This window comes from Rhinolophus ferrumequinum, chromosome 17 (genome assembly GCF_004115265.2).
Source record: "Rhinolophus ferrumequinum isolate MPI-CBG mRhiFer1 chromosome 17, mRhiFer1_v1.p, whole genome shotgun sequence".
Lineage (NCBI taxonomy): Eukaryota > Metazoa > Chordata > Mammalia > Chiroptera > Rhinolophidae > Rhinolophus > Rhinolophus ferrumequinum.
The window spans coordinates 13,400,731-13,472,819 of record NC_046300.1 but is presented as its reverse complement, the minus strand read 5'-3'; the positions used below and the strand labels follow the sequence as shown (position 1 = coordinate 13,472,819).

Genomic DNA, 72,089 nt, shown 5'->3' with positions numbered 1-72,089 from the left:
AGGCTAGGGGCTGGAGCAGAGTGAGCAAAGGAGAGAGTCGAAGCAGATTCCTTCTTATTCACTATGCTGATAAACCACTTCACGCATGTACCAAATTCTCCTGTTTTAAAATTGCAACATCAGGATTAAGGTTTAGGTGAAGATTTAGTTTAGGGTAAAGGGTTGGGGATTAGAGGGAGTTTTAGTGTTTTGTTTTGTTTGGTCTAGGATTAGAGTTGGGTGTGGTTAGCGTTTCAGCTTCTGTGCTTGGCAGTTGGTGTGAGGACGTTCATGGTTATAGTTCAAGATTAGTGCTCAGATGGGCTGTGGAGCTTGCAGAATTCAATCTTGGGAGTCCTGTTTAGTTCCTGGTGTGTGCGTTTGTGTGAATTCTACTAAAAAGCCAGATACACACCCTCTTTCAAGTTAACAGTGGCAGTCAATTGAGCATTGTTTTGGAGATAAGAGTTGTAACCTTAGCAATTGTGTAACCTTAGCAATTATACTGTATAATTATCAAATTATGCAGTCACAAGAAGACATTCTTGGACACACAGAGACTTGGAAAGTGTTCCACTCATAAACTCTTCCTGAAAAACGTCATATGAACAATTGTCTTCCCAATAAACTTTAATTAAAAAAAAAGATCATTAAATTCAAAAAAAAAAAGAAAGAAAAACATAATATGGCTGAAAGGATTCAGTCAAATGAAAAATAAACTAGAATGAAGAAAGTGTCTGCAATGAGGCATTTTATGTATGGAGCAACGATGAACAATGAAACTGGTTTAAATAGTTAACCAGTTACATACTCTTGGTAATACGAACACGGACAAAATTTGGTTTGAAAAATGAATAAGGAAGGAGTAAACACCCATATTTTTCCAACACTTCAAGGCATGTGGGAAGAGAAAGGGGAGAAGTTGCAGTGTTCAGAAGTTTGATGATCTGAGAGGTAAACAGTAGGCAGTTGTTTAAATAAAAATGGCTCCAAAAGTGATAAATGCACAAGGTAAGGACATTTAAACCTTAGGAAAGGTGTGCGATTAAGAGTAATGAAAAGTAAGCCTCTGTCCTAGAGTTTCCCTTCGTTGCTCTTCTCATATGGATTTACTATTTCTTGCCCTTTTCTTTCTCTAGTTTTTTTCCCCTTATTTTGTTGAAATATAGCCTATTATTAAAGGTGTGCTTATTTTACTCTCCTGTTGTATTGGTAATTGAGCTGGGTCTAGAATTCTAGATTTTTGAAGGCTTGATTTTTGCCTTCTAGCCCCCTGGCTGCTGATGGCATTCTGATACCTTTTGTTTTGCCAGTGACTACTTTACTGCTGTTACCATTTACTTTTTTTCGTACTAGAAGCTTTTAAGATTGCCTCTTCATGCGTGGTTCTGCAACTTAACCATGGAGTGTCTATTTGTGGGGGTTTTTCTATTCAGCACTTGGAGGGCCTTTTCATCCAAAGACTGCGTATTCAGTCACCTACATGAAGTAACCCAGACCTTCATTTCAAATATGAATAGTCAATCGCTAACTGGCAGACATTGCTGCAAAATGAACAGCAAAACAGGACCAAGATGAGCAAACAGAGACAAACAGGTATAATTCAGGGAACTGAAAGTTTCAAAGTGCTGACTCGTCTCTCTTCAAATCCACGACTACTGAAACCTCAAGTGGCCCAGAGTGTTACTCAGTAATTGTCTTTCTTTTCCCTATTCCACTCCCTCCCTCCCTCCCCTACACAATGGTGTTATATCTTTACCTCTCTTTTCAGACCTCCAATGTGGTGTAACCCATCCTTACCCTCAGCTGATTACCTTGATTTCCCTGAGAATTAGAAGAGTCAGAAGTTTCAGAAGCTCCCGCCACCAGATGGACCTGATGACCTTCTCCATTGCCCATGTAATCTATGTTCTTTCCTATTACTATAGAGTAATCGTCCCCACTCTTAGCTTAGCCTTGCTCCTTCCTTTATAACCTAGATCCCATCCATCTCTCCATCCTTAAGGACATAGCTTCACCACTGTCTCCCTTTCTCCTGCATCTCCACCCCCCGACCCCACTGTAATTCCCATCAGCATGTAGCCATGCTGTTATTTTTCACATCTTAAAACACAACAATCCTTTCCTTTTCCCTCCAGATACTGCCTTTCTCTCTTCCTCCCTTTGCAATGAACTTGAAAAACTTGTCTATGTTTGTTGCCTCTGACTCTTCATCTGCTACTCTCTTAATCAAAGTTTTGCCCCCGCCATTCTACCCCAACAAATCTTGTCAAAGCCAGCAATGACATCCTTATGACTAAATCCAGTGGTCAATTCTCAGGTCTCGTCGTATGTGGGACTCAGGTGATCGATCACTCTGTCTTCTTTGAACACTGTCTTCATTTGGCTTCCAGCGTTCTACACTCTCCTGGTTTTCCTCTGACCTCACTTGCAGCTTCTTGTCACTCTCCACTCGTATGTCTCCTTCAGCTGTCCCACCTCCTAATACTGGAATCTTCAGGGCTCAGTCCTTGAATCTCTTCTCTTACCTACATGCTTCATGAACTCTTTTTAAAAGACCATCTATATACAATATCTACAGTCCTGATTTCTCTCCTCTGATCTCAAGACTCATATATTTTATTGCCTATTAAATATCTCCTCTTGGATGTCAAATAGACATCTCATGTGTAGCAAGTTCAACACTGAGCTCCCGATCTCCAACCTCTCCCTGCCCCCCACCAAATGGCTTCTCTCAGAGCCCCCTCCTCTTTCAGTAAATGGTAATTTAGGTCTCCTAGTACTCTAAGAACACAAGAAACCTCTCTTCGTCACAAGGTACATCTCACGCATTACATGTGTATAATATATCCATTATATATCCACAATATGACATCTTATACTCACCCCCCGCCCCCACCCTGGCCCATGCTACATTCATTTCACACCTGGACCTTCTGGAATAACATCGTAACTAGCATAACCACCTCGTCTCAGTTTGCCGGATACTTTGCTGGTTTCCCCACTTAAAGTCCAGTCTCAGTAAACTTCGCAGCCCCTGGGCAAACCAGGATAGTTGTTCATCTTCCTTCTAACTGGGCTCAGCTTCTTTCCTGGCCTCCCTCTAGTCTATTCTCAGTGGAGCTAGGATGGTTCTTTTGAAGGGCAAATTTTATCACGTCACTTCTCTGCTCAAAACCCCTCAGTGGCTTCCTGGGCCACACAGAGAGAAAGCTATTGCCTTCAGTGGCCTCCAGGACTGCAGGAGCCCCAGGTTTTTAGGCAAAGATGAGGAAGATACAGGCGTGATGCTTCCTCTTCTCACGGCATGGCTCATTTTGAGCAGCCTCATACTGAGGTAACTGGAATGCTTAGTTGGCAATGTCCAGAACTGAAGGGAGACTTGAGAACATTTTCTGTTTGTAAAACAAGAACAGATGGTTACAGAAAAAGTTGCAAGAAAGAATTCTAGGAAATTAGAAATATTTGTTAAATTGAGAAAAAAAATCAACCGTAGGACTGAAGGATAAAATTACAGATTATAGCCCTGGGGATACCAATGATAATAAATAGTCATATACATATAATTTGCTTACATATATTATTTAAAATACAAAGCATAAACAAATACTGAAGTATATGTATTTGCAACACGATGCCTCAAACTCCCAAGATCTTCCTCGCACATTTTCCCAAACGAAGGACACTCTTCTACGTAAACAGCATACAACCTCCAAATCAGGAAATCAGAAGTCGGCAGTTATAACACTGACATCCGGATCCAAAGACCCTATTCAGATTTCAACTATCCCAACAATGTCTCTATCCTGTTTGGTCCAGGATAACACTTTGCACTTAATAGTCACATTTCTTTAGCCTCCTTCAATCTGGAACAGTTCCTTAGTTTCTTCCTGTTCACGATGTGAAAAGTTTTAAAGAGTGCAAGCCTTCCATTTGGTAGGATGTAGCTCAGCCCGGTTTCCTCAGGACGGGGCTCAGACACGCATTCTCGTGAGAAAGATACAGGTGTGATGCTTCCCCTTCTCACAGCATTGCCACAGGGGGCCTGTGATGTTGACCAGTCCTGCTGTTGGTCACCCTTAACCTTGATCACGTGGGCAGTCTGGGGTCTGCTAGGTTTCTCCACATTCAGTCACAGTTTTCGTCTTTGTAATCGATAAGTGTTTTGTGGGAAGATATTTTCAAACTACACCCATGTCCTGCATCTCATTCAACCTCCATTGATTTGACTTAAGATCCACCCGATGATGCTTGCCTGAATTAACCCCTATTACGATGGTTGCCAAATGGCCATTTTCTTTTACTGTCATTCCTATGTGGACGAAAAACACCTATGAAAGCTGATAAGCTCCGGGGAGGACAGCATGGCGCACCTCACAAACTCAGACATGGAAAGTAACCATATCGGAGGGTCTGAACATAAAATTCCTAAGTAAAAGCAGGTCATCACAGGTAGTCACATCCTGGGCCTGTAGCTTCCTTGACAAAGGTCAGTCTTTACCTTAAGTGAACCAGTCTGCTGTCTTTCTTACATCCAAGATGACATACCTTTGAAATGTCAGAGTAATCTCCTTTTCCAGACCCCTCGGGGCACACCGCTGTGCCAGAGCACAAGACCACAGAACCCTCATTGTTACCTAGTTCCCTCAACACCATCCCTGTGCTGCAAATGTTGATTGTTAACTATCCTGCACCCATCAATGTAAAAGAAGTATGTGTCTCTCCATTTTACTTTTTAATCCAAGCCCAGAGATTCCCTGTTTTGCTTTCTGCCACCCCCTTGGTCACCAATGGATTTCATGTAACCCTCCTTACGTTTCCTCCTTTGATTCTAAATGTATCAAATAAACTGCAAACCCGCCACTCTTTGGAACATTTTCTTAATCCATTGAGATTTTGCTTCCTGGCAGTTGTCACCAGTTTGGCTCAAATAAACTCATTAAAGTTCTCTAAAGGTTTGGAGGTTTCTTACATTGACTTCTACTACCAGTACACTTATTACTACTTGGCATTCCATAAGGAAGAGATTTCCCTTTTCCTTCACTTATTTACATTAGTGTAGGCTCATAGATTCCTATTTTATTCAATGGATTTGATGCATTATTCTCATTACTTATTTTTATATCAAATCATTCCAGCTTTGGCCAGCAGGAGAGCCTCATCAAAATTGGCTCCTGTGTCCTTTAGATATGTCCCCATAATTCTTTTCTTTTTAACAATTCTTTACTTTCTAGCACAAGAAAGTGTTCCAGGCTTATATTGTACATTTCCTGCCTCAGCCTTGTAATCAACTATTTCTCCAAGGAGTCCTGGAATGAAACTAAAATCAGGGTATTTGATTGCTTATGGCTCCTGAGATGTCATCAGTTGTGGGCCTTCTCTGGGTCCAGAGGTGGAACATACACGCATGTACACATACATGTATGTTCTATGTAGAACTATAACTATTTCTATACTTATCTATATGTATATATGTATATATGTATGTATATATATATACATGCATATATATATATATGTATTTTATATATATATATATTTATTTAAAGGCCCATGAGTTTGCACTGGTACCTCCAATTTTCCTCATATGTAAATCCCTTCTCTGTCAGCAAGATAACTGTCTGTCATTATCTTCAATATGGTTATTTATATACTCAATCTCTCTGTCTGTAACTAATTTCTCTACCATGCTGGCCACCTCCTTGGCTCCCAAGCCCATCTGCTGTTACTGTTGTGATCACTACCACCTTCAAGAGAAGGGGAGGAAAGGAATGGGGAGGGAAGGAGATGGAAGGGAAAGGAAGAAAAGACTAACTGATCCAGGAAGAAGGGAAGGAAAGAATATGATTTTTAAAGTTCTCTCCCTCTCTCTCTCTCTCTCTCTGTCTCTCTGTTTCTCTGCCTCTCTGTCTCTGTCTCTCTCTCTCTCTTTTTAAGGAGGGCGCAGCTCACAGTGGCCCATGCAGGGATCAAACCGGCAACCTTAGTGTTATTAGCACCACGCTCTAACCAACTGAGCGAACCGGCCACCCCTTAAGTTCTCTTTTTAAAAATTATTTGTTAATCCTTCTGGAATTTTTTCTTTACAGTATGAGGCAGAAATCTGTCTCAATCTTTCCCCAAGTATAGCAATCAATTATATTTGTTGAAGAGTTTGTCCTTTCCTCTGCTTTCATCACAGTTCCTTTGGCTGTGGTTTGTATAAAGACACAACTCAAGAATGCAAGAATAGTACATGCCTCAGGCTGGCACTAGAACAGGAAAGTGAGGCACTGAGGACACTCTCTACCTCTTAAGAGCCAAGTAACTTCTCATCTTTCACAGGCCACAAGACTTACTCATTTCTGCTTCTCTTTGCCTCCTTCTTTTAACCGGCTTCCTTTGCTGCACATGGGCCCCACGGCCACCAGCTTCCGTTGTTTGACTTGACCACTGGCCTGCACACCATTATTGGCTATGGAATCTCTACATTGTCCATGTTTTGAGAGCGATACTCTGCTTGTTTCAGTCTAAACTATAAATTGGTTCGTCTTGGATCTGGGGTCTATCTCTGGTCCAAGCACCTTTCGTCAGGGCAGGGAGCAAAGTTTCAGCAGTTTCTGGGGAGAGCCCTACAAGCTGTAGATACGATGAAACAGTCTCTTTAAGAAGGGTGAGTCATACGAAGGACCCTAAACATGTCTGTTACATTCTCTAGTCATACATTAAGTTCTCACGGGGGAGATCTGTTTCTAGATTTTAAGAAGTGAGAACATTTAGCAGTAAGGATCAGGTTAGGTTCGTGGACCATTATTAGGAAACACTGGTCTAAGTCCAGCACTTCAATTATCAGATGAGTAACTGAGGCCCAGCGAGGAAGATGAGGGATTTGTCCCATTTACGTGATCTGCCTGTGGCAGAGCTGGGATTAGAATCAGGCTGCCACTAGGGAGAAGGGCCTAGGACTGCGCATTTTAGGAAGTCCTGCTTTCAGTATCATGCAAGTACCCTAGTACCTCCCTTGCTTCACTCTTAGCCCATCTAGGTTAGAACACTAGGGTCCCGCTCACCAGGACGGAGAGGTCATATCAGGCTTGAAGGAGAGGGGCTTATGGGGAGTTTTCCTGTGTGGCTACCTTCAGGGAGAAATTAGTTCCTAAGGAAGGCTGGTTAAGCTAGTTTCCCCAGGATGGGATGGTTGCTCGCTAGAGATGCCTGAATTATCTTGTGTACCCCGAGCATCGAGGGGCCCCCAAGACTGGGCACAGAGTTCCTTGCCTGGGTTATCTTTAGCTGGTTGCTGAGGGTTGCAGCATTTCTGAGACCTGGTGATGGACACTTCTCTTTTCCCCTCTCATAAAAATAGGCCTTCAGTCCAACTAGTCTTATAGGATCTGTTCTTGCAGAAATGGGACATGTAAAGTTTGGGTTTCTTCAGTCTCCTGTCTGGTGTCTGCTTCCTTCATGCAGAAATGCTTACTAAGACCTTGACCACAGGGGGATTTTAAGAAAGTTACTACTGGCTGTGTTGTTGGCTGAGGCAAAATAAAATAAAATAAAATAAAATAATAAAACAAAATAAAACAAATCGCCAAGATGGTCCCTAACACAAAGAAGAAATAAAGGAGAGACTAACAAAACAGAAACGCCCCAAACCACTCGGTGACATTTCTTCTGTTACCATGTGGTCCAAGGCACGACCTTTTCTCACTTGGACTCCTGCTTCACTCTCAACATGATTTGATGTCTTCTCAACAAGGCAGCCAGAGGGATTTGTTAAAACATAAATCAGCAAGACAGTGAAATAAAAGGCATTCAAGTTGGAGAGGAAAAAGTAAAACTATCTCTATTTGTGTATGACATGTTCTTGTATACAGAAAATTCTGAGAAATCTACTAAAAACTATTAGAATTAATTAATGAGTTCACCAAGTTTACAGGATATGAGAGAAATATATAAAAATCAATTGCAAGATGTACAAAAAGCATTTGACAAAATCCAGCATCCATTTATTATTAAAAAAAAAAACTCAGTAAAGTGGGAATAAAGGGAACATACCTCAACATAATAAAGACCATATATGACAAAGCCACAGCTAACATTACTCAACGGGGGAAAGCTAAAAGCATTCTCCTTAAGATCAGGAACAAGACAGGATGTCCACTTTCACCACTTTCATTTAACATAGTACTGGAAATTCTAGCCACAGAAATCAGACAAGAAAAAATAAAAAATAAAAAGCATCCAAATAGGAAAGAAAGAAGTATGACTGTTATTATTTTCAGATGACATGATACTATATGTAGAGAACCCCAAAATCCCACCAAAAAGCTGTTAGAACTGATAAGTGAATTTAGTAAAATAGCAGGATACAAAATTAATATTGAGAAATCATTTGCATTTTTATACACAATAATGAACTATCCAAAAGAAAAATTAAGAAAACAATCCCATTTACAATTGCATAAAAAAAAAGCCTAGGAATAAATTTAACCAAGGTAGTAAAAGACCTGTACTTGGAAAATTAAAAGACATTTAAGAGAGAAATTGAAGAAGATACAAATAAATGGAAGCATATATGGTGCTGATGGATAGGGAGAATTAATATCGTTAAAATGTTCTTACTATCTAAAGCAATCTATTGATTCAATGCAATCCCCATCAAAACACCAATGGCATTTTTCACAAAATTAGAACAAATGATCCTAAAATTTACTTGTATATGGAGCCATAAAAGACCCCAAATAGTCACAAAAATCTTGAGAAAGAACAAATTTGGAGGTATCATGCTTCCTGATATCAAACTATACTATCATAGTAAACAAAACAGCATGGTATTGGCATATAAACAGACACATAGATCAATGGAAAAGAGTAGAGAGCCTGGAAATAAACCCACGCCTATATAGTCATTTAATCTATGACAAAGGAAGCAAGAATATACAATGGGATAAACATTCTATTCAATAAATAGTGCTGGGAAAACTGGACAGATACATGCAAAAAAATGAAACTAGACCACCTTCTTACTCCATATACAAGAATAAATCCAAAATGGATTAAAGACTTAAATGAGGGGACAGCCCGGTGGCTCAGGCGGTTAGAGCTCCATGCTCCTAACTCCAAAGGCTGCCGGTTCGATTCCCACATGGGCCAGTGGGCTCTCAACCACAAGGTTGCCAGTTCCATTCCTCGACTCCCGCAAGGAATGGTGGGCTGCGCCCCCTACAACTAGCAACAGCAACTGAACCTGGAGCTGAGCTGCGCCCTCCACAACTAAGATTGAAAGGACAACAACTTGACTTGGAGGGAAGTCCCGAAAGTACACACTGTTCCCCAATAAAGTGCTGTTCTCCTTCCCCAATAAAATCTTAAAAAAAAAAAAAGACTTAAATGAAAGACCCAAAATGATAAAACTCCTAGAAGAAAACATAGGCAATAAATGTCTCAGACATTACCCTTAATGATATTTTTTCTGATATATCTCCTCAGGCAAGGGAAACAAAAGAAAAATAAACAAACAGGGCCACACGAAACTAAAAAGTTTTTTCACAACAAAGGGAACCATAAACAAAACAGAAAGACATCCTATTGAATGGGAGGAGATATTTGCCAATGATACATCTCATAAGAGGTTAATATCCAAAATTTGTAGAAAACTTGTACAACTCAACACCAAAACCCCCCCAAACAATCCAATTAACAAATGGGCAGAGGACCTGAATAGATGTTTTTCCAAAGAGGACTTACAGGTGGCCAATAGACATATGAAAAGATGCTCAATACCAATAATTATCAGAAAAATGCAAATAAAAACCATGGTGAGATATCACCTCACATCTGCCAGAATGGCCATCATTAATAAATCAATAAACAACAAGTGTTGGAGAGGATGTGGAGAAAAGGGTACCCTCGTGCACTGTTGGTGGGACCGCAAATTGGTGCAGCCACTGTGGGAAACAGTATGGAGGTTCCTCAAAAAATTAAAAATAGAACTACTTTATGGCCCAGCAATTCCACTTCTGGGTATTTATCTGAAGAAATTCAGAACACTAATTCGGAAAGACATATGCACCCCTATGTTCACTGCAGCACTATTTGTAATAGCTAAGATACGGAAGCAACTGAACTGCCCATCAATAGACGACTGGATAAAGAAGAGGTGGTACATATATACAATGGAGTAGTACTCAGCCATAAAAAAGAATGAAATCTTACCATTTGTAACAACATGGATGGACCTAGAGGGTTTTATGCTAAGGGAAATAGGTCAGACAGAGAGAGACAAATACCAGATGATTTCACTTATATGTGGAATCTAAAGAACAAAATAAACAAACAAAACAAACAGACTTGTAGATATAGAGAACAAACTGATGGTTGCTAGTGGGGAGAGGGTTAGGGGACTGGGTGAGATAGGTGAAGGGATTAAGCAGTACAAATTTGTAGTTACAAAATAGTCAGGGGTATGTAAAGTACAGTATGGGGAATATAGTCCATAATATTGTAAAAACTATGCATAGTGTCAGATGGGTACTAGACTTTTTGGGGGGATCACTTCACATGTTATATAAATGCCTCACCATTATGCTGTACACTTAAAATTAATATAAAATAATATTGAATGTCAATTATAAAAAAAATAGTCATGGGAAGATAAAGTACAGCATAAAGAATATAGTCAAAAATATTGTAACAACTATGTACAGTGTCAGATGGGTAATAGACTTATTGTCCGTTTGTGAGATATATAAATGTCTAATCACTATGTTGTTTTGTACACCTGAAATTAATACAATAAATAAATAAACAGCCACTGCAATTCTATACACTTGCAATACAAAAATGAAATTAAGAAACCAATTCCATTTATAATAGCATCAACCAAAATAAAACACTTGGGAATACATTTAACAAAAGAAGTATAAAACTTCTATTCTGAAAACTACAAAACATTGTTGAAAGCAAGTGAAGAAGATCTGCATAAATGGAAAAACATCCTCAAATATATGGTGATGGAAGGAGAACTGACTCCGGGTGGTGAACACACAATGGGATTTATAGATGATGTATTACAGAATTGTACACCTGAAATCTATGTAATTTTACTAACAATTGTCACCCCAATAAATTAAAAAAAGAAAGAAAAAAGAAAAACATCCATGTTCATAGTTCCGAAGACTGAATATTGTTAAGATACAAATACTCCCCAAATTGATCTATAGATTTAATGTGGTCCCTATCAGAATCTCAATTGACCTCTTTGTAGAAATTGGGAAGTGAATCCTGAAGTTCATATGGAAACTCAAAGGACCCACAGTAGCCAAAACAATCTTGAAAAAGAAGAAAACGTTGGAGAACTCACACTTTCCAGTTTTAAATCTTACTACAAAGGACAATGTGGTACTGGCCTAAGGATAGACATATAGAGCAATGAGATAGAACGGAGAATTCAGGAATAAACCCCTGGATCTATGGTTAACTGATTTTTGACAAGGGTGTGAAGAACATTCAATGAGGAAAGAATACTCTTTTCACCAAATGATGTTGACACAACTAGACAGCCACATGTCAAAAAATGAAGCTGGAGCCCCTACCTTACACCACGTACAAAAATGAAATCAAAATGAATCAAAGACCTAAAGGTAAAAGCCAAAACTATCAAGTCTTCTAAGAAAACATAGGTGTAAATCCCCACGACCTTGGATTTGGCAATGGATTCTTTGCTATGACACCAAAAGCATAAGCAACAAAAGAAAAAGATAGATAAATTGGACTTCATCAAAATTAAAAACGTTCGTGCTTCAAAGAATATTACCAAGAAAACAACAACAAATCCCCCCCCCAACACAGAATGGGAGAAAATATTTACGAATCTAGTAGTGTCTGTAAAAGAACACTTACAATTCAATAATAAAAAGACAAATAACCTAATTAAAAAGTAGGCAAAAGAACTGAATAACTGCTTCTTCACAGAAATTACATAAATGGCCACTAAGCACATGAAAAGATGCTATACATCATTAGTCATTAGGGAAATGAAAATCAAAACCACAGTGCGATAACACTTCACACCCGCTAGAATATAAAAATAAGATAATAAGTGTTAAGAAGAATGTGAAGAAAGAACCCTCATACATCACTGGGGGGTGAGAAAATGGTGCAGCCACTTTGGAAAACAGTCCGGCAGTTTCATAAAAAGTTAAACATGTGAGTCACCTTTTGACCCAGCAATTCCACTCCCAGGGTATAGAACCAAGACAAATGAAAACAGATGTCCAAATAAAAATTTGTATGTGAATGTTTCTAGCAGCATTATTCAATAGCTGAAAATGTACGAACATCCCAAAACTCTGTTTACTGATGAATGGATAAACAAAATGTAGTATATTTCTACAATGAAATATTATTCAGCCATAAAAAGGAATGAAGTACTGAGACATGCTACAACATAGATAAACCTCAAAAATATTATGCTCGGTGATAGAAGCTAGACACAAAATACCATATATTATACGATCCCATTTATATGAACTGTCCAGAACAGGCAAATATATAGAGACAGAAAGTGGGTTAGTGGTTACATGGACCTGCAGTGGGGAGGGTGATGGAAAGACTGGGGAGTGATATCTAAAGGGTAAGGGTTTTCTTTTTGAGGTGAGGAAAACGGTGGTGATCGTTACACAACTCTGTGAATATACTATAAAGCAATGAATGGTACGCTTTAAATGTATGAATTATACGTTATATAAATTATCTCATTAAAGTTATCTAGATCATGTCCTGCCTTTGCCAAGCACCCGCCAAGGCTCCCATTTCACTCAGAAGAGTACATTTCAAAGTCCTTACGATGACCTACAAGGCTTCACATCTCATTTTCTACTGCTCTGCCCCTCTTCGCCGTTCCTCTGATTGGACTGCTTTTTCTCCCAGGAAACTGCAAGGCTCATTCTCTTCCAGCCTTCAGACCGCTGCTCAAACGCCACCTTCTTGATGAAACTTACTCTGACCATTCTGTTAAAAACTGCAGTTCTTCCCCCATTGCCTTGCTCCATTTTTCTTTTCCATAGCATTTACCATTTCCTTAGCTGGGGTGATACTCAAAACATTTAACAATCTAAACTGTAGGCATAGAACGAGGGTATGGAATAAGACCTAGATCCTAGAGACCCTTTCATTGCTGGATCACAGGGAGATCTGGAAGCGGGGATGGCGTTTCTGGGAAGAGTCAAGGAAGCTAGCGACATTCAGGCCTTAGGGCAGAGGTGAGGGCATATTTCAACTGCTCTGGCTTACAGTACATACCTGATGAATATCAGCTCTGCTTGTATCATATTATATCAGCTTCTTATATTTATCATCAATCTCTCATTACAATGCAAGCTATGTGAGTGCAAGGAGTCTGCCTGCTCTGTTCACGGATGTCTCCCTCGCACCTCGAGAAGTATGTGACACATAGTAGGCTTTCGAAAAATTGTTGAATAAATGAATTACCTATTTAAGAAATCGCAGCATGCAGATTTGGGTGCTGAATCTATATGACCTGGAACTTTGATGTTAAGAATTTTCCGGGCCGTCCCGGTGGCTCAGGCGGTTAGAGCTCCATGCTCCTAATTCCAAAGGCTGCCGGTTCGATTCCCACATGGGCCAGTGGGCTCTCAACCACAAGGTTGCCAGTTCAATTCCTCGAGTCCCGCAAGGGATGGTGGGCAGCGCCCTCTGCAACTAAGATTGAATATGGCACCTTGAGCTGAGCTGCCACTGAGCTCCTGGATGGCTCAGTTGGTTGGAGTGTGTCCTCTTAACCACAAGGTTGCCGGTTCGACTCCTGCAAGGGATGGTGGGCTGCGCCCCGTGCAACTAGCAACGGCAACTGGACCTGGAGCTGAGCTGTGCCCTCCACAACTAAGACTGAAAGGACAACAACTTGAAGCTGAATGGCACCCTCCACAACTAAGATTGAAAGGACAACAACTTGACTTGGAAAAAAAAGTCCTGGAAGTACACTGTTCCCCAATAAAGTCCTGTTCCCCTTCCCCAATAAAATCTTAAAAAAAAAAAAAAAAGAATTTTCCAGTTGCTACATGTGTTGAGAAGGTCTGTGTGCTGATGGCCCAGGGCAAACAACTTGATTCTATCAGTCACTGAAAATGCTTAGACAAATTTCTGGAGCTAGAGGTGAGGAGGGAGTGGATTAGCCAGGACTCTTGGTTATAAGAAATAGAAACTGAATTCAAACTGCAGGGATGGAAAAGTTAATTGCACACATAAATATCTGAAATGTTCAAGGTTCAGTCTGGCTTCAGACTCAGATGGATCCTGGAATTCCAACACTGCGATCAGGAATTTGTCTCTCCATTCCTTGGTCCTGCTTTCTTCTAAATCACCTTCATTTCCAGGCTTGTTCTTTCCAAGTTGTGGCAAATATGGCCAGAGACATCTTTAGATTTAGGAGCACACTCCTCTGGGAAGACAGGACCCTTTCCTCAATAGTTGGCCCAGGTTGGATGACATGCAATTCCTGAACTACCTCTGAAAGCCAGAAAAACAGAAATGAGAGGACGGGGGCAGGGAGGCAGATCCTGGTGCAGGTAGACCAAAGCCATCAAGGATCTAGGAGCAGGAAGCAGGTCTTAGGCTGGAGCCTGGGATTCAGACAGACCCCTGACTAAGGGGAAGATGGAAGCCCAATCACCCACAGGGAGGAGGGAGGCCCAATGAGTTCCCACCAAATGCTTGCGGCTCTCAACTTCTCTTGGTTAAGGGTCTTGACATCGTTTGATGGTACCTTGGGAAAGATCTGCTGATGGGTTAAATGTGAGGAGTTAGAGAAGGAGAGGCGTCCAGGATGATCCAAGGTTAGGGGTCTGGGCACTTAGAAGGATCAAGAAGCCTTAAGCCAAGATAGGGAATATTGAGAAGGAGCACGTTTTGAGTGGAAGGTTGAAGGTCAGTTTTATCCATGTTACTTTGAGATACTTATTAACATACAAACGGAGGGGGATGTTAGGGAAACAATTGGACATACAAGTCGGCAGTTTGGGAGAGATAGCCAGGCTGGGCATATAAATTTTAGAGTCATCAGCAGATGGATAATATTTAAATCCATGAGCCTGGGTGAGCACCGAGGGAGTGAATGGAGACAGAATCATGGACGGATCAAGGACAGAGCCCTGGGATGCTAAAACAGGAGACTGGGGACAAGAGGAGCCAGAAAAGGAGACTGAGAGAGCATCCAGCCAGGTAAGAGAAAAATCAAGAGAATGAGGAGTTCTGGAAGGAAGGCAAAGAGTGTGTCCAGAAGTAGGAAGTTGATCAATTGTGTCGAATGGTTAAGTAACATGAGAGCTGAGAATTGACCAGACAGGTTAGCAATGTTGTAAAGGACCTTGGCCGGAGCTATTTGGGTGAAACCATGTGGGCAAAGTTTAATTGGCGTGCATTGAAGAGAGAATGGAAAGAGAGGAATTGGAGTCAATAAACAGAGAAGAAAAAAAAATTTTTTTAAAGAGTTTTTCTTAAAGGAGAAGAGAGAAATTGACTTGTGCTACAGAAGGGGAAGTGGTGTCAAGAGGCATTTTTAAAAATCGCTTTAGAATTTTCTTCTGTCAGTTTTCTTTTTTATTATTTTTAGCTGAAGTCTTTATTTGGATATAACCGTAGATTCACATGCAGTTGTAAAACAATAATACAGAGGGATCCTTTACCCTGTTTCCCCAAATGGTTACGTGTTACACACTATGGTGCAATCATAACCAGGAGACTGACATGGACAAAGTCAGGGTACAAAGTATTTTCATCACCACTAGGATCCCTGGTGTTGCCCTGTAAGAGCTCCACCCAACCCCTAACCTCGCAACCACTAATGTTACCACCCAACCCCTAACCTCGCAACCACTAATGTTACCCATTTGTATAATTTTGCCATTTTGAGAATGGCTTTATGTAATGGAATCATAGAGAGTGTAACCTTTTGGAATTGGCTTTTCTTTTTTCCTTCAGCATAATTCTCTGGAGCTTCATCCCCGTCATAATGAACTATGTATCAATCATTCATTTCTTTTTATTGCTGAGGAGTATTCCATGGTATTGATGTACCACAGTTTGTTTAATTCATCTGTTGAAAAATATCTGGGTTGTTTCCAGTTTGGGGCTATCAGAAATAAAGCTGCTATTAACATTTGTATACAGGCATTTTGTGTGACCATAAGTTTTAATTTCCGTGGAATAAATTCCCAGGCGTACCATTACTGGGCCATGTGGCACTTGCATATGTAGTTTTTAAAGAAATTGCAAACTGTTTTCCAGAGTGTCTGTACCAACAGCAGTGTGTGGGTGATCCAGGGTCCACATTCTTGCCAGCCTTTGGTGGTGTCACTATATTTTATTTCGGCCATTCTGATAGATATACAGTAGTATTTCATTTGTTTTTAATCTGGATTTTCCGAATGGCTAATAACATAGAACAGCTTTTCATGTGCTTATTTGCTTCTGTATATCTTCTTTGCTGAACTGTCTCTTCTGGTGTCCTGCTCATTTTCAAATGAGGCTGTTTGCTTTCTTATTGTCAAATTTTGAGAGTTTTAAAAAATATGTTATTGATATTAGTTTTTTGTTGGATATGCGGTTTGCAAATACTTTCACCCACTCGGTAGCTTGTCTTCTTAGCTCTTTACAGAGTCTTTTGCAGAGCCAGATTTTTGTAGCTTTCTGTTTTAAATTTAGGTTTGTGACCCATTTTGAGTTAATTTTTGTATAAGGTGTGAGATTCAGGTTATACTTGAAGTGAAGTTCTTGTAGACAGCATACAGTTTAGTCATGTTTTAAAGCCCCCTCTGCCAATTTCTATACTTTAATTCATGTATTGGACCATTTTCATTTAATGTCATTATTGATATGTTGGAACTGAGAAACTACAATAACCAAAAGATTTTTTTCTAAAATGTCTGTTTGGTTTCTTCTTTATATCTTTTATTTATTTGTTGAGACTTTATATTTCTTTGCTGAGGACTTCTATTTTTTTGGTTTGTTTGTTTCCAGCATGTTTGTAATTGCTTGTTGAAACATTTTTATGATGGTTACTTCAAAATGTTTGTCAGTAAAAACATAAATAAAATAAAATAAAATAAAATAAAATAAAATAAAATAAAATAAAATCTTTGCCAAATAATTCTAACATCTTTGACACCTTCATGTTGGCATCTACTGATAGTCTTTTAATTCAGTTTGAGATTTTCCTGGTTCTTGGTATAATGAATGATGTTTTTTATTGAAACCTTGGACATTTGGGGTACTATGTTAGGACTCTGGATCTTATTTAAACCTTTCATTTTAGCTGGCTTTTTTTTATGCTACTCAAGCAGGGGAAGAGGTGGTGCTGCCTCATTACTCCTGGGGAAGCTGGAAGTCCAGGTTCCTCAGTTGGCCTTTGTCGGCACCTGAGGAGGGAAACTGCTCGTTACTGATGGGTGTATGTGTGGGTTCCGGCTCAATCAGCTGGCCTCCATGATACCTCTTTGTCCAGAAGGAGTAGGAGTACCTGTTCCTGTTCCCATGTGATTGTCACTGACACTACACGGAGTAGGTGGCCTCATTATCCCTAGGCAGTAGTAAAAGCCCTGACTCTCCAGTAGGCCTCCACTGGACACCACCATAGCAGGAAGCAAGAGGGGAGTCTCATTACTTCCTGTTGGGAGTGGAAGTCCAGGTTCCTATCTGGTCTCCACTAACACCACAGGGTGTAGGGGTTCGAGGGTAGGGCTTGTTTCAACCTTAGAAAGGTCAAAGCCTTGGGTCCCCAAAGTACCTTGATTCCCTTTCCTGGATCATGATTCCTTTCCTAGAAATTGCAAGCCTTCAGACTCCTTTTCCACCTTTGGAAATTGCCTGGTCTCATCACAACTCCTTTCTCCCCTCTCCTTCAGTAACCACTGGGAGATGGGCGAGTGCCCGGGGAGAGGCAGGGAGCAGGGGAAGAAGGCTTTCTTTTCTGCATTCTACCCTTTACCTTTAAAATTTGGACATTTCTCACTGCTTGGGTTGATCTTCTGCCACTACTAAAAAAGATTCATACATGCTTGATAACCCCCCTGGCTAGTATAATGTTTAGACCTTATGCTAAAAGAGTTTCTGTCTCCTGTGTCCACCTTGATTTATCTTACAAATCCACTCTTAACTTCCCTTGGTGTTGCCATCTGCAGAAACCCCTTCCCCCACCCCCACTGTGTCCCCCAATCCCACCAACTGGAGAGGCTAGGGCTGACCACCATATACACAGGCTGTTCTCCTGGACTCGATGCTCCCCTTACCTTCCCTTCCCAACTTCCACTCAGCCTTTAATTTAGTTCCTGGATCAGCTCCTAAGGGCTAGCACCTCTTCTGATCTCGGGCCTTCTTCACAGTGAGGCTGGAGGCCTTTGCCCTGTGCTGTGCTGATACAAATCGTGTCACACCACATGTACCGTGTTTCCTTGAAAACAAGAGTGAGCCAGACCATCAGCTCGAATGCGTCTTTTGGAGCAAAAATTAATATAAGACCGGGATAATATAATATAATATAATATAATATAATATAATAATAGCAGGTCTTATATTAATTTTTGCTCCAAAAGATGCATTCGAGCTGATTGTCCGGCTAGGTCTTATTTTCGGGGAAACATGGTAGGTCATTTTTCCTCTTGGTTTCCCCAGGTAGATGGTGAACTACTTGAAGGCAGAGTCTTTCACTAGCTCTGCCTCCAGGCTTCCAACTGTGTGGGATCCATATGAATAATTATGTAAAATACATGCCTATTCTACTCCATCCAGGGAGGACCTCAGGTTGAGATGGGGAATTGGGGACGAGGATTTGGAGAAGAGGCCGAGAGCCTTCTCTGCCAGGAGTGGGGCACCGAAGGGTGGGAGGGGGACATCTATATTCTCAGACTTTTCCTTTCTCTTTCTAGGCAGGAAATATAACTCACAGCAGGCAAGTGATAGGTGTGTGAGAACCACAGAAGAACTCGTGCTGGAGAAAAATAAGTAAAAGACAAAAACATAAAAAACATGTTGACCTTAGGACGTACTGAGAGATTACTCAGCGATACTGCAGGGCAATGCTTTCTGCTTCAAAGAGTCAGCGTTTACATTTCTTTGAAAAGAGGCTGCGGAGGGAGTGGTTCTATTTCCTTCTAAGAGTTGTATACCTACTGAGACCCCAGCAGCCTGTGGGTGTCTCCTGCAGTTGAAAAGTGAGAAGAACACACCCCATAGTGAGGGACACTCCAGAGCTGCTGCTTGCCCTCCCCCGCCTGGGTTAGTGTGTCTGGCTGGGTGCCATGCAGACTCCTGGTTGGAAGGACTTGAGCTGCTGCTCAAGTGATGATTACAGATGTACCTTCCTGGGTGAGGTTCCATCACCTAGGAGAAAAGGCATCCATGGTGATTGACAAGTTAGAGAAACTGGACATTTATGGATGTTCTTGATACACCACTGTAGGGCAGTAAACTCGGGGCGGTAAAAGCAGCACTCAGCCCAGAGAGGAAATGAAGAACTGGGAAGAAATGAGAGCTGGGGTCACAGTGGACACCAAATAGTGATGGAATTCATAATCTGTGATTAGGCATGTGACCATCAGAGGAGGAAGTGAGATCAGGCCTTGGGAAGGGAGGAAGTGGCCGAAGTGTTCGCAGATCCTGGAAGGAAAGTGGAAGAAGATAAGGGTCTTATGAAAATGATAACCATCTTTAGAGGTTAAGGAAGAGCACGAGATCTTGCGTAATTGTTTCCTGTTTTCAGAGGGAACGGCTAAGAGGTGTCTTTTTGTGCTTTCAGCAAAATTGAGGAAGGAGCTAATGGACTTAGCAGCTGACAGATTACTAGAATATATTTTGATTATGATGGATTATCACACAATTTTTCATGTTTCACCTGGAAAGCGTTCCAAAAATTGAGTGTAAACGCTATTAAAAAACAAAACAAAACAAACCCCTTCCATCCCCTTCTTTTTTTTTTTTAAATAATTAAATAATAGAAATAGAATTGAGGCCAAACTGTCTTATTCTAGCAATAAGTCATATTCACCCACAGACGCATGAACTAGTTAGCAAAAAACACACCTTTTATTTCACTAAGATGCAATTCCAGTAAAACGTTATTTTCTATGCTCACTATCAAAATACATAAATATGTACTTTTGATTCAATGTGTACTAATAAATAATTATGACAATATTCAATCCAGAAGAAACTTTTTTGGCAACAGTTAGAGTCTTATGCTCATAAGAAATTAAAAAATCACATTCAAGATAAATTGATGATTTGCTTCAGACATTTCCTTGTTGAAAAGTAAATGAATATTCATAATGAAAAATTCAAAGGGCACAAAAGAATCTGGGTGGGAAGGAAGTCTTCCTCACTTCCCTGCCCCCCACCCCGCGCCCTAGCCAGTAGCACCCTCTGTAACCAGTCTCTTGCACGCCCTGTCACAGAGTCTACGCGTGTACATTCAAGGAGAATGTTGGTGCTCAACAAATGTGTCATTTGTTTGGCGTTGGTCTCTTTTATTCAGTGAAAGACCCTTTTTGGCTCTTCCATTTCTCTCTGACTCTCAGGAGGTTGGGCATATGCGTAGCTTATGTGAAATCCTGAATTAAGTGAAATCCCGAAGTAAATGAACACCTTCCTTCTGCAGGCAACACTTGCGCCGTTTCTGCCATGGAGGGGCTGGTGGACATGTAGCGGAGCCAGGCCCCCAATTTCTCTGCCTCTGAATCTCTCAGGGAAGATCCTCCTCTTATCTTGCCCTCAAGAAATAGGCAAATGTACTCTTCTTGCTTCCCTCATTTATAAATGGACAGATAGTATACGTGCAAAGCCAGTCACGGGAGGGCAGGCTTTATTTTCTTTTTTAACCACTGGGCAGGACTGGTTATCTGAAGCTGTGTTTTATTTAGCCCATTTATTTATTTATTCACAGTGTTGTTGTTCTTGTTGTTGTTTTAACAATTTGAATTGGCTGCCAATTCACATAAGGAGATTTCACTTTTAAAAAATTCCTATTTCCAGATGTTAAACTATTTGGAAACACAGGTCCTGAGCTCCCCAAAGCACTGTGTCCTGAAGATGTCACAGCTGTCATCCTATGATGGGACATGCCTACTTCAATTTACTCACTCCTATGTTACTTGCTTGGCTCTGTCGGCATTGGGACTATGATCCCTGTTTCGGTGGTTAGCAGTCAGATAAAGGGCCTCTGGGCAGAAAGGAATCCACGTTTCTGGGCTTTGGGGATCACGTGGGCCATGTCAAGGCCCCCCTGAGCAAAGGACAGAGGATACTCCTTATCCAGCAGGAAAACTAAAATAAATGAATTAAGTAATCTTTATATGTGGAGTAAGTATGAAAATAGTCTGAGAGACAGGTAATAAAGGGAGTGGGATGTACACCAAGCCTCCAATCTGCTTTACTGGCACCGAAGCAAAGCCAGAACAAGGGGGATTGTACTTCTCTGTGCCCACCTCTGTCAGAGCACAGGCCACAGGAGGCTGTAGTGAGCTGTTGAGGATTTGCCTCTCACTAAACCTCATGTTTGTCATCTGTAAAATGAAGCTAGTAATCCTGCCACACGCCAGGCACCCAGACTTCTGCAAAGAAGCGCCATATCAAAAAGGGCTCTATCAACAGCAAAATGTTGTGCTATTAATTACTGAAGAATTATTAAGCTAAAAGCTAAAATAAACGAATGGGACTATATGAAACTTAAAAGCTTCTGCACAGCAAAAGAAACCATCGACAAAATAAAGAGGCAACCAACTGAATGGGAGAAGATTTTTGCAAACAGTGCCTCCGATAAGGGGCTAATATCCAAAATATAAAAGGAACTCATGCAACTCAACAACAAACAACCCAATTGAAAAATGGGCAGACGACCTGAAGAGACATTTCTCCAAAGAGGACATACAAATGGCAAATAGACATATGAAAAAATGCTCAACATCACTTATCAGTGATGGGGATGGGGGGTGGGAGATGAGGGAAAGGGGGATCAAATATATGGTGATGGAAGGAGAACTGACTCTGGGTGGTGAACACACTATGGGATTTATAGATGATGTAATGCAGAATTGTACATCTGAAATCTATGTAATTTTACTAACAATTGTCATCCCAATACATTAAAAAAAAAAGAATTATTAAGCTAAACTTCAAAGCACATTGTAGGACTGCTGGGGAGCAACTGAATTCACGTCAACAAACCTGTATTGGAATATCTACATTGCATTGGGGCTTGTGATGGTTAATTTTCTATGGCAACTTGGCTGGGCTGTGGTACCTAGTTGTTTGGTCAAACACCAGTCTAGTTCTTGATGTGAAAGTGTTTTTATAATATGATCTTAACACTGAAATCAGTAGGCTCTGGGTGAAGCAGATTACCCACTATAATGTGGGTGGGCCTCGTCTAAGCAGGTGAAGGCCTTAAGAGAAAACACAGGCCCTCCGAGGAAAAAGGAATTTTATCTCTAGACTGCCCTGCAGATTTCACACTTGCCAGGCCAGGTATGCGTGAACCAATGCCTTAAAGTAACTCTCTCTCATATATATAAACACACACACACACACGCATAATACATATATAACCAATAGGATATATATATTTGGATCCATTGTGCGTATACTTTTGAGAATGCTGGAAGGACAGGAAGATTAAGAAACTTGCCCACATCATAGGGAAAACAGGTGTTGGAAGGCAGGCATATCAGGATGGAGAACCCTCACATTGAGTCAGAGGCTGAAATAGGAGAAAGGGGTCTTTTTACTCTACTAGATCCGTCTCTCCTTTCATCCTCTGTCAGGCTGTCCTTGATCCCCCTCCAAATAACACTCATCAGGAGACCATCAGGGGGCCAAGCTGAACTGGACAATGACAGTGTCCCAGGCAAGCAAAGCCCCTCGAGGGTGTGCATGCATGCAGCTTGGATAAAGGCAACTTGAGGCAAAGGTGGCTGAGAAAGGTGAGTCTAAAAGCTATCTCAGGGCGAGATTATGTTCCATGTTCTTTATTGCCCAATTCTTTAGGTTGTAAGTGATGAAAATTGAAATCAAACTGAAGTAAATAAAAAAGGGGAATTTACTGGCTTATGTAATGAAAAGTCCCAAAGTTTGGGTGTGATGGGATTCAGGTTTTTAAGCTATGTCATCAGGACTCAGTCTCTCTTTCATCATCTTTTGGTTCTGCTTTTCTTTGTGTTGGCCTCATTCACTAGCAGATACTTAGTGGTAACAAAACAGTGATAAACATGTCTAGATTTCCATTTCACCAGCTGAGGCCAGGGAAGAGAGAGAGAGAGAGAGAGAGATAGAGATAGAGAGAGAGAGAGAGAGAGAGAGAGAGAGAGAGAGAGAGAGAGAGAAAATTTGCTTCCTGACAGTTCTCATGATGCCCTGAAATTGACTCTCATTGGGCCATCTTGGAACAGGCACTTACCATGCTCTGTAGCCAGAGGTGTGGAATATGATGGTTTCCCCAGTGGGGTCCATTGAAGTTCTGGACAGTTGAAAGTATATCAACGTCCTTCCTGAATTTCTGACATAAAAGTATTCACAAAGGAAATAATTAGTAGATTTAGCTAACTGAAAATTAAAAGCATTTGGATGTCAACATCCATGATAAACAAAACCAAAGTGAAAACAGAAAATTGGACAAAAATATTTTCCAAATTCATGGTTAACAGTCTTAAAAACATAAAGAGTACACATATTGATAAGAAAAACGGACTCTAGAACAACAGGCAATTGGCAGCACCACTTAAGACATCTCACAGGTATCTCAAAATCAGCTTGTAAAATGGACCCTTCATGTGTATCAGATCAAATACTCGCAGAAGCTAGTGACAGAAAATCTGACTCATACCAGTTTAAATCATAAATATAAAGACTAGAGGTGTGTTGGCTTCAGATACGGTTTGATCAGGGCTCGAGTTCTATTTCTCTGACATTTCCTCTGCTCATTCTTTTTTGCCCATAGCCAACTTCCTTTTCAGGCTGGCTGCCCTCACAGTGACAACAGGCTGCAGCAGATACAGGCTTCCTACAGTCACACCATACTCTCTGGAATGAGACACTTGATCTTCATGTTGATTGGATTATTCTTGAACTCATCAAAAGATAGGGAAATCTCAATAGCTGATTGCCTTAAGCATGGTTTTTGAGCTAGTCTCTATGGAAAGAGAGATGAGATTATCTTGTTTCATCTAAGTTCAGAAAGCAAGGACATGCTCAAATACTAATGGGGACATGTGAAAAGGACATAGGAGCCAGCTTGAAGGGAATCCCATTGACCAAATCTGGGAGAATTTGAGCATCCAAAAAGAACAATGATGGGAAATAATTATAACACACTGAATTAAAAAAAAAATCCATGAATCCATAGTAAAAATCAGGTGTGGGGGAAAATAAGTATGAGTATGGGAGAAAGGCACCTTTTACAGAAGAATAGATATCACAGGATGAGTTCCCTAGGAAACAGACTAGAGAAAGGAGATTTGTATGCAAGACATTTACTGGGGAAGGCTTCTAGGATGGGGGACTTAGAAGAGCAGGACTAGCAGAGGGGGGAGGTGAACTGTGATGTCATCATCGCAGGATCAATAGCTGTTTTCAGGAGGAGCTCTGGAGTTGAGATGACCCAACAGAGTTAGCCCAAGTCGGGGCGAGTGGCCTGAGCCTTTGTATTCCCTCCCACCGGTGTTTGAGATGAGGGCTGCCTTGGGGGAGTGGCATAACCATGAGGAAGGGAGTTTCTTCCCACTGAGGGTAATTCCTGGGAAGGGCTCAGCTGAGAACCCTCAGCAGGGAACAGGCTGAGGAGCTGGAGGAATGAGTGGCCCAGTCCCGAAGGGGGAGAATCAGGAAAGCACACCATCGCTTCTGCCAGGGCCAGTAATAAATATAGAAGGAGTCATAGAATTAGAACATCAGTTTTGCAAATTTCAGTGTAATAAGTGACCCGGGCAAGGACCCTCAGTGCATGGATGATCAATGCTGAAACCATTAGGTAAAAGGTTTGGGGGAAACAAAATGTTCATGTGGTCTGGTCTGGAAGTTTCTCCTCTCTTTTTAATTTAATTTAATTGCTTTTTAATTATAAAGGGGAAGAAAGTGCCTTTACAGTGGAGAGATCTGACAGACATCATCTTAACCAAGGGGTCAAATTTAATTTTACCAATAATGGGACAAACTGAACTCCTAGGCCTCTTGGTGTGGTGCAATGGGAAGTACATAGCTTCATCTACCTTGCATTTTTGTTCAACATTTCTAACCTTTTCTAATCATGAAGAAACAATGAGACAAACCTAGTATAGGGATATTCTTCAAGACAATTGGCCTGGATTCATCAAAAAGGTCAATGTTAAAACTCATAGACACAGACAATAGTTTAGAGGTTACCAGAGGGAATAGGGGAAGGTAAAAAAAAGTAAAGGACGTCAAATACATGGTGACCGAAGATTTGACTTTGGGTAGTGAACACACAATGCAATATACTGATGATGTATTATAGAATTGTACACTTGAAACCTATAGGATTTTATTCACCAATGTCACCCCCAATAACTTTAATTTTAAAAAATGGTTTTGAAATGTCAGAGTTTTGAAAGACAAAAATGGTGGGAAATGTCTTAGCTCAGGGGCTGACAAACTACAGTTCATGGGTCAAATCTGGCCGACCTCCAGTACTTGTAAATAAAATTTTATTGACTCACATCCACAGCCATTTGTTTACATTTTGTCTATGGCTGCTTTCACACTATAACAGTGGAGCTGAGTAATTGAAACAGAGCTATCTGTTTCACAGAAAAAGACCTATCTGGCACTTCACAGAAAACGTTTGCCAATCCCTGCTTTAGATTAAACATGTCTAAAGGGACAAGACAATCAGCTGCAAATACGATGCTGAAACTTGATTGGATCCTGGATTTTTTTAAAAAAAGCTATAAAGGAAAATTTTGGGACTATTGGAGAAAATTCAAATATGAACTCGATGTTAAATGAATTTTTTTAATCTATGTGAAATCTCTTGTGTATATTATAATGTCCGAAGGACATTATAAGAGTCCTTCCCCTTAGAAGATACATGCTGATGTAATCAGGAGTTAACTGTCAAGATGTCTGCAACACATTGTCAAATGGGTTGGCCAAAGAAAAACCAATCTCTCTCTCTTAATCTCTCTCCACTGTCTCTATAAAGAGAGATCCAACAAACGTGGCAGGTAGTTAAAACTGGTGAATCCAGATAAAGGTTATATGGTGTTTATTGTAGTACTCGTTTGCCTTCTTAGTTTTGAGATTTTTTTCCAAAATAAAAAATGGGGGAAATTAATGAAAGAAACTTTCTTAATCCTAATTCTTAATCTAGTTCCAGAGGTCAGTTTTTAGGCTGCTTGAAGCCGTTCATTTAATTGTTTCAAAATCTGAGGATGAAAACATTTGAGATTAATTTCCTGAGTCCCTCTGACACGCACTTTGCGTTCCTGTAGACAGAACAATAATTTTTGTTCAAGAGGAAAGAGCCAGGTGCTTGCAGCCTGGGTGAGGTCCAGGCGACACCAACCAGTTGGCTGAAAGGGAAGGCTACCATAACTGAAAAACAACCAGTTACACACTGGTACCACGAGAGAGGAGGTGACCTCTCCTTTTAGTTCCTAACGCTTGGTATTGAACTTTAAGCAATGGAAGTTTCCAAATTAAAAACAGTGGAAAGGGTGTGACTACACAGGAACATGGTACTGCATTCAAGTCCCAGCCTGGCCACGTTCTGGTAGCTGCACGTATCTGATGACAACCACCCGTCCCACAGCTGATATTCATGGGATGTTGGCCAGGTCCAGGTCTAAGAACTTCACCAATAGGAATCCATTGAATTCCTACAGGACTGGGAGGTGAGCTGTCAGGACTGGGAGGTGAGCTGTCAGGTCACTCTCATTTTACAGAGGAAGGAAGAGTCCAGAAGCCTTAAGAGCTGGCCCAGAGTCTTGCAGCTGGTGGGTGAAACAGCTAGGATTTGCCAGGCTGTGTCCCCCTGGAGCTCCTACATGTCACTCCTGTACCATTCCGATGTGGCCTTAAGGAGAGGAGTTATGGTGAAAGGCAGCTGGCTGGTGGCTGGGTTTTGAGCAGAGGCCAGTCCCTATGCCCATCGACCTTTAACACCGTCAGGCAGATCACGCTCTGTGTTACCCGTAGTGGTCACCCTACGATTGGACCATTCCAGATACGGTATCTGCAAGGACAACCCCAATCCACAACAGGGGAGATCCTTTATAAGGAATGAAATAGAAGTCCATCAAATTCCATTCTGGGTGGCAGGAGGGCCAGCCAGCAGGTCCTCGCGAGCTGGCCTTTCCACCGGGGGTATGTGCCTGCACCAATTCCTCCTGAACATCTGGGTGCTTTCTCATCTCCCACCAACCCCACTGATGACGGGAAGAGAGTCCCCAGGGTGGCTATCACGTCAGCTCAGCCAGAGAGGCTCCCTGCGCCGGCTGTGGGGGCAGGAACCAGAGAGTCTCAGGGAGGGAGGGAGTGAGCTCAGGGAAAGACCACACACTTGACTTTGTCAACTTGAAGTCAGACCCCCCCAAACCTCTTTATTAGCCTTTTGTGGGTAACAGCCAGCACAGGGGTGTGACCCTGACTTAGAAGGACACTGGGACTAGTTTCTCGGATTTTGGGGGCTGCTCTGAGGTTGGGTGCCGATCAGGCCAGGGGCTGTGGAGGGCTGCAGACACCCCTGCCACGGTTACCTAGCTCAGTGCCTCTCCGTGGCAGACACACACACACGGTAGTTCCTCTCTTTGAGTCAGGTTGTACTAGGATGCCGCGTTTCCCTGGGCAATGCCACTCTTCTGGAGTATGCACAATTCCCAGACTGCCCAACCCGGCGAGGTTCCTTGAATTTGAAACACAAGAGAGGGAGTCAGCTTGTCCCCTCAGAGTGCTTCATGACACTTCTCTTGTCCCGTCAAGCATAAAGGTGACCCTTCTCTCAGTTCGCTCCTCCAAGGGCCTTGAAAACTCATTTCAGGATGTCATGGCTCCTTTTTTCCAGTCTTAGAAAGATGCGATGTGTATTTTTGCACATAGCTATGAAAGTCAAAACAGGATTCATTATGCTGGGGATTGAGGAAGAGTTTTGCAACTCACCCCAAAGGAGAAGTATTGGCTTTCTCAGCTTCCCCCTGACTACGGGGATTGATGACTCCACCACCTTGGTGATGAGTAGGACATGGAAACTAAAATAGATCATCTCGCAGGGAAGAGGGTGAAAGCACTGAAGGCTCTCAGCTTCTCTCCCTTCTCGGCTGAAGGGCTGACAGGTGAAGGCTGAATGCTGATTGGCAAAGCCTCCCTGTGGAAAATAATGTCGTTTAGAGGCCCAGGTGCAAGTCCTGTAGGCGGGGAGCGTGGCCACAATCCTAGAGGCAGCCTCCTGTGTGGACCACACTGTGCTGGGGGTCCAGCCTGGGGAGGAGGCGGTGTGTGGGCAGTTGGTCCAAGCCTTCTCTGTTCACTTTAGGGCCGTCCAAGCCCCACCTATTCCTCTGCAGCTTTTGTGGCTGGGGACTGTGGCTAGAGGGCAGGTCTGGGAAGGGACTCTACAGAGAAAGGAAAAATGAAGAAGAAAAGTGAAAAAGAATAAAACAGGGGTGGGGGACAGGCATTGAGAGGAGCATGGAAGAGTGGGGAGAAGGAAGGTGGACCCAGAGGGCTGGCCGTTGGAGACGTTTGTGGAGGCTCAGTATCAATCCAGCTCTATTCTAAGCACTTCTACCAGAGCTAAGCAGATCCTTAGTTCATCTGACAGCTCTGGTGGTGTGAGAAAGTGCCCTCAGACCTCTGACTGGGGGAGTAGTTGACCACTGCGCTCTGTCCTGGCTCCCCATCCAGTGAGGAGTGTGGCAGGAACACTGGGACAAGTCCATTCCCAGCAGACATCAGCAGTGGCTTTGGCTCCATGACACCCAGTGGCATTGCCCAAACTGTCCTTCCCTCTCTCCAGCACGGGGGATACACGTGCATGGTGGTCTGAAGGCCCACCCACCCAGAGCACCCTCATGGAGCTTCCCTCTTCCACTTCTGCAGACAGAAAATCCACCCCTCCATGGTGTTAAGCCACGGCCACTGCCCTCTACAAAGCTTACCCTTCTTTTTGCCCCTGGGAAGCTATGTGTGTGTGTGTGTGTGTGTGTGTGTGTGTGTGTGTGTGGTACTTGGGGACTCTTCTCTGCCCCACTCACTCCTGGCTGTACAGCTCTCAGGACAAGAAGAGTGACAATGTCACAATGTTGATGGTGGCATAAAGACCACTAGTGCTGGTGGCCTTTTGAGGAGATGGAAAGAAGGAAAGGCACACTGGCAAAGGTGATCCCCATGTCCTCTCTCAGGCTGTGGCCTCAGACTGGGAAGGCCTGGGGATGAGTGGTCATAAGGTCAGGGCTGGGGACTGAGGCAGGAGGTTCCGGTTTGCAGGAGGTCACCGTCAGCAGTGGAGTGAATGGAGGCTGCTCAGCGTGACAGCAGGGCCGGGCTGTTTGTGAGAGGCCCCGGGGATGCAGGACAGCAGGGAGAGGGCCACTCTGGGCTGGCTGTGAAGGGCGGGCATGGAGGGACTTCAGCTGCTGTGCCCTGTGCCTCTGCGACGGCTCCTCCATCACCCCATCCACACTTGACACACCAGACTCTTACCAGGCCCACCTGTGAGATTCTTCCAGCCTTCTTGGTCTCTGAGGCTGCAACCACAGTGCCCACATTGCCTCATTCTTCTGCCCGAAACCTCCCTCCTTTGACCTGGGGTGGCCCTGAGGCTCTGCCATGCCCCCAGCCATACTGTCCTTCTTTTCTCTCATTCCTTCTTTTTCAATCTATTCACATCTACCCAATACCCAGTTTGTACCAGGCTCTAGGGGACATGGAAAGTCATGGGGAATTTTCACCTAATTTTTTTTCTGGTTCCACCTTTCAAACACCTTCAGCATTGGTACAGAGGAGAGTTGCCCCTTTCTTGTCCTTCTAGACCCTAAAACGATACCTTGGTCAGGAGGAGGGAGTGGGGTGAGGAGCCAGGCGGTCAGGAATTTTGGACTTTGGTGGCTCTCAGAGAGGGAGGCCCTGCCCCTGCCTTCTGCCAGAGCCCCGGAGATGCTGCAGCACCATGACCATCTGTGAGGTCCAGGGGTACAGGGGACCCATGCCCTGCTCCCTGAGCAGAGTCCTGGGAAGGGGCAAGAGCCTGGGGAAGGAGTGCATCTAGGCAGACGGAGCTATAACCAGCGTTACGGGAGGCCAGCTCTCTGGTGGGCTGCGGCATAAACGCAGCAGAGTGAATTCTGGGCCCGTGTTGTGGCGTGGAGAAATGAGGAACCTCCATACTGTTCGTCAGAGCGGCTGCACCAGTGTCCATTCCCACCAACAGTGCACAGGGGTCCCCTTTTCTCCACATCCTTGCCAGCACTTATCAAATCTTGTCTTTTGATAATAGCCATTTTAACAGTTGTGAGGGGATAACTCATTATTGTTTTGTTTGTATTTCCCTGATGGTTAGTAACGCTGAGCACCTTCTCATGTACTTGTTGGCCATCGTATGTCTTCTTTGGAAAAGTGTCTATTCGGGTCCTTTGTCCATGTTTCCATTGGTTACTCACTACTTTTCTTGCTGCATTCATTTCATGCCAGTAACAACCTTTATTACTTGATTCCTGCTTTTCACGTTTTGAATAGTGCCTGTTGAATTTCCCCAGCACATATCACTAAACACAGAAGTTATACATTTCCAAGGGCCCACTCATGCTGACGCCGGAGCAGAATAACGTCCTCACGCTCTCCACCCTTCATATTCTGATCAGCAGAACTGTGTTCATGAAAATGTGTATAAAACTTCAGGTGCCTCCCCGTAAGCCCCAAGGCGGGTACAACTCTGCCCATGCAGCGTAGGCATTCTGGGATATCACCACAGGCTACGTGTCCTCGCCCCATTCTACTTTCCTGAAAAGGGAAGAGAACTGAGGGCCTGTGAGCAACTTCCTAGACACTAGAATAAAGGCCACCTGTGTCCCCATGGACCAGACAGTGGCAAGATGGCCTTGGGACCTTGCTCGTCTCCCTGAAGACTCTATGAAGTCAGAGATGACAGGTCCAGTGGCTGACACATCTGCAGGACTTGGAAGGAGGAAGGAGTGTGTGGGGCAGGTGGTCCCTTAGCCTGGTGGCCATAGGTGGCCAGGGCTAGGGGAGTGGAGCTTCCCAAAAGACTGAGGTGGAGAACCCAGGCTCCTCGTGTCTCCTAAGTCTCCTTCACATCACACTGAGGGTCTGCACAGAGAGTTTTGAATTGTCCTCTTTTGCCAGTAAAGGGACAAGAGATTGTAGAGTCTCAGTTTTTCATTGCTGCAAAGGTATCATTCCGAGACCAAACATTTCAAAACCCTTCTTTTGTAAAGTTTTGGTACTGTCTTACTGGGTCATACCTCTTCGGCTAAAATACCTGCGTGCCTTTAGAAAGTAGCCCAGTGGCGTGTGACAAGTACTCCAAAGAACAGCCGTTGGCATCAGCTGCATCAGCTGCTATTTAGTTCCCAGCCCGTGTGTACCTGCCTGTTCTCTGAGTAACGATGAACTGACACAGTGTGTTTCTTCTCCCTCGGATCACCCTACGTTGCTGACCGCGGTAAACGTGTTGGAACTAAGAGCCAATTTCTCGACTTGTAGGTTTGAACAGAGCATCTGGCTAGCAGCTTCTGGGCAGCCCCTTCTAAAATTTCATTAAAATGCTAATCGATACAGAGGAAAAGATGAAAATGCGCAGTAATACCACAGACTAAGACCTAAGACCGAAAACAACCTTGACAGAATTGGGCAGGAACCTGCACTTAGAACAAGGTAGGGTCATTTTTAAAAGAGAAACCACTGTGAGGTTTGCCTTATGAAACAGGAAAATAGTAAATATTTGTAACATGTATGACAGACAAAAGATTCTTATATTTCTTCTATTATGAGCTCTTAAAATCAATCTTAAAATGTGAAATATGACCAATAAACATGTGCAAAGACACCAAGAGGCAACTCACACAAACATATAAGTTAATTCACTCAGTCAGTGTTTGTTGAGTTCCTACTATGTGACAAGCACCATTTGAGGCATGGTGGGTCTGGTCTTTACATGCCAATATGGAAGATAAATAAGAAACAGACAAATATATAATACAAGGTCATGTAGAGAAAAAAGTAAGAAAACAAAGCCAGGAATAAGGATAGGGAGTGAGGGTGGTGATGAGGTCTATATCCTCGATGGGGTGATTTGTGAAGGCCTATCTGTGGAGGTGACATTGAAGCAGAGGCTGAGTGAAGTGGCAGGGTGAGCCAAGCACAGATCTGGTAAAAGAGCCTCCAAGGCAGAGGAAGGAACAAGTGCAAATGGCCTGTGGTAGGGAAGAGTTCAGTTTGTGTTAGGAACAGCTAAGAGGACTGTGTTGGCCAAATGGAGCGTGGGAGGAAAGTCTTAGGATACAGGACTGGGAAAGGAGGCAAGGGCTGGACCACGTAGGACCTCCTAGATCCTCGTAGAAAGTTTGGGTTCATTCTAAGGGAGGTGGGAGCTGCTGGGTGGTTTCGAGTGGAGGAGACATTACCGGACTAGAGTACAAAGAGGACCTCCTGGGGGCAGTGCAGTGAATGGATAGTGGTGTGAAGGCAGAGAGAGGAGTGCAGAGATGGCCAGGGGACAGAGGGTAATGTATTGGATGAAGGGGCCGTGATGGAAGTAATGAGACTTGATCTGGTACAGGTGTCATTTTGTAAACAATACTGGCTGGGACTTGCTGGTGTGTTAGAAATGGGATGTGGAAGAAAGAAGGGCGTCCTCCCCCCAAGGGTTTTTGACCAGAGCAGCTAGAAGAATGGAGTTTTCATTTCCTGAGACTGAAGACTGCAGAGTTTTGTGATGAGTGCTGGGAGATGCTTATTGTTTGGCCAAGGGAAATTGTTAGGGAATTGAATATACATGTCTGGACTGAAAGAAAATGGACGTTGTCAGTACAGAGAGTGTGTCTAAAGCTTTGTGCCTGGCTGACTCTCCAGGGGAGTGAGTGTCGATAGAGAGGACACAGAGCTCTGGAGACCGAGCCTTGGGGCTCTTGATGGCTTAAGGTCAGGGAGGCGCAAAGGAACTAGCGAAGGAGACTGTGAAAGAGCATCCAGTGAGGGGGTCGGAGAACTAGGAGACAGTGAGGTACCTCCAGCACCAAATCAACGTTGTCACCTTCTGTGGATGGGTCAGGTAAGGTGGGCCTGATGATGGGCCATCACATTTAGCCACATAGAGAGCATTGGTGACAAGAGTGTGTCTGAGGGAGTGGTGAGAAGAAAGTTCAAGAGAGAGTGGGGGACGGCCCAAGGAACTGAAGAAAACACTTTTGAGTATCTCTAAATGGAGTAGAGACCTGGGACAGAAGCTGGAGAAGATGTGGATGGTAACTGAGAATTATCCAGCAGAGAGGAGAAATTGTGCAGAAGAGGAGACAAATGCAGGAATACAGTCTTGGGGAGTTAGGAGGGGGTGACTTCTAGTGCACAAGTGGAGGGTTGGTTTTAGGCAAGAGCAGGGACAATTAATTCTTCCATCGGACCAGGAGCCAAGGAAGAGTGTGTGGGCACAGCTGCAGGTAGGTGTGTGGGGGGAGCCTGTGGAAATTCTTTTCTGGTGAATTTCCAGAAATGCCAATATGGAAGATATTTTCACCTCCTATTTCTCAGTGAAATAGTGTGCTTTGAAACGGGCACTTCTCCATTACTGATGGAAGTGGTATTAGATCTATTATATTAGACTTCCCAGCTTGACAGCGGGCCATCCTCTTGCTACCCCTGCATGAGTGGGTACCTGCATGAGTGGAAGAGTCCTTAGAACTGGTCCTAATGGAGCTCCCTTGCTGATTGGAGCATCACCTCTAGGAACAAAAGCCCGAGTTATAGGGTGTCCATAAGTCACTGTGGTTTGGGTTTCTAATGAGTTCACTTCCATCGAAGGTGTAAATAATTTGTGAAATGCAACCCAGCGAGAATTTACTAGCAATGTTAATAAAGTTGCTTATGCTTGGTGGCTTCCTTTCTTTCTTTCTCTTTCTTTCTTCCTTCCTTCCTTCCTTCCTTCCTTCCTTCCTTCCTTCCTTCCTTCCTTCCTTCCTTCCTTCCTTCCTTCCTTCCTTCCTTCCTTCCTTCCTTCCTTCCTTCCATTTTGCAGGTAACGAGCTCTACATTACACTATGATGGCGGTATCCCAGTGTGTTGCCGATGACGCTTGCATTGAAAGCCAACTTTCTTGAGATCAACTGTGCTAAATCTCGAATACATTCTCTCTTTTTTGCCTTTCACAGTTTGTTTATATTTTGTATAGAAGTGAATTTTTTAAACATCCTAATTGCCCGAGGACTCGATGGGTTCCCCCTTCATCTCTATTTCTTCTCCCTCCAAGATACCCCTCCTTCTCCAGAGCCAGGATCACTATCTCCTTCTCTTCCTTTTTTTTTATTGTGGCAAAATACACATAACATAAACTTTACTATCCTAACGGTTAAGTGTACAGTTTAGTGGTATTAAGTACATTCATATTATTGTACAATCATCATCACCATCCATTTCCAGAAATCTTTTTATCTTGTAAAACTGAAACTCTGGACCCATTAGACAATGACTTTCCATGATCCCTCCCCCCAGATTTTGCATGACTCAGAGGACCTCTCCTGTGTCCCCTTTACCCAAGTCCTGAGCAGTCTTTGTTTCCTTTTCCTGTGGTGTTATTTGTCACTTTTTAAAATCCTCTTTTCTTTCCTTTTCTCTCTGCTACAATGCAGGCTTACCACCCCCTCTCAAGTCTGGAAGTCTCTCCCCATGCCCCCTTGAAGTCAGTAGCTGGTATTTCATAGGATAACAAAAGCCCACAATATCCTGACCAAAAAGACTGGGAAGGTGTGTGCATGCGCGCGTGTGTGTGTGTGTGTGTGTGTGTGTGTGCACTAAAGTCAGGGACTGGGGCTCTTGGAGTGTCAGCAACACAGTGTCATCTATCTGAAAAGTGATTTTGCAGTAGCTAGCAAGAGACACACAGATGCTTAAATCCACTAATCTAGTAATTTCTCTTATACAAATATATGCGCAAAGATTTATGTTCAGTACAGTTTTGTGCATAATAGTGAAGAACTGGGCGCTGCACCCATGTCCATCTGTAGGGGCTCGGATAGCTAGAGAAAGTCAACATGGACTCCTGTGCAACCATTAAAAATCATGCTGGAGTCTAATACATAGGAAAATGTTTATGCTATAATGTAAAGTGAACAAAACAAGATGTAAAAATGGTATGTATATAATGATCTCAAATCTTTTTTTTAAAAAAAAAATCTATCTGCAGAGAAAGACACGGTAGGAAGTCTCAATATGAACAAATGGTTACCTCTGGGAGGTGGAATATTGTGTAATTTAAAATTTTTATACACCGCTTTACTTTTTGTATTTTCTATGGCTGTGCATTTTTCATAATCAGAAAACGATATAAAGAATATAAAACAAACACATTGAAAAGTGAATAATCTTACCTAATATTCCAACAAATACAAATTCAAATTTATTTTTATTTCTGCCTAAATAAATGAGGAACTATGGGTAAAAGTAATTTTCCTGCCGAGACAGTTGTGTGGTTTCTAGAGCTGTCTAGGGCATGTGTGTGGAGGAACTCTGGCTGTTGCCTAACAACGTCCTCCTACAACAGAATGGGGACGTGGCACTGCGTATCTTTGAGAAAACAACTGGGCCCTCCTATGGATGGAGGGTGTCTTGAAGAGAAGCCAAATATTTCTAAATTTGCTGAGAACTATTTCTCTTACTTGTTCTCAGATAATACTCCTTTGGGGTAGTCCAAAATGTGGTTGCTAACTCAGCAAATTAAGCAAACAGTACTACAAGTGATGTTGAAATTGAAGTGGTCTCCATGATCTGGGGCAGTGGGGTACAGGTGGAGAAGAAAATTAGCTTCTGAGTTGGGACAGACAGCCCAGTTGTGAGGGGACTATGGGATACCATCTAGGGGCTAGGTGGTACCCAAGATGAACCTCTCAGAGGCAGGTTGCCATGGTCCCTGGTATAGTTTTTGGCTTTGTGGGGCCAGGGGTGAATTCTGTCTTTGGGTGCTCAGGGACAGCTTCTCAGAGAGATGATGGCTAGCCCACCAGATCCTATACGCACTCCAGATGCAGTGGATTCCGGGGGGTGATGGGCTCTTCCCAGTAACCCAAAGCGTATATCCTCCATTTTTCTTCATGGCAAGGTCCCTGGGAAGCCAACTTCTCCCTTAGATGATCACTTAATGAGCATAGAATAAGCCTAAAGTGAGTAGGACTATCTGGAAGAGACTTGGCATTTCTCCTAAGCTCTGTGGACACCACGGCTTAAGCACAGGGCCAGGTGGGTAGCAAGCTGAAGTCTGGGACCCAGATAAGTGTGTTGGGACCTGTAATAGTTGGTGGCTGGTTCCTCATACTGGAAAGGATGCTAGCCACGTGAAAAGTACTATTATCTCCATTCTACGAATGAGAAAACTGAAGCTTGGTTGGCCCTAAGCTACCCAGTGGGCAAGTGACAGAGCTGGGATTGGAAACCATCCCTTCTCAGTTTGGGCCAGGGTTCTTTCTATTTCTCCCTTTAGGCCCAGGGGCATGTGGAGATGCATGGGTCAGATGGGAGAGACCTGGATGACAGGCTGGGGGGAGTCCTTTGGGAAGGGCCAATGGGGAATCTGTTGGGGGGGGCAGCATGATGGAGGGTCTCATAGGCCAGGCATTTGAGTTTGGACTCAGTGTCGTTGGCAGTGGAATCTTTGTAGGTTTGGGGACATGATTGAAGGGGTTTAAGGAAGAGGAGGCTGGTAACGCATGGTGCTAGTGTAATTGGAGAGGAGGCTGGGCCAGATACATGGTAAAGACGGTGGGTAGCTCTTGTTCTGTCTGATCGAAACAGCACCCACCCCTCCAACTTCTTGGAAATAATGTCTCGCTGAACCTGTAGCCATGAGCCTGGAAATGGAAGCTGCCATATCTGTGGCAGCTTATCTGTGTCTTTCCCATGGACACTACCACCTGGTCTAGGGCTGTGCATCTTATGCAACCTTAGCCAATCAGAGAACTTCCCTGGGAGTTTTGGCCTTGAGACCAGAGAGAAACGGATCTCAGTCCTTTTCTGATGACAAAGCCGTGTTATGTGAGTCTGGGAGCTTTGTCACCACTTAGAGATTTGGGAGTCAGAGAGAGAGGAAATTCCAGCTACATTCAAGCCCGAGTTTCCACACTCTGACGGCTCAGCCACTCCCTTGCCAATGCCACAATATAAACAATACTCACCACCTCCCTTTCAGCTAAGCTAGTCTGATTGAACTTTTGTCATTTGTAAACAAAAAAGTCCTGACTTTTGCAATAAGAGACATGACTCCCCTTTATCATTCAAATTTTGAGCACAATTTTCAAAACACTTTAGGGTTGTTTTGGAGACATTGGGTCCATCATTTCTTGCATGTAAGAAACAAACAAACAAACAAGCAAACAAAATCTGTCTTCATTGTATCAATGTCAGACTCAAGAACTCCAGGCTCTCTGTAGGGACAAGGCTTTGGGGAATCTCTTCAGAGAGGCATGGATGTCTCGCCATCACTGGTATAGTGAGTAAAACTGCTGCTCAGGACACTTTCGCGCCTGCTCCTTTGTGATTCAGATGAAGAGAAACTGACTTGGACAGAACCACCGCACAGGACAGCCAGGCATTTCCTATACAGGTGGTAAAGATATCTTCTGAACTTCTCTCCAGCAAATGCATAGATAAAGGGATTGAGGCAACAATGGATAAACGCAATTGTCTCAGTCATATCGAGGGCCAATTTCAGATCCTTTTTCGTGTCACAATTGGGAAAGAAGTCATAGAGTTTGAGTGTCTCCAAGAAAATCATAACGTTGTAAGGTGTCCAGAAGAGGAAAAACACAATGACCACCAAAAAGATAAGTTTAATGGCTTTAGCTTTCTTGTGGTTCTTGCAGGAAATCAGTGTCCGCATGATTCTGAAGTAACAGTAACTCATAATGAGCACGGGCAGCAAGAAGCCAAGAATATTTGCTTCCGCGTTGCGGAGCACGGGCCAGATATCCTGCAGGACCTCGGGGTAGTCCCCCAAGCATTCATTTTCCTTATGTTTGGTGAACATGAACTGGGGTGCTGCCACCAAGATGGCTGCTGCCCAGACGCCTAAGCTCATGGTGACGCCATGCTGCGTGGTCCGGTTGTTCATGGAGCTGGCAGCCAGGACGATGGCCCGGTACCTATCGATGCTGATGATGGTGATGAAGAATATGCCTCCAAAAAAGCCAATGAAGAAGAAGGCGGTAGTGAGTTTGCACACAGCGTTGTTAAAGCCTTTATCACTTATCAGATAGTGAACCCAGAAGGGCAAGGTGACTACAAAGAGCAGATCGGACAAAGCCAGGTTCAGGAGGTAAACGTCGGTGATAGTCTTGGGCTTCTGGCTGTGGGTGAGTGCAAATACCACCAGCAAATTTCCGAACAGACCAAAAACAAAGACAACAGAGTACGCTATGGACAGGAAGGCAGTCCCGAAGGTCACAATGTCCCCCAGGTTACAAACTTCTGCACTCTCGTCGTACTGAAAGCCTTCTGTAGTTGATTCAAGAGTGGGCATGGTGAGGGCCTGTATCAGAAAGGAAAACAAGGAACAGCATGAGTTCTCCGTGTAACAAAGTTGGAATTCTGTCTGGCCCCCCCAACACCGGCAGGCTGGAAGAAACAAGTATTAGCTGGTGCCCACCCAGGACATTTCCCAATCACACACATGCCGTCGTGTTGAATCCCTCTGACAGTCTCTGATGGAGGCTGTAACTGACTCCTTCGGCAGAAGAGGAAGCCAGGTCTCTGACAGTGACTGGCCCAAAGCTACACAGTCAGTGGCTAGATGGCACTGGAATCTAGGCCTTTTGAAGCGTGAGACAAACCTCTTCTTTTCCTCTGATTTTTCAAGTTTGTCCAGAAGGTAGCTAGCTTCATCAGGGTGTGGATAGGGGAGAGAGGACCATGGGCAGGGAGGTGAAGGGGTGGGATGGTGGAGACTGCCGCCATAATTCACACTTCCAGTCCAAACTTCTCTAAAGCAATTCTCCACCCCCTTCACTTCTTCCCACCTCCTCCACTCTCTGGGCCCTAATCGCTTGCGTGAAGCTGAGACTGGAGAGAAAGAGAGGCTGCAGACCCTCTCCAGAGCCCCGACCAGACTCACACCCAGAGGCCCTCATCTTTGTTTTGGGGAGCCATTTGGGAAACCTCAACCTCTCAGCAAGTCCTTCTCTTCCTTAAGGGATACGACACAGTCACACACTCTACAGTGACTACCTTGTCTTGGTTTGCCCAGGACTTTTCTGGGTTTAGCACTGACGGTCTACTAAATCGGAAACCCCTCACTTCTAAGCAGAACCCTTATAGGGTTCTAAGCAGAACCTATAGGTCGGGCATCCTATAACTCCTAGTGAAAAGGAAGTATGGCCATCATCTGGGCCTTTGTCACCATGAAAGGGCTGATTGATCCGTGATGGAGGGCTGTACTCAGCCAGCCCTTGGCGCTGGGCCTGGGTGGCTAATGAACCAGATAATTACCAGCCACACACTTCGCTTTGGCCTGGCTTTCTCCACTCTGATTTCCTGTTTCCTTCTGAACAAACATGGAAAGAGAAGACATCTCTGCACAGGTTGGGAAGTAACACTTGTCCCATTCCCCCTTCTCCTCCCAGCCGGGACTTGCTCCTCCTTCATTCTAGAGGCTGCAAGCACTGCCCTTTCGCCCTGGTCCTCTGGGGCCTTCTCGTCTTTCTTGTGATACCACAGCAGTCGCACTTTAGAAACACCAACTGTATGCCGAGCACACCTTTTGGTTGTTACTGCCTCCCTCCCCACCACAACTAAAAGCAAAGCTCATGCTTCTTTAACCAAGGGAGTGTCCACACCCTACTGCTTCCTTTTCAGGTTGGTTTTACCAAGACAGCGTCTCTACCAAAGTGAGGGCCCACCCAGCCAGGGCTTTGCTGCTCCCTTCCCAGCCTCGGCTCTGTGTCCTGGCCCATCTCTGCATCTGACCCAGACTGCTTCCAGAAGGAAGTGAGCCAAGGCTGTGACCTGGGCTATCTCAGGCTGGGATGGAGTTCTCAACCCCAGGGAAAGTCTGCTTTCTCTGCTTTAGGCTGCATTTCCCTTTCCTCGGAGAGGAATCTCTGGCTGATACCTGAATCAATACCGTTTAAGTTGAACCATATAAAATGGCTGACAAGCAACCACTTATGAATCACACAAATGCTGGTTTCAAATGGCACAACTTGAGATATGGGGAGGCAGAGGAATTGCTACTTGGTGCAGGTGGCTTGTTACAGATGCATAGCTTCCCAGACACGCAAATCGGAAGGCAAATAGTCCCGCCCTTGGTAGTCATAAGTTAAGGATCCTCTCTCTCTCTCCTTCCTACAGTGAAAGGAACTAGCAAAGCTGATCTCGAGAGGAGGCCAAAGTCAGTAAAAATCATTTTGCATCTTTTTAAGTGCCTGTGCTCAGTCCTGCAGCCCAGGAACTTCGTGCTTTTGGACTGGTTTGCTTTGCCAAATCTGCATGAGGTGGGTTTGATTTCCACTCTTGGCACTGTCCCTTACGCACAGAGACCTCCTGAAAATCTTCAGACAGATGTCCCTGAGTCACTGAGAAAGGAGAACAGGGAGGTGGTCAGGAAGGGTGAGGGCTGCAGACTCGGGCACTGCTGAAATTGCATCCCATGTCTACCCTCTCTGGCTGAGTGACCTTGGGTGAACTTGGAATGTTTCAGCCTGACATTCCTCACCTGCAAGATTGGGGTTCATTCTCATGCCTGTCCACAGAGCTGTTTTGAGGCGAGCACCTGGCACCGTGCATTGCATTCAGCAGGCACCTACTAAATGCATTAGGTGAGGAAGTGGAGGCATTTTAGACCTTTGGAATCATCCAGGCTGCCTGTGGACTCTCATGGTTCACTCCCACCCTAGACATTGTGGAAATTTGGTCTGTAAAGGTTGTTTTATTTATTTTTCCTCTCTGAAATAAAAAAATGACTTTTATCAGAACTTTTTTGGGGGAGGAGGAGGGAGTAAGCCAACCTTCGCTGAGCTTTTACTAAGCTGGCAGGCTTGTTGCAGTTAGTCCCCCCTGCAATTCTGAAGAGAAAGTCCCATGTTTAATTCACTGCCCGGCTGAATGGCTCCAGGGATATCCACGATGGGAGGAAGGGAAAGGCTGGGACCAGCGGGTGAAGAAGGTGGAGACGTTAGAAATAGACAGCTGACTGCAGGGCTGAGTGGCAAGGAGGTCCAGATCCCGCCCCTCACCTTGCTGGGTGCCCTGGCTCGGGGCTGCCACATGCACAGCGATACTTTCTCCAACTGGCACCAAGACGACAAATAAGCCAGAGGTGGTCTTGGTTGGGGGGCTTCAACATCCACTCAGCAAAAGTGTAAGAAGTCCCCACAGGCACTGGGTTCATCGGGAGGCACATGGAGAGATCAATCAGGCAGTCTCAGCCATAGACGGGCTCTTCATCTCAGTGGGGAAAGTTCCCATAGACAAAGACTTTGATGTAGACAGAATTCAGAAGTGTGTCAATTCATCCTCTGCAGGTAGAATGTGACTCCAGGTAAGCTATGGGAGGGATGATGTCACCTGACCATTGGTCTCATTGCTCACCGAGAGCAAAATGGGTGGTCAGGGCCATATCAGTCCAACGTGGGACTACTACCCGCCATCCAGACAATCCACTCAGGTGAAGGTTCAGCAATATCCACCAGTCTCGTCCTGGCTCCCTGGTGGCTCAGAGTCCTCGGCGAAGACCCCCAGAACTGTCCCGATCTTCCACTGCTCTGCCTGAGCTCTTGCACAGTGCTGTGCACAAAGTAGGTGCTTACTCAGCATGTGGGGGTCCCCTGTTATGAACAACTCTGCACCACACTATGGAGGAAGGAATGGGAGGGACAGCTTTCAGTGAGCTCCTCGTAGCCTAATACAGTAACCAGCAGCATGTTGTACATGCTCCATAAGTGGTAGCCAACACATAAAAAGGTTATTATCTCTACTTTGGGGGCAAGTAGATGCACTCAGAGAGGGTGAGTAACTTGCTTAAGGCCACACAGCTGGCATGTGGCAGGCCTGCAGTTTGGGCCCAGATGTGTCCAGTCGCAGCATTTTTCCCCAGCTTTGTATTACATCTCTTTCCCATCCCCTTCACCCCAAACTGGGAGTTCCTAAGAGAACAGTGTGCCCTTCAGTTCCGTAGGCCACTGTTCAACAGAGGGAGAGATCTGGCCCAGAGCAAATGCATGGGAATATTTGTAGGAGGATAAATATTGTACGCTAGGCCTTCATCCCAAAGAGTTCCATGGGGGTAATGGCGACAGCAGGCCTTCAATTGCCCCATTCCTAGAGGTGCTCACAGGTATCCTTTCTGATCATGGGCCAGGGGCTCGTGGACTCTGACAGCTTAGCGGGTCCCTAGTGTATTGAATGAATGAATGAACGAATGAATGAGTGAATGAGCCTAGGGAAGTGAACGAAGAAAAAGATCAGCCTTGCATTGCAGAGCCCCAGGAGACAAGCACAGGCCCGCCAGCTCTTCACAGTGAGAAAAAAAACTTAGAAAGCACAGCTGCTCGTCTCAACACACTCAGATGCATGGCTATTGAATGTACGGTAGCTGATCATGAGAGAGATACCAGCACCAGCAATTTCAGTTCTCTCTTCTGTGCAGATGTCAAGGCCTAGCTGCGGCCTGGACGGTGTGACTCGGCGGGGGCCCAGGGTCTTACACGGCTGGGAAGGGGATTTGAGGTCTGTCTGAGTGCTCGAGCCAGTTCAAACCTAGTCTTGTGAGATGACAGCCCCAGAGCTCGTGAGGACATTGTTTAGGTCAGAAATGGAAAGATGAGCACTTCTCCTTCACATAGTTATTCTGCTGAACTTGACAACTTTAATCAAGGGAACGTTTTAGGAAGGATGGGCCCAAGCTGGATGGACCTTTTATTTCTGGATCCTCTGAGACGTCCAGGGATTGGGGATGAATCTGGAGGTAGGGCCTCCTGGCAGCGGATGGCAATAGGGGCAGTCCTGGAGGGTGGCCTTCAGGGGAGATTCAAAGGCCTCCAGGGATCAAATTGGCTTTCACTCAGGCTGGACACTGGCTTTCTGGGCCCCTGAGGACACCAGAAACCAAATACAAGAATCCAGTGAGATAGCCTTTGCAGTGCCTACTCAGCTCGGTTTCATACAGACAGGGTTGCAAGAGAAAGGGTGCATGTGTGGGAGAAGCCTGAATGCAGGCGCTGCCAACAGAGGCTGCACTGCACAGCCTAGGGCGGAAGCCAGCAGGAACGTGACCCCCAGGCTGTTCTCAGGCCTTCTCACCCTTTTTTCCCTTAAGTCAAACGTTTACTAAATGGTGTTGAGTCGGGAGGGTTTGAGCTGAACCTAGAAGCAGAGTTTTGTGTGCACACGCGTTTCATACCCAAATAAAAATGAATTTTGTAGGACCTGCTTTAAAAAGAAACCACCCACTCGCCTCCCGGGCCGATCCTTTGCTACTTCCTCTGGCCCACTTCCTTTTCTCAGGCCCACTCATCTATTGTTTAACTTTGTTTTTCTTTTTGGTCATCGTTGCCCATTGTTTCCTATCAGCTTCCCTTTTTCATACTTCCTCTCTCATTAGGTGGCCCATATCTATTTTCTTCTTCCATCTGATACTGCGGACGTACTCCTCTGTCTTTTGGCTTCCAGTGCTGCTTCCTGCTTTTTAGATCCAGTGCATCTGTTATTTATTTTGTTAAAACCTTCCGTGGTCTCTGTGTATGGCTTTTTAGGCCCTTGAGTGAAGACTGGGTTTGAGGTTCAGTCTAATGCCAAGAAAATTGTGAGGTTTAATTTTTTTCCTTTGGACCAAAGGAAAGTAGAGAATTGCTTGAGCCCTGATACCAGCGTTCCCTGTGGAGATGCCACGTGGCTGTTGAGGGCCCGGAACCTGAGATGATCCTCAGAAGGCCCCCGTTTAGAAGGAGCACATCCTACTAAACGTCATGCTCCATACACAAGATCCCTTTCATTTCTCTATACGCCCCCACATGAGAACTGATTACCTCCACCCTTTCCACTCCCCACTCTACAAATTAACCAACAGGGGTTCAGAGAGATTTGGGAAACTTGTTCAAGGGAGCAACAGAGCCAGGATGTCAACTCAGAGGCATCTCTGCACAAAGCCCTGCTCCCTGCACCACGCGATGTGCAGGTTACTGCAGGACATGTCTCGAGGACTAGAACGAAAACCTGGGAGTCCTAACACACCTTGAAAAGAAGATGCTTCATGACGCAAGCCTGCACACTCTTCTGCGTATCTCCCTGCTGGACTCAGCACCTGCTAGGCTGATCTCCATGAAACACTGGGTAGGAAATGGAGCGTGGGGCTCTCATTTACCTCTCCAGCTGCAACTAGGGGGTTCTCACTGCCCGACGCCCAGAATCTAACTCTCATCAATGCTGGTGAGGAAATCAGGACCCTTTTCTCTGGAGAAGAAATAGCTGAAGGCTGAAGGGTTGGCTTGTGTCCTGCCCGCAAATATATGGCAATGCTTTTCAGAGCCGTGTACTTCATAAGGGCCCATACACCCCACGATGGCTGGGACCCTGGGAAGCTCACTCCCAGTTCTGCCTCAGTTTCTTGATGTGTCCAATGAAATCCTTGGAGCAGACCATCGCTAAGGGACTGGCCAGCTCTGCATGTTCAATTTTTCGAACAGAACTGAACAGAAAGAAGTATTTTTAAAGATCAACGCGAGTCCTGGGTCAGTGAAAGTGTGGCCTAGTGTGAACAGAAGGGGTTGCCCAGCAGCCTGCCCAGGGAACGTGAAGCTTCTGGGCGTGAAGACTGCCAGAGAGCGTTCGGATGAGATTCTGTTAGGATGCAGGGAGAGCTAAGGCTGAGAAGACAGAAGAGGGGCAGATGGAAGGGCCTTGAACTGCACGCTAAGCAGCTCTTGAGGCACATTTTACCACTTGCATCCCACCGCCTGGGCAAGCAGATGACTGGATCTGTATTTCTGTAGCAGCGTTCACCTAAAACAACATGCATGACCCACACGCCAGCGTTTACATGAGGCCACACGCACGACCCAAGCCCAAACCAGCCACAGGAGAAAACCGTACCTGGCAGTGAAGCCTGTGCTGCAGGAGCCACCCCTTACAGAGCCCGCTTTGTCCTTCCCTTTTCAAAGCACTCTGTGGTGTTTGTTTATCTCTGCCAAAGTAAACTATGAACTGTGGAAAGGAAATGCTTCACACGGCTTTTTTAAAAAACAATCGAAGAGATGGAATTGTTAATGAATTCACTATTTATTAAGCCAATATCAATTACGTATCTTTACCATCTGCTAGCGTAAGGAAAAATTAAAAGTAAAAATAAGAGGCTTAAAAGTATGGGAGGCGATTCCGTCTGCCTCCTTTTCCATAGCGTGTTTGCCTTGGAAAACTGGTCACTGTCAGCACTCTCCTCTCATTGAAATTATATGATCCTTTGGAAAACGTGATAGGTTCTGCCCTCAGCTTTATGACCCAGGCATGTCTTTCTCAAGGAGAAACACAGTGTTTCATCAATTTGAGGTGTAAACATCAAGAGACAGCAGCCTATTCTCCCAGCTTCTGTGGTGCCTAATGTGGGTGGGTGCATGGCTCCAAGTTGCAAAACTACCTACGATCAGAGAGATAGGAGTAGTTATTTCTTCTCTGGACAAATCCCATCAGCTAACACTAATGGGGACTTCAATCACCATCGGAAAGTTAGGGTGAACTCTGTGTGACTATCAAGTTCTCTGACGCGAGGACTGGTTATAGTTTATCTTGAGAAGGTGTATAAGGGGTTATATCGGCGTGGCTATGTAATACGGTGAGTATTTATTTATTTTATCTCTTAGTGGATTACCAAGTGATATACATCATCTTCTGGTTTAATGTTTATTTCATAATAAAAGTGTTTTCTCTTTCTACTCTCTTTGTGGAGAGATTTTCCTAGGTTGGAGAAGATTTTGTTTTTAATCATATTTTCCCAACATGAGGCACTGTGCTAAATTCTGGGGAGGTAAAAAGGTTTAAGACACAGTCTCTGTAACTTTTTATTATTGTTTCGTAACAATATAAGAAAAGTTATGGGAAACCCAAGAATTGGACCATTCAAGCTGAGTCTTAAAGGCTGGGAGGATCTTCCAGGAAGGCAAAGATAAAGATAGGAATTGGGGATTGGAGCTGAAGCCAGATGCACTGAGCGTCTGCACGTGGGCAGCTCTCCTGGGGCCCAGGCCAGGCAGAGAGGGCATGAAGGAATATACTAGAATCAGGAGGACATGAGGATTGTGCCGTTAGGAGGGGCCGGCTTGTCTCCGGAGCATTCAGGAAAAGTCCAGTTTAATCTGAGTGGAGGAGGCTTCCTGTAAGGATGCAGAGAGAGCCAAGACCGAGCAGGTAGAAGAGGGGTAAGCAGAATGCCCTCAAGGAACTCTAAGGAGAAATTATAAATGACTTTGAAATAGGCAAAAAAGAGAAAACAATTACTGGTGTCCTGTCTAGCACACCCTTTGGGACCTTTATTGTCTGAGCTAATTGACAGCTCTGTAAGTTGTGGGAGACTGACGGCAATGAGATGATTCTTATTCATGGAAATGGAAATTGTGTCTGGTGGAGGTGCACTAGACAACCGCCTTGTAGACAGGGACCAATTTTGCATTTATTTGTGAATTCATCCCAGCGTTTCTGGAAGGATGTCATCCATGTTATTGCTGAGGCTGTGGTCTGTCCATCCCAGTTGCTGTACAAGATGCCACCATGTGAGAGCTCCATGGTGATTATCATTCTACTGTGGACACACCCCAGCCGGCTCTCAGTTTGGGGCCACCGTGAGCAATACTGCCATCAACATTTGTGAGTCTGTGTCTACATCTCCTACAACGTGGATGCATTTTAAAAACGCAGACTGAAAAGCAGATCCTTGCATGAATCCACATGTATGACGGGAAAGAAGCAGCTGGATGTCCCAGATCCCAGTGATAATCCGTATTGTTTAGGGATGCATATCTAGGCGGTAAAATTATAAGAACAAGCAAGGAAGGAAGGCCCATAAAAGTCAGGATCATGGTGACTTCTGGGAGGGTAGTGGTGGTGGTCCGGAGGGACCAAGGGTGGCTGCTGGGAACTGGCCTGGTTCTCTTTTGCTGCCTGGAGACAAATTTATAATAAGTCGCTAACTGGCACACTGCTCTTCGAGTGTATGTTTCACAATGAATATAGGTTTAAAAGGACAAAGAGGCTCTGGGAAGATATTTAAAGAGATGTGATACAGGTTTTCTTCCCTACCAAGACCCACAATCCCAAATAGCTGCCCTTTGGCCAGACCCCAAGATGAGGTGGTTGAAGGGCCCACTGTGGCTGGAGAGCTACAAGAATTCCAGCCCTTGCAGTGGCCAGTGTATTTTGAGCCCCCAAGGCGGGCAGTCAGGCAGGATGCGGTCCAGCGGAAGCCTCAGTCTTCCGTTGGTCTCCTGGGCAGCCTTAGTGACGCAAGAGAGCGCAAGCCCATGGGATCCCTGCACTGTGCTTCTGGGAATTGGAGCAAGTCCTCGGAACGGTCAGCAAAGACCTGGCCCGTGCCGCCTGGCTCCACTGCTTCATAACTGTGACCCGTGATGGGACAGCAGGTGTTCCCCTCCCTGTCAAGCTCATCCACTGCAGGTGCTGGTTCTGAACATTTTCCGGGGGGAACGTTTGAGCCTGATGATTACAGGGGTAGCTGAGGACTCTTCCAGGTCAGAGGTTTGGCTGCGGAGGGAGCAATCATTGTACCAGACCCCAGGGAGTCTTGGAGGCCAGGGTATCTGACACTGCTGCCCTTCCACAGCCCAGCCAGGGTGGGAATGGGTGCCTCCTGGGAGATGGGAGGTGGGGAAGGGTTTGGAAGATGGTCCTGCACTGGGTTAGCTCTGGCATGTCCCTTTCTTTCCCGCCTGTCACAGCCTCATTTGAAAGTAGTCAATGATTTTAATGTGCACAAACTTCCTGAGCCTCAGTTTCCCATAATGACAACGTGTATTGTTTCTTGTGCACCAGATACGGGGCCAGGCAGTGTGGTCGGAACTTTATATACCCCGCCTTAATCCTCACAGAAACTCAACCTGGACCCATCACCTGCCTTCGGCTTCAACAGATTATCAACTCACAGCTGATCTCCATTTTAAAAGCAGGACTTGGGCTTAGCAAGGTCAAGCACAGATCCAGGGCTTCATTCCAAAGCCAAGCTGTTTCCTCCGCCCCATCTGTGAAGCGGGGAGAGTGACAGTTGTTGAGCAGGGTGGGGGGTATGGCTGGCATGTGGCTGACACACAGTCAGTGCTCTCTTCTCAAGGGCGTGGCGAAGAGCCAAGTCAGCCTGAGAGCTAAGAGGGATTCAATTGAGATGCAGCTGAGGCTATCTCCTGCCCTGCATCCCGATATGGATGCACCCAGGACACACACACACACACACACACACACACACACACAGTGCTCCCCAAGGCCCAGAAGTCCAGGTGTCACCTGCATCTTCTCACAAAGCCCAGAGTCCCCTGAACAGACCCTGGCGCCCTGGCTAACCAGGGAAGTTTTCTTGCCTGCTTTTCACACAGTCCAATCTTCTTCTTTCCTTTGGGTTCAAGTTTGTTTGTTTCTTTGTTTGTTTACTTACTTATGTAGTGTACCTTAAGTTTTCTATCTCAGGTATTTGAAAAAGGAAAAAACCTTTTTTGGGAGGAAGGAAAATCCTAAATGTCCCAGGCATTTCTCTGGGCTATGCTATGGACTTACAAAGCAGACACTGCAGCATTCGCTCAGGCTGTAATGGCCAGATAGGAGTTAAGCAATGAGAAATGACAGGTCGCAACCAGTCCTCAGCGAGGGACTCAATACATTTCTTCCTGTCTTTCACTCATAAGGGTATCCACTCAAAATTCCCTATGAAGACCGTGTTTTCCAACGACACTAAGTGTCCTCACAATGATTATAACAGCGTATGTCAATATTGAACATCAAACTTGTGCCAGCAATTTAGTAATTAAAATCAGTTTCATTATATAATAAATGCAATAGATGCTCTTTATAAAAACGTAGGTGCACAAAAAAACACAGAAATAAAAAGAAAACAAAACCAAACTGTCCACAATCCAACTTTCCAGAATCAACCACAGCTAGCTTTTAGCTTTTTTCCATCCAATCTTTATGCATATTTTTATATTCATATTCAGTAGATTTATATTTAAAATTCAGATGCTATTTTAAAAGCTTTTTATTATAAAATTTTCAAGTATATGTAAAAGAGAGAACCCCCCCATGCACCCATCACTCAGCTTCAACAATTAGTATCTCCTGGTCAATATTCATCTATTCTCCCCTTCACGTCCTACTGTATCATTTAAAAGTAAATCCAGACGTCATAGCATTTCACTCATGAACAGTTCAGTGTGAGTCTCAAAAAGAATAAGGACTTTAAAAAAATAATGATAACTTTAATACTACTTTTCAACTTAAAAAATTAACAATATTTCCTCAATATCATCCAGATGCATTTTCAAATGATGCCTTTTAAAAAAATTAATGTCAAATCACGAGCATTTCTCCATGCCCCTAAAGCGTACCTGCGAATGCTTCCGATCAGATTCCGTCATGTTGAGCGTATTGTAAATGATCTGATCACCCCCGACTCCTCAAGCCACTTGGTCACTGAGACTGGAACAGCCTCAGGTACATGGCCTCCCTTGCTGGCAGCATCATTACCCGACTTGACCTCTGACCACAGTGCCCCGCCCTGCACACCCACAGGTTCTGATCCTGTCCTCTGCACCTACCTGGGCTGGGCTGGGGAAGGGAACGTTTGGAGGTGCCAATCAGCCACCTTGTCCCACGCAGACTCTGTCAGAGAGTATTTCCCTTTTCCTCCCTCTGCGGGCATCTTTATTTGCAGAGTTAGCCAATACTGTCTGGTTTCCTGTGAGGTAGGGTATCTTTAGAAAGTGCGGCGGGCAGACTCAAGCGCCAGCCTGGAGGTCAGCTGACCCCAGGAGGCTCTGAATTCGCAAACCTGGAAGACCCAAGCCTGGGGGCAGACCAAGGGGGCAATGGAGGCGGTGATGATTTGGGGGCTGTGTTTCTTACCCCCACAGGAGTGGAGGGCAGGGAACAGTGCAGTTGAATGGCATGCCTTGAGACAAGCCAAGAAAGCCTACAGAACGTCAGTTTTCCTGCCATGAAAAGGAGCCCCTTATACTCACTGGACAACATTGGGGTGCAGATTAAATGATCTACATATTTTCTCCTCAAAATGTGGTCCCAGCTGGGAGCTTCTTAGAAATGCAGCTCCTCAGACCCCTCCCTAGACCACTGAATCTGACTCTCCATGTTAATGAGCTTCGTAGGAGGTTGGTAAGCACGTTGAGTTTGAGAAGCATTGACACAGAAAGCACCAAGTGAGTGCCTGGCACCTGGTAGAAGCTTCAGGACTATTTGTTTCCTCACCGCCCTCCTTCAAGGCATTTAGTGGCTACCTATACCCGGCTGTCAAGTCACCGTAAGTTCCGTCTCGGATAGGTACAAGCGTCACCCTTCACAAACTGGCCAGCCTCCTTTCTGCGTTCTCGCTCACTGCCACCCCTACTCCAGCTGGACAGGGAGCCCTGACTCCTCCAGGCCACGCTCCTGCTCCCTGCCCCAGAGGACTTGTTCTAGGCAACACACATGTCAACCACCAGTGTCCTCACTGCCTTCTCCTCGTGTCCTTAGCTGTCTGACTCATAGTCAAGGCAATTACTACTTCAGGTCCATCCCTGTGCCAGGGTCTGACCCCAGTGGACCCTCAGTCCACATGTATTAAATGGTCAGGGACTCCTCCTCCCAGCCCACCTCGAGGCGGGAGCCCCAGCACGGCCTTAGCTCTTGTCCCTGTGGTCTCCTGAGGGCAGGGGTGTACTGTGTGCTCCCCACCTTACCTGCTCCTCAGTCCCCATCACGGCCCGGCCACGACAGAACGGTGAGCTGGGACTGCAGTGCTGCAGGCTTGGGGACCTGCTGGTGTTTGAGGAAGTCCACCACCGGTTTCCTTTCTTTGTCTGCCCCTGGCCTCACTGTTAGACCTTCTTCATTGCCTTTGACTCCTGTACCATTTCCCCGAGTGCGCCTTTCTGAGATTTGGCCAGAACTTTCTTCTTGTCACACACTCTTCCTGGACAATCTCATCTCCACGTCAGTGACCACCTGTGTGGCCACGTCTCCATCTCCAGCAGGGCCTGCATGGCCTCCGATGCCCATCCATGTCCCTCATACCTCTTGTCAATTATACCATCAACCAGTCTCCACTCAAAAGCCAGAGACTTCTTTCTAGAACCCAAACCACCGCATAAACCCTCCAACCGTTCTGCTCACTGTAGCTCAAATCCTTGGCATGTAAGCATGGCCTCTGCCTGGTCCTACCCCTTTGTCCTTCCCACTCTGCTCTAACCACCTCCAGCTTTTCTGGAGTGATGTCCTAGCCGGTGTATAAGTGGCGGCTCTTCCCTTCCCACCTCATCAAGCTGGGGGACCTGGAATTCAATTTTACCGTCCTTTGAAGCTAACAAGGAGCCTTTACTCATCACCAATGCTGGTGGAAGACAGGAATTTATGACTCATGGCCCAGCCAGCAGCATATTTGTGTCAGTTCCCTTTTCTCCAAAATCCCACAGGGTGATGTGGTGGACCCAGATGGACACCTGTACATGAAGAAGCTGTATGATGGGAAAGGAACTCAGAACTCGGGGAAGGCGGCCCTTTATAGCAGGCAGTGGGCAGGCGAGTTTCTGGCCCTGAGGGACACATTACCTCCACACTCAGACTGCAAACGCCACCCTGAGATATGGCCAAGAAAAGAGCGGTTGGAGCTTTGCACTCATGGCACACTTGGCCAGACAGGGGGGCCTCAGCCGCCTTCCCACTCCCACCACACCTCTACGGGCCTCAGTAAAGATGTCTCTGTCTCTGCCCTGGGCCCTTCTCCTCCCTGGAGCCCTGTCCACCCCTCCCCAGCCCTCTTACTCTGGGTGCTGCCCCACTCCTTACACCAGTCTTCACTCCTTACCTCCCTGGCCCCTTTGGTCTCACCCTTTGTCTGAGCTGTTTCTTACGAAAGGTAACAGAACGTGCCGCCCCAAAATTATTCCACTTCAACATATCAATTATTTTGAGCTGTAGACACTTGAAAAACAGCAGATGCAGGGAGAGGCTTTCTCTAAACTCCTCCTATCTACCTAATGACAGATCCTCTAAAAGGAACACAATTGTCATAACTCCCCTCTCCGCGAGTTTCATCAACTAAGACAACTGACTCTTGTCACAGGAGAGATGGAAGTTGACACCACACCCACACAACTTTGTCACAAACCATCATACCTCCATCTCTTTTCCTAATGGCCCATTCATCTTTCTTGAAAATCACTTACTCTCCCCTAAATTGTCTACATCCCCTCCTGCCTTTTCCCTATTAAACTGGTATTTAAGCCTGAATTCTAAGCCACCCGGAGAAGTTACTCATTTTTCCCTGGGCATCTCCCATCTATACATGAGGTATACATGTTAATAACTTTCTGTTTGTTTTTCCCTTGTTCATCTGTCTTTTCTTATGAAGTCTTAGCCAAGACCTCAAAAGGGTAGGGGGGAAATTATTTTTCCTCCCCTACATTTCCTGGTGATTTGGGTGGAACATTTGAGACAACTCACTCGCTTAGAGCTTGCAGATGGGATCCTGGGAAAACTGGCAGAAACCAGCAAAGGGGGAAAATTATTTTTCCTCTCCTATACTTGAAAACAAGTTCTTTATCACCCTCAGTTTCTCTTCTAATTGAGACGGTAACTGCTGATAATAGCCTGATTTCTGTTGGGTGGCGGGATGAGGGTGTGCTGGGCTGGTTTAGAAGCAAGAGCCATGGTGGAGAGGCCATGAGGATGGTGGGACCAGCTGGCAGGGATAGGCACAGGCATACAAGGCAGGTGAGGACCGGAGACTTAGTTTGAGTCAAGTTTTGTGGGAGAAACATGGCAAAGGGAAGTACGGATACGATTAGGTCTTGAATGCCAGGCTAAGATAGTTACACTTTATGCTACAGGCTGTGGGAAGCTTTGGGATGACCACAGCAAATCTTTATGCAGCATGGCTGTGTGCCAGGCAATGTTCTAAGTCCTCTATGCATGTGAACACGTGTAACCCAGGGACCCCAGAAGCAGGTACTCTTATTCTCATTTATAGGTGAAGAAACTGAGGCAAGGAGAGGTCTTATAACTTGCTCAAGTTCACACAGCTCATACGTGGCACAGCCCGGATTTGAATTTAACATTTAAGTCTCATGTTCTGTGCCATGCATTCTCAGTGGGGTAACATTTCCTCCAAGGGGGTGAAAATTGGTTCTTGTCCTTTATGTCGAAATCCCAGATAGGCACACAGTATATTAACAGATAGAAAGTATGTCTATGTTGTTAAAATTGCATGAGAGGTGATTAAGAGTATAATGTCTATCCCAGATAAGAAAAAGCTAAAGAGTTCATCGCCACCAAACCAGTATCCCAAGAAGTGTTAAATGGACTTTCTTAAGAAGAAGAAGAAGAAGAAGAAAGATAAATATGAATAATAAAGTGTCAATAATTACATATCTATCAGCAATTATTTTAAATGTAAATGGATTAAATACTCCAATCAAAAGACACAGGGTGGCTGAATGGATAAGAGAAGAAGATCCTCATATATGCTGCCTACAAGAGTCTCACTTCAGATCAAAAGACACATACAGACTGAAAGTAAAACAGATGGAAAAAGATATTGCATGAAAATGGAAAAAATAAAAAAGCTGGGGTGACAATATTTTTACTAGACAAAATAGACTTTTAAAAAAAGGCTGTAACAAGACAAAGAAGGATCCAGCAATTCCACTTCTGGGTATTTATCCAAGGAAATCCAAAACACTAATTTGAAAACAACATATGCACTCCTATGGTCATTGCAGCATTATTTACAATAGCCAAGATATGGAAGCAACCTAAGTGTCCATCAATAGATGAATGAATAAAGAAGTGGTACACTTCTGGCTGAACATTACTGAACACCAGAACACCAGAAGCCAGAACACTTCTGGCTGAACATTACTCAGCCATAAAAAAAGAATAAAATTCTGCCATCTGCAACAACATGGATGGACCTAGCGGATATTACGCTAAGGGAAATAAGTCTGACAGAGAAAGACAATATATGATTTCACCTATATGTTGAATCTAAAAAACAAAATAAATGATCAAACAAAACAGAAACAAACTCATAGAGACAGAGAACATTTTGAAGGTTGCCAAATGGGAGGCTGGGTGAAAAAGGGGAAAGGATTAAGAAGTACAAATTGGTAGTTACAAAATAGTCACGGGGCTGGAAAGTGCAGCATAGGGAATATAATCAATAATATTGTAATAACTATGTATGGTGTCAGATGGGTGCTAGATTTATCGGGGTGATCACTTCTTGAGTTATATAAATATCTAATCACTACGTTGTACACCTGAACTAATATAATATTGTATGTTAATTGTAATTGAAAAATAAAATCAAAAATAAAGTTAAAAAAGAATATAATGTCTAAAATCTTATTGGGGGATGATAATGAAAAATAGAGGTTGAGAAACCCTTGTCTAAGCTGTTAATCAGAATACTCTGCTGCGTCTCATGTTTAAAGCCTAGGGTTAGGGAGTAACATGACAAAAGTGACAGTGTCAAAAAAATAAACCAACGGTTGAATGGAGGGAAAGCTATTGGAATAAAAGGAAAGGAACTACATATATCAAATGCTTCTCCATGCCAGGTACATTGCCCATATGTCTTTTTGACCTTCACCTTCAAATTAGGTATTATTATTTCCATTTCAGATGGTAACATGTGGAGAAGAAAGCAATGGGTCCTAGGCCACACAGCTGGAAAAGGGCCAGGTCGGGACTTGAACTTCCTGAATTGGAATGCAGGCAGAGAGCTCAGTGAGAAGATGGCAGAGGAGAGAGGAGGGATTGTGATAAAGGAGGACGCACAGAATTGGTAGAAGATTGGACAGATTGAGGAGCGAGTGAGCATTCAAAGGCTGTCAGTCAATAGCAATGTGCAAAGAGCTTTCAGAAGCAGAGAGAAGTTTCTCTTTCCTCTTTTCCCCTTTTATAGAAAGTTGGAAAGGAGTAAATCGAGACAAAATAAACTCCATTTACTATTTCCCTCTGTCCCATTTACATTTTTAGCATCATTTGTTGCAATTTCCTAGGCTTGTTTCTGAAATTCTGTTCAACAGTGATCAAAAGCATTCCTCTTTGAACAAAGCTAACAGGACCAGGCAAAGCGTTCCAGTGGGAGTAGTTCCCAATGACCTATTTTCTTTACCATATTAAAAAAAAAAAATCTGCTCTCCCCCCCAAATATGGTATGTTTTCCCAATAACATAGAAATGACTAATAGAGAATAATGGAAGAATGAGTAAATTAACTACAAATTTGAATTATAAAAAAATGTCCATTTTAGCCCTTTGAACTACATAAGGAATTCCTAGAATGTGTTTCTATGGCTTTCTGATGTTCTGGAACATTCATTGGCTTTAAGAAAAAAATTAAGTAATGGTTGTCTCTGGCAAACAATGTCCTTAAAGCAGCTTTTCCTATTGTCGCTGTATGGGTGACATAATGCTCAGTACTTAGGGGCAATAATTTCCAGAAATCCTGAGTCACTGTCATTGATCAGCTATTGAAAATAAGCCATCAGTTAAGGCTGCTGCCCAAGGCATAAGGGCACCTGCAGGATAATTTTATATGTGGCATCTGTGACTGTAGAAGTGACAGATCTCCTGAACTCACATTTCCAAGATCTTCTTTATCGCAAACACTGTCATTCCAACAATAATACAAACCAAGCTGTTCATAATGAAGTACAAAGGTGAAGGAAGGACTCCAGTAGCAGCCTGTACTTACTTTTTTACTTTTTTGAAGTCTTACTTCAAAATTTCCCACATTCCACTTGGTAAACAGACCTCAGGTTACTTCAGAACCATTAGTGTTTTCACTTCAAACAAATTGGGAATCTTCTCGAATCTGAACTGGGAACAAGGAGGCATAGCTTTCCATATTTTGAAAGGCTTTAAATGGGAAATTTACTCAAACTCCTCTTTTCAAAAGTGTTTTATGTCAGTGATGGAGATTTTGTAAATCTACAATGTCAAGTCAGTTTAACCTGCTTGCAAAAGAGGCTAAAAAGTTCTATTTCTTGAAGCCAGGACATATCCCGTAGCTGAAGTGTATTTCTGGGTTCCATAAAGAGGCCAACATTTGTTGAAGGCAAATGCGTACATCAGCACCATGGCAATAATTCCTGGATTGGGATATCTCTTCCGATGGGGCATGTAGGATGTGAATGAGGCAACAGTTTGTCACATTCTAAAGCTTGTGTGTGTGTTGAATAGTGTGGATATATATATTTTTTTAAGTAAATGAAATCCACCTGTGATTCATATGCGAAAATATGTGTCAGAGAAAGACAAACACTGTATGTCTCACATATGTGGAATCTAAAAACATCAAGCTCAGAGAAATAGGGTGCAGAATGGTGGTTGTCAGGAGCCTGGGGTGGGGGTGGAGTGAGAGAAATGGGGAGATGTTGGTCAAAGGTACAAATGTTCATTTATAAGATGAACACTTTCCGGGGAATCTAATGTACAGCATGGTGACTGTAATTAACAGGACCGTCTTAGACTCTTAAAAGCTGCTGTGAGAGTAGAGCTTTGATGTTCTCACCACAAAACAACAAAACGGTAATTATGTGAAGGATATGGTAACTAACCTCATTGTGGTAAACATTTTGTAATATAGATGTGTATCAAACCATGACACTGTATACCTTATACTTACACAACGTTATAGGTCAGTCACATCTCAATGAAGCTGGAAAAAAAAGAAATACTTGGGAAAAATGTGCCTGTCATTTTCCTCCAGGAGTCTCATTTGGGTTGAATTATTTCTAAGCCTCAGTAGGCTGAGGTGGATAGGTTAAAGGATCACTGCAAACTGAGCAAACATGTCCCTTTAGTCCAAAACACAAGTCGTCATTTGCACGTGCTGTTTTGCATTGCACTCTATGCACACCATGCATCATCGCATGACTCGTGTTCAATCACTCACCAGGTGTTTATTAAACACCTACTGCAGGCCACACCTGTGCTCAGGGCTGGTTACTGGCAGCACAAAGATGAATGGAGCAGGGTCTCTCCCCTAACCCTCCATGGTCTCTGTTTGGCTTCCACTCTTCAAGGTTGCAAAAAGAGACAGCGCAAAGAATGTTAGGCAACAGGCAGTGATCAGAAGGATACAGCAGTGGCCTGTCTTGCCTCTGCCCACCGAGCTCTGTCTTTCCCTTCCTGGGGTCTCTGCTTGTCCCCCAGCATGCTGCAAGGCCATGGGCATCCGGCTGGGCGACCCATCAGCAGACACAACGGCCCAGCCAATGGACAATCTTTGGCTGAGGGACACCCCTTCTTTCACTGGTTTCACTCAAAGCATATAGCTTTGCTGACAAAAACGCCTGTGGCCGCTGCCTTTCTTGGGAGGGAAGTGGTATGTGCAGGTGAAGCTGGAAAGCCTTTGGGTTGTAGTTTTGTGACAATTATTTGGAGTCACATTGTCCTGGTTCAAATCCTGACTCTGCCACTCAAGCGGGGTAACCTCAGTCAAGTTATTTCTCTGAGCCAGACTTTCCTTATTGTGAAAACCAGGACAATAAAACCCATGGGGCAAAGCTGGTGTGAGGATTAGGAATGACACTTGTAAAGTCCTTCTCACTGTACCTGGAACGTGTGGGCCCTCAGGAAATGATTAATACTCAAAGCAAGAAGGTCCCAAATGGTGTAATGAGAGTACTAAAAATCTGTGTTCTGGGGACACAGGGAGGAAGGAACACGCTTTTCTAAGAGGTCTTGGTGGATGCATTCACCTGGGCAGGGCATGCCGGGAGAAGGACCATGCTGTCCAAAGGTCAAGAGGGTGAAGGGCTTCCCACATCAGGGAGCTGCTCAATGTGGTCCCCTTCTCCTGGGGGCCAGGGCTTTGACGATGTGCAGCTGCCTTGTCCCCTTAGAACTGTCTTCACTCTTTCTGGTCCTGTTCCATCCCAGGCTGCTCCCTCGGCAAGGATTTTTGAGTGACAGTGACCTTTTCTATTTCACCCTCCCAGGCAATCTTCTCCCTTTCCTCCCCAAATGCCCTTTTTGTGATGCTTAGAAAAAATTAAAATCCGAGTATTATGAACTGAGCATTTGTGTCCCCCCAATAATTCATATGGTAAAACCCTAACTCCTAATGTAACTGTATTTGGGGCTAGGGCCTCTAAGGAGGTTACATGAGGTCATAAGAGCAGGGTCCTGATTCAACAGGACTGGTGTCCGTACAAGAGGAAGAGACACCAGGGATCGGTGTGTATGTGAGGACACAGCAAGATGATGGCCATCCGGAAGCCAAGGAGAGAGGCCACAGGTGAAACCAAACCTGCCGAGACCTTGACCTTGGACGTCTAGCCGCCAGAACTTTGAGAAGTAAACTCCGTCGGTTAAGCAACCCAGTCTGTGGTATTTTGTTATGGCAGCCCGAGCAGACTAGGACACCAAGTTTGACGTCAATTAATCAGAGTAGAATTCTTTTGCAGAATTTAAGGGCTGACGACCACTAGTCAAAAAGCTAGGTTTGTTTAGCCTGCTGCAGCAAAAGAGGACACATACCAGAGGATCCAGGGAGTGTCTCCGTCGGGGGAGTTGGGAGGTTCTTCTTATAGGATTTGGGCTTGTGCTAGATGAGTCTCAAGAGGGCTAGAGGAGGCAGGCTCAGTTCTGGATGACATGTTGTCACGCAGCAGGGGCATTCGGTAACTGTGTGTCTTAGTACATTTTACCTAGAAGGTGACAGGATTGAAGTAGGCTCGAGTTGTCTCTGGGAAAGAGGCAGGATTCACTGATGTTGGCCAGAGGTGCGGGTGTTTGGTCATTTTGTGGTTATGGAATGACCTTGTCTGAGCATCTGTGATGTTTAGGTAGGAACGTCATGGTCAGGCAGCTAGCAAGCCTGTTTTCCCTCTTTCCTTATGTTAGGGCATCCCACATAGTTCAACCCACCCAATGGGAACAATGGCCAGGTCAGCCAAGCTGTGCCGGTGCAGCTCCGGCCACGGGTTATAGGCACTCCCACATGTGCCCTTTCAGGTGAAGAAACTGAGGCTCAGGGAGATTAGAGGAGGAACTCGAGGCTACCCAGCTGGTAGGTTGGGGGGTGGGCAGGGACTGCACCCAGGCCAGGGATTTACCTACATTCAGTGTCAGGCCATTTCTCTCCAGGGTACCAAACCCAGAGCAGATGCCTTCTGGGCAGACTCAGGTTAAATGAGGTCATATGAGTGGGGTCCTGATTCAATAGGACTGGTGTCCATACAAGAAAAGAAAGAGACTCAGGGTGGGCAACCATGGCTCCTCCCTAACGGGCTTTCCTCCTGGCTCTGGGAGAGCATCAGGCAGAGCAAACAGGGGAATGGTTTGGGAATTTGGTCAGAGGAACTATTTCTTCAACGGAAGCTTTGGGGCTCCCCCTTGTGGTTGTCACGTGAACTTCTGGCCCAGGCCTGGCCTGAGACAGGTGGGAAGCACGGTTCCGGAGAGGGCACCAAGAGCACCTATCCGAGTCGGACCCTGGGCCAGACATGCCTTAGTGGGAGGCTCATTTAACCCTCGACCCATTGGGCCGTGAGCAGCGTGTTCTCAGCTTGTGCCAGAGATGAGAAAACAGAGCTGAAGTCAGAGTTCACCCATTGAAAAGAGTGTCGAAGCTGGCCTTAGGCCTCATCCAGTGAGCTCCCGGTGCTGTACTGACACCCTTCCCAGTTCTGCATCCAGCATGCTTCTTTAAAGTCAGAGCCTCAGCGAGGCTGGGTAAACTCTGTAAAGCCCAGGGGGTGTCGCCCTCCCTCCTCTCCAGGTGGAGAGAACTGGGCCCTACACAGCATCCGGAGGTGCCCATTCTGCCCTTCCCTGTCTCAGGGGGAATGGACCAGCGAGGAGAGTGCTCAGCTCTGTAGTCAGACCAGGCTGGCAGAAGACGAGCTGGACAAGCAGGAATGTGAGTAAGAGTAGAGAAAGGCAAACCTCACCTTCAGAAGAGCAAATGCCTGACTCAGAAGGACTCCTGGGAGAGAAGTCTGAAAAGCAGGCTCTGAGGAAAAATTGAGGAGAACATGTCATTAACTCACCAGCAGCCTTCCTGCCCACCTCACACGAGACAGCCCTATGCGGGCAGACCAGAGTCTATGCACATCCTACAGCTTGATGGGTACTCACAACAAGTCCTGCCTGGCTAGGCTTCTGCCTTGTACACAAACACACAGAAGTGACAGTAACATGGACCCATCAACATTGCCAAAGATGGCGAAAATGATAAACCACAGGAGTAGAGAAGGGATCTGCAGATCACTGCCCTGTACACCTGAAGCTGAAGCTGAACAATAATGAATGTCAACTACAAGTTTATATATATATATATATATATATATATATATATATATATATATATATTTACAAGAAGCGGAGCACAGCATTGGGAATAGAGACAGTGGAAATGTAATGGCTGTGTGCGATGTCAGAGGGGTAGTGGATGGGGGAGGGGGGTTGTCACTGTGTGAGGGGTATAAATGATAAATGTCTAACTATTACATTGTTTTGTGCACCTGAAACTAATTTTTTTAAAAAAACAAAAACAAAAACAAAAAGTAAAAGAAAGAAAAACAACTGAAGGAGGAAGCTATTGGATGGAGGAGGGTTCACAGAAGTTAGAAGGTCAGAGGGCCTGGTGGGGAGGGAAAGCGTGGGGCCTGTCCAGTGCCCTGGGGACTATCCAGGGGGCCCATTCATGTTCTGGGTAAAGGCTAAGACAGCCAGACAAGTGGCCAAGATTCCCCCCTGTACTGTATATATTTTTCACTGGAGGCCCGATAGAAAACCTGTGTGACACCTCTTGAGTGTGAATGCAGCTTTGCCCATGGGACACCGATCCCCAAGGGAGGATTTGGAGACACTGCACTGTGGGTGATGCGGCCACACAGGAATACCACTCAGGTGACACCTGGGCTAGAGAAACAGTCAAGAAGACCTTCAGAAATTCTCCTCCCGAGCAGACAGCTGGCACACAGAGGAGTCACGAAACTACTCATTCCTCTCCGTCTTCACCTGCACATGCTGTTTCCTGACCCTCCATGCGCTCAGGGTAGTTGATTATGAACAATAGGGACAGTGGCACAGGAAGGCCGAAGCTGGGTTCCACTGGGGGACTTCATTTGGAGTTTCACTGTGAGTAAACGACACAGTGTGTGTCTCTTTCCACAGGAAAGAGCTCTCCCTAAGCTGGCTGAGGGGTCATTGACAGCTATTCTGAAAATTGCTCTTTTGTTTTCCTTTCAACCCTCCCTGCAACTGTGTGAGAAGCAGGTTCAGCCTTGCTAGAGGGCTTAGGCCTTACCTGTCGTGCGTCAATTTCCTGCTCTGCACAATGGGGAGGAGTAACCACATCCTCTTCAGGACCTGTCCAGCTCTATATAACCAGTGTGCCCATCTGCTCTGTGTCTGACTATCCAGTTCTAGGAGATTTATAAAATTCTCTTATGGTTACACTACATGGAGCCCTGAGCCGAGGCTGGGGTGCGGGGTACAGAACTTTGAATCTCAGAGATTCAGTCTGGAAACTTTCCAGAGACACACCTTTGTCATATCCTAGGAGGGATGGAGACTGTGGGCCGATGGGGGAGGGGGAAAATGAGGGAGAGAGGAACAACAACAAAAAAAAAAAAAAAGGAGAAAGGAAGCAATTTTGCAGTTAAAATAGACCACAAAAATACCTAGAGGTACCTCCTGGTATAGAACACCTAAGATGCTGGATAATTATTTAAACATACCTTTTACAATAAGGCAGAAAGGTAAGGGAAATCCTCAGAGGCCAGGATGCAAATCCAGAGAGGTGAGGGAAGGCTGGAGCCTGCATTGCCCCGGCCCGCTCTGGGCCCTCAAGTGGGGATCCTGGTCTTTATGGGTCACACTCATGCACAAGGAGGGTAGAGACAAGGTTTGGCTGGGAAGGGTGAGAATGTTGTTTGAGGCCCACACAAAGCCCGTACCCCCAAAGGGCCTTAGCTCCTTCCTTAGAAAACAGAGGCTACAGCAAAGTCTGCGCACTACTGCCATCATGGGGGTGTGATTCAAGGGAACACAGTGAAGGAAAAAGGAGAAGTGAGGCTGGGAGAGAGAGAAAGCAAATATAGAGCGGTGTGTTACTGAGCTGGCCACAGCTTCCTGAGAAAGTACGACTGGTACCTGGTCATGTGGACCTCTGCTAAAGACCCATGGAACCACTGCCTCTTGGAGCAGTTGGCTGTGCGATCAAAGGGTAAGCAATTCAACGCTCAGCTCTTTCTCTTCTCCTGTGTCTCTTTGGTCACTTTTCCCCCATGGGGCATCAACTTCTCTGCGCTTTTGGGCTCTGTAACCTGGGCTCTCTGGCTAGCCCCGGGGAAAGCCAGAGTCTCCGTGGGCCTGGGCAGATCAGAGTTGGAAGCAGAGCTGCCATGTCTCCAGGTACTGTGGGCATGATGGAGCCTGCCCAAAGCCGCGTCCTCATCCCTGGGGAGGCTGGATATGGCAGTGTTAGGGACACAGGTTAGGGAGGTGGTGGCCTGGACTTTACAAGGGTGGAGATTGCATGAGACACCACTGGGGCACTCTGGCTGGGAAGCAGCCAGTATTCAGAAGGCCATATGGACGTAAGAAATGTCCAAACCTGTAGAGAATTTATAATGCATTTGTTTAAGCAAAATTGACAATTTCCAGGAAACAAAATCTCAACAGATTGAGAAAATGCTCCGGAGAATGGTAGTTTTGCAGCTTACTTTATACATGAGAATCAAAGGAGGAGGGTTACATGAAATCCTTTGGTGGTAGATTAAAGAGGCGGGGGAAAGCAAAGTGAGGAAATCTCTGGGGTTGGATAAAAAGCAAAACAGAGAGACACATCCTTCTTTTACATTGGTGGGTACGGGATAGTTAACAATTAACATTTACAGCACAAAGAGATGGTGTGGGAGGAAGGAGATAAAAATGAGGGTTCTGTGGTCTTATGCTCTGGTACCCTTGGTTGTGCCCTCAGAGGTCTGGAAAAGATTACTCTGAAATTTCAAAGGTATGTTATCTTAGATGCAAAAAGATAATAGATAAGCTCACTTAAGGCAAAAATTGACCTTTGTCAAGGAAGCTACAAGCCCAGGATGAGACTATCCACCAAGACCCACTTCTAGTTAGAAACTTTTATATTCAGACCATCTTATGTGGTTATTTTTGGTCTCTGGGTTTGTAATGCCCACCATGCTGGCATCCCCTGAGCTTGCAGCTTTAGTAGGTGGCCCTTGTTCATCCACAGCCAGAAGGCTGAGCTGTCCTAGGGAAACCATAGGCTGGGTCCTGTATGGGAGCTCAACCAGAGACAGATGGTTGTTTATAAAGGGCTATTCTATTTACAAATGTATGGGCTAGGAAAGGCACACAGGGATGAGTGCAGTGACCTAGTTCCCACAGTATAATAGCAAAACGAACTGCTACCACCTCTAGGCTTAAAAGCACAAAGGAAAGGAAAGGTTTATAGAAACTGATGGGGAGACTCAGTAGAATAGGTATCCGCACAAAAAGATGGCTCCCAGGTCCCTGATGAAAACTTTAGTTGTGAGACTGGTTATTATAAAGATGTACATATATTTGAAAAGAACAAAGCAATTCCAATACAAAAGAGAGAGGGGAGAGAAGACTCTTCCCTTGTTTGTAGCAAGAAGAATTAGCCTCTTGTTTTTATTTCTTATTTACCCTTATACCCTCTAGTGTATTTTCTGTGGCTATTTTTACCCCCAACCTTGACAATATACTGTATATAGACTTCTAAGTCCTAGGAAAATTTTTTCACCTAACTATACATTATGAACACTTTTTATGCCATTGAAAATTTCTTCATAAATGCCATTTAAAGTACTGCTATTAAAGTATAGTTGACATGCAATATTGTATCAGTTTCAGGTGTACAGAATAGTGATTCGACATTTACGTATCTTACAATGTGTTCACCAGACTACAATCCATCACATAGTAACAAGTTACCACAATATTATTGTCTATATTCCCCTTCATCTTTTTTACTCATCCCCCAATCCCTTCCCCTCTGGCAACCATCAGTTTGTTCCCTACGAGTCTGTTTTTGTTTTTGTTTTTTTTTTAGATTCCACATATAAGTGAAATCATGCAGTATTTATCTTTCTCTGACTTATTTCACCTAACATAATACCCTCTAGGCCCATCCATGTTGTCTCAAATGGCAAGTTTTTATTTTTTTTTATTGCTGAGTAATATTCCATTGTGTGTATGTAGCACATCTTATTTATGCATTTGTCTATCGATAGACACCTAGGTTGCTTCCTTATCTTGGCTATTGTAAATAATGCTGCAACGAACATAGGATGTATATATATTTTTGAATTAGTGGTTTTGTTTTCTTCAGATAGATACGCAGAGGTGGAACTCCTAGGTGTATGGTAGTTCTATTTTTAGTTTTTTGAGTAATCTCCACACTGTTTTCCATAGTGGCTGCACTAATTTACAATTCTACCAACTGTGCACGAGGGTTCCCTTTTCTCCACATCCTTGCCAACACTTGTTATTTGTTGACTTTTTGAAAATAGCTATTATGACAGGTGTGAGATGATATCTCATTGTGGTTTTTATTTGCATTTCCCAATGATTAGTGATGTTGAACTATCTGTATGTCTTCTTTGGAGAAATGTCTCTTCATGTCATCTGCACATTTTTTGATCAGATTGTTTATTTTTTTGTTATTGAGTTGTATGAGTTCCTTATAAATTTTGGACATTAACCCCTTATTGGATATATAATTTGTGAATATCTTCTCCCATTCAGTAGGCTGTCTTTTCATTTTTTGATGGTTTCTTTTGCTGTGCAGAAGTTTTTTAGTTTGATATAGTTCCATTTGTTTATTTTTGCTTTTTTTTCTGTGCTCAAGGGGACATATCCAAAAAGATATTTAAAAATTGCATTTTGTGCATAATATTTAATCGTACAGAAGTCTTTATTTAACTACTTCCTTATTTTGGAATTTTGGCTGGTATCACTTTTTTTCTATTGTAAATAATGTTGTGAAAACACACTTGAACATACATTTTTAAAAACATGTTTCAACATCTCCTTGAGATTCTTAAATGTTGAATTAATGAATCAAAATACATATGTTTCTAAGATTTTTGATACTCCCTGTGAAATTGCTTTCAGAAAGGTTACAACAGATTTTGCTTCCATTAGATAATCTAAAACATCAACAGTACTGGAAAGGAAAGAGAGAAAAAAGAGGGAAGAAAATTCCCAAAGATATTGCCTTGAAAGAGTATGAATAAAAGAAGAATCACATCAAGTTACACTGTCACAAAATTTCAAAACTCTAGGAATAACGGAAAGACCCTGGAGGAGTGGGAGAGAGCTGTGGGGAGAGGAAGGAGGAAAGGGTCACTTTAAAAAGTTGATGAATTCTAATGCCATCAGACTAACCAGCAGAAATAAATGCTGGAGAAGAGTAGAGCAATGCCTTTACAATTCTAAGAGAAAATGACATTTAACCTAGAATTCGTTACCCAGCAAATGATCACCCAACTGTACGAGTAGAATAAAGACTCTTTAGGCATGCCAAGAACTAAATGAAACTGCCTCCCAGATGTCCTTTCATAAGAAGTTATTGCAGGGTGTGCGTCAGCGAAACAGAGAGAAAACCAAGAAATCAAGATATGGAGTCCAAAAAACAGGAGCTCCAGCCAGGAGGTAGAGAAGGAAAATCCAAGAATATTAATTGTTGCATAAAGAGCAGAATGGGTCAGGAGGAATAAGGGCTGACCAGGACTGGTCTGGAGTAGGAGAGGACAGGGGAAGGAACCAAGGGAACACTGGGCATTTGGAAAAAATTACTGAAAGTCACTGGGTAGGCCTATAGGAACATTTGAAAAAATCAATTATAGGCACATAAAATGAAGATACTTAATAAAGGAAAAACAATAAATAGTTTAAGAAAGGAAACATAACAATACTTTTTACTTGTATGTTATAATTATTTTGAGAGGTTGAAGGAGAGGGAAGGGTAACAGAACTAAATCCTCCACCATATCAACAGGAAATCAATCAAAACTAAAAGCTGTGAGTTGAGAAGTAGCAGTGTAAGCATATTATTTAGAAAATTTGATGGTAGGTACCAGAGGGGAAAAACAGCTAAATTAGGTTTTGGTGATTTTTTTTTTTTGGAGACAGCTATATTTTATTATAAGCTTTTAGCACAGTTTAAGTTTTGCATATATTACTGGGAGACAAGTAAAAATTAATTATAATTTTAAAATCCCCTTCATACCACCCTCCACCCCAGGGAAAGCATATGAATTAACCTTTATGTGTCTCATAGGTCAGATAGTTATTTTTATTTCTGTTCTGATGTTTATCTGGATTTTGAAGTTCTCAATGAACTCTTTGACTCATACCTGGAGAGGTGTTAGCATTTATGATCTCAGAGATTTCTAGACCTCTCCTGCTCACATGAAGGGCTTTGTCGTTCTTCTCTCCCTTCCTTGAATTGTACAGCTCCTGACAGTTATCAAGGGCTGGAGAGAATGCTCATTTCACACCAGATAGTGGGCGTGTTGTTTTGGTAAGAATGTTGAAATGTGACTTACTTATAAAATGGTTGGTTAGGGTGAGGGTTTGTTTAAAAAAGAAAGAAAGAAAGAAAGAAACGAAAGGCCCAAGGTGAAGTTGCTTGCTCCCAGCACAACAAACCAAGACTTAATTACGATTTCAGTCCCTCCCAGGAATTCGACCTTAAACCAGTTTTTGTTCATTAACAGTTCTGATCTACATCAGGTCCCCCAGTATTCCCTGGAACCTAACACTTTCATAGAGTGTTTGTGCTAGGGCAGCTGGGTTTGCGCTGATCTTGCCATTTATTAGCTCGGTGAGCTTGAACAAGTTATTTAACTGATTTAAACTTCTGCTTCCTCATTCACAAAATAGAGACAATTATAATGCTCCTGTTTCTTAGAGTTTTGGTGAGGATTCAATGGGACAATGTATGTATGTGACAATGTATGTAGTATTTACTTAGATTGGTCAATAAATTAGTTATGATCAGTCTTATTTATAAGAACAATGTTGATCCTATGCAAATAACCTGTATATGCAGTTAGCACATACTGAAGATAATGTAACACTAAAAATAATATTTCCTGGGGTTGGTATCAGATAGACTGGAGTTCAGATCTGAGCTCAGTTCCTTGCCTTCTCAGCTGTGGAGGTCCCGTCTGAGGAGTGAGGGGTCTCAGTCCCACACCAGGATCCCCAACCCAGGGTTTCAGTGCTGGGAAGAGAAGTCCCCACAACTTCTGGCTGTGAAAACCAGTGGACATTGTGGCTGGATGAGACAGAGGGTTGCTAGTGTCCCAAGTGCTCCTCTTAAAGGGACTGATCATAAACTCACTCGCTGATGGACTCACTCACTCTGACCTCCAGGGCTGGGGCAGCAGCTTTAAAGGTACCAGAGACATATGGGGAGGAACTGAATTGTCTGACTTCAGGGCAAGGACTGGAGGGGCAGCTTTCTCCCAGACAGAAGTGCTGGCAGAAGCCATTGTTTCTTTGTTGAGTCCTCCATGCTCCCAGGGTGCAGACACAGAGGAGCACCATATCTGAATCTTGATCAACCTGGCTAACACTGTTCATTCACCCCACCCTAATGATTACCTAAGACCCTGTCCCACCCAAATTGCAGGCCCAATCAAACCTCTTCCAATGGCTTTTACATACAAACACCCTGTCTTGGCTTATGCTGCAGACTTTCCTAAAATCTCTCAAAGGTTCACAAACCCCAAAGAAGTGACATCTGGCCTTGGCATATGCCGTACCTCTTGCTGAGCAGCCCAAAGCCCAAGACTAGCAACAGCTGGTCTCTATTCACAGTTTAGCCTCTCCCAGGAACCTCCTAGCCCAGCACAAGTAGCAACCATCTGCAGATCACTTTGTAGCTCATGCCAAGTGACCATGGGTAGGGCACCAGAAGTGGCTAAGTTTGGCCTACAATAGAGCCCCTCCCAAGAGGCCCCAGAACCAACACACCCAGTGGCCAGCTTCAAACCCCACAGAGTACCACCTAACCACCTCCACAAGTGACACACCCAAAGGGCACACTGGGCAGGCACCAGAGCTCTGGTAAAGCGAATCCTGTTCAACAGGGTCAGCCCCTGCACAACAGTTCCTCCACTGTAGTCACAGCCAGTTTTCACAACCAATCAGCCTGAGGGTCAATTCCTCCCAGTGACATGCAAACAGCGACCTCATTATTTCTTCAAATAGATTTTTCAATTCCTAACACTCTACTCAAGACACATTATAATTAAAATTTCAAAGGTTAAAGACAAAGACAGAATCTTAAAAGCAGCAAGAGAAAAGCAATTAGTTACTTACAAGGGAGCTCACATAAGACTGTCCCTGACTTCTCAACAGAAGCTTTGCAGGCCAGAAGGGATTGGCAGGAAATATTCAAAGTAATAAAAAGCAAGGAGCTCCAACCAAGATTACTCTACCCAGCAAAGTTATCATTTAGAATCAAAGGACACATAGAGCTTCCCAGACAAGTAAGAGCTAAAGGAATTCATCATCACCAAGCCAGTATTCAAAGAATGTTAAGGGACTTCTTTAAGAAGAAGAAGAAGAAAAAAAAAAGATAAAAAAAATATGAGTAGTAAAATGGCAATAACTACATATCTATCAACAATTATTTTAACTGTAAATGGGTTAAATGCTCCAATCAAAAGACATAAGGTGGCTGAATGGATAAGAAAACAAGATATTTACATATACTGTCCACAAGAGACTCACTTCTGATCAAAAGACACACACAGACTGAAAGTAAAGGGATGGAAAAAAACATTTCATGAAAATGGAAAAAAAAAAATAGAACTGGGGTAACAATACTTACTATACCAGACAAAATAAACTTTAAAACAAAGGCTATAGCAAGAGACAAAGAAGGACACAGTAATACCACTTCTGGGCATTTATCTGAAGAAACCCAAAATACTATTCAAAAAGACATATGCACCCCTATGTTCATTGCAGCATTATTTATAATAGCCAAGATACGGAAGCAACCTAAGTGTTCATCATAGATGAATGGATAAAGAAAAAGTGATACACACACACACACACACACACACACACACACACACACACACAGTGGAACTCGGCCATAAAAAAAAATGAAATCTTGCCATCTGCAACAACATGGGTGGACTTAGAAAGTATTATGCTAAGGGAAATAAGTCAACAGAGAAAGACTAATGTCATATGATTTCACATATATGTGGAATCTAAAAAACAAAATAAATGTACAAGCAAAGCAGAAACAAATTCATAGATACAGAGAACATTTCGATGGTTGTCAGATGGTAGGGAGGTTGGTGGGATGGGTGACAAAGGGGATGGGATTAAGAAGCACAAATTGGTAGTTACAGAATGGTCATGGGGATGTAAAGCATAGTATAGGAGTAGTCAATAACATTGGAGTAACTATGTGCTCGCACGGTATCAGGTGAATACTAGATTTACCACGGTGATCATTTCATAAGTTATATAAAAGTCTAATCACTATGTTGTACACATGAAAATAATATAATATTGTGTGCTAACTGTAATTGAAAAATAAAAAGATTATTTAAAAAACTATGAACAAAAAAGAAAATCAGCTCTCCTCTTAGAGGCATACGGATAGCATATACAATGCAATGATGACCATGAAATATAAAGAATTTTTATATGTCAAAAAGAAAAGGGCAACTAAGTAGAAAAATGGGCAAAGGATATATCAGAAGAAATAGAACAGAATGCTATCTATATGCAAAGTTTTCCAACCTGTAATATTCAAATAAATGAAAAAAGTTTTAATGATACAACTGGTTGTACCGGTATATAGAAAACACATGGATAGTGGTGTGTGTTTGTTTAAATTAGCCTTTTTATTTTGAGACAATCATAGATTTACATGGAGTTATAAGTCATAATACAAAGCGATCTCATGTACCGTTTTCCTAGTTTTCCCCAATAGCAATATTTCATAAAACTGTAGTACAATATCCCGACCAGGATATTGACATCGATACTGTCAAGATGCAGAATAATTCTATCACCATGATAATCTATTACATTGCCTTTTTATTTTTTATTTTTTAATTTCCCCATTTTTTATTATTAGTTTTAGGTGTAGAAAACAACACAATGATTAGACATTTACCCTCTCACAAAGCGATAACCTCAATAAACCTGCTACTCCTCTGACACTGTAGCTGGCTATTACAGTACCATCGGTTATATTCCCCACACTGTATGTTGCATCCCATGACCATATATATATAATAATTGACATATTTGATACTATTTTATGTTAGTTTCAGGCATACAGCGCAGTGGCCAAGCATCCACGCAACTTATGATGTGAGCCCCCCATCAAGTTCAGCACCCATCTGACACCATACACAGTTTTACCTTATTGACTATATTCCCCATACTGCACTTCACAGTAGTTAAGAGTGAATTAAGTTTTTGGCCTGAGCATCCAGGGGATGTACATATCATTTGTGGAGAGGCAATTCCCAGGGGAAGCCCAGGTTTGTGGAACATGCATTGAGAGTTTTTTGGGGGATACATTACACTTAGATGCCTCAGATAGAGCTGTTGAGTAGGTAGCTGCCAGTACAAATCAAGTTTAAGGAAGAAATGTGGGCTCGACCAGGGAAATAAATGTTGGCCTCACCAGCCTGTTGATGGTATTAAAGCCATAGGAAGGCACGACTGCTCCTAGCGGGGTCAACAGAAAGAGAAGGGGTCCAAGGGCTTGGCTTGCAATCTCCTGATACAGCCTGAAATCAGTAAGGGAGAGCAGTATGTGAGAAAGCTGCTTTCATTCGTTTTTCTTTCTTTCTATCTTTCTTTTTTTCAGTGAAATCGGAAGCACGGACATCGGCTGAGAATGAGGACAGAGGATCAGGGGTGAAATGGTTGTCTTGGAGGCTGGTAGGCTGACAGTGAGTAGAATCTCCTGGAAGTGTTGAAAAGCCTACTTGAGGTTTATTGTCAGGAAATAAATGTCACTAGAAGGGAGGCTACCGGTGTTTCGCTAGTTGCTGTTGTGTGGGGGTAGATGTAGAGCAGGAAGAAGGTGGGTTTAGGGGAGCTGAGCTTTGGTTGAGTGAGTGTAAGAGAGAGAGAGGTGGCAGGAGGTTCTAGTCTTTTGGGAATTCAAGTATCCTTTCTGCTTCCCCAGACCATGGTCCTGTTTCTAACGCTGGTTGAATTTTCACTGGCGCCTTCCCAACCACTTTGCTCCTTAGCCACCTCCCTGCCCTGGCCCCCACATTCGCCCCTCTGGGCATCAGTCTTCCTCCTCCTCTTCCCCTCCTGCCTCCTCTTTGGTTTTTCCTCCTGCCCACAAGCCAGCCACAGTCACAAGAATGGAACCAGCACTTCACAAGGCACAGTAATAGTGAGTTTCTGAATTTGATAAAGACTCCCACTAGCATGCCATGTCTGAACTGATTTTCTTAGAATGCAGGCTCTCTGAAGTCAGAGGAAGTGCTGTTCAGCAACCTCATTAGCCCAACAAGTGTGCTCTGAGCCTTACTGTTTGTTAGGTCCACTGTGTGATGTGAAGGTAGCCTCTGAGCCATTCCTTCCAGTGTCTTCTGTAAGGAGCTTTTTGTGCAGCACAGG

General features: G+C 44.1%; 1 protein-coding gene across 2 annotated transcripts; it reads right to left on the bottom strand.

Annotated features, from left to right (window-relative positions):
- Nucleotides 1–34,669: 34,669 nt before the first annotated feature.
- Nucleotides 34,670–51,240, bottom strand: CX3CR1 (C-X3-C motif chemokine receptor 1). 2 transcript variants are annotated; one of them, XM_033133305.1, is made up of 3 exons: nucleotides 51,129–51,200; nucleotides 49,992–50,131; nucleotides 34,671–38,722 (listed from the first exon to the last, which is right to left on the bottom strand). In XM_033133305.1, exon 3 carries the CDS (start codon nucleotides 38,711–38,713, stop codon nucleotides 37,649–37,651), a length of 1,065 nt encoding a protein of 354 aa, XP_032989196.1. In that variant the 5' UTR covers nucleotides 38,714–38,722; nucleotides 49,992–50,131; nucleotides 51,129–51,200; the 3' UTR covers nucleotides 34,671–37,648. The 2 variants fall into 2 exon arrangements, with proteins under 2 accessions (XP_032989195.1, XP_032989196.1); XM_033133304.1 differs by lacking the exon at nucleotides 49,992–50,131 and having other exon boundaries at nucleotides 34,670–38,722; nucleotides 51,129–51,240.
- Between the last annotated feature and the right edge of the window lie 20,849 nt (nucleotides 51,241–72,089).